Source organism: Malaclemys terrapin, chromosome 4, assembly GCF_027887155.1.
Source record: "Malaclemys terrapin pileata isolate rMalTer1 chromosome 4, rMalTer1.hap1, whole genome shotgun sequence".
In the NCBI taxonomy this organism is placed as follows: Eukaryota; Metazoa; Chordata; order Testudines; family Emydidae; genus Malaclemys; species Malaclemys terrapin.
Window position 1 is genome coordinate 3,739,564 of NC_071508.1, and position 68,694 is coordinate 3,808,257.

At 49.7% G+C, this 68,694-nt stretch overlaps 4 protein-coding genes across 5 annotated transcripts; 1 reads left to right on the forward strand and 3 right to left on the reverse strand.

The window, feature by feature from the left end:
- Nucleotides 1–1,182: 1,182 nt before the first annotated feature.
- On the reverse strand, nt 1,183–7,052 carry LOC128836916 (apoptosis-associated speck-like protein containing a CARD). Its single transcript, XM_054027642.1, has 3 exons — nt 6,326–7,052; nt 4,711–4,767; nt 1,183–3,714 (listed from the first exon to the last, which is right to left on the reverse strand). Exons 1-3 carry the CDS (start codon nt 6,600–6,602, stop codon nt 3,458–3,460), a joined length of 591 nt encoding a protein of 196 aa, XP_053883617.1. The 5' UTR covers nt 6,603–7,052; the 3' UTR covers nt 1,183–3,457.
- Nucleotides 7,053–15,328: 8,276 nt separating this feature from the next.
- On the forward strand, nt 15,329–35,775 carry LOC128836876 (NACHT, LRR and PYD domains-containing protein 1b allele 2-like). 2 transcript variants are annotated; one of them, XM_054027563.1, is made up of 12 exons: nt 15,329–15,615; nt 17,592–17,651; nt 18,249–18,317; nt 20,867–20,923; nt 21,399–21,475; nt 23,342–23,406; nt 24,832–25,055; nt 27,196–27,446; nt 31,242–31,370; nt 32,593–32,734; nt 32,892–32,933; nt 33,330–35,775. In XM_054027563.1, the coding sequence occupies exons 1-12, from the start codon at nt 15,381–15,383 to the stop codon at nt 33,584–33,586; spliced, it is 1,608 nt and encodes a 535-aa protein (XP_053883538.1). In that variant the 5' UTR covers nt 15,329–15,380; the 3' UTR covers nt 33,587–35,775. The 2 variants fall into 2 exon arrangements, with proteins under 2 accessions (XP_053883538.1, XP_053883539.1); XM_054027564.1 differs by lacking the exon at nt 20,867–20,923.
- A 12,310-nt stretch (nt 35,776–48,085) lies between these two features.
- LOC128836909 (NACHT, LRR and PYD domains-containing protein 1-like) lies at nt 48,086–56,782 on the reverse strand. Its single transcript, XM_054027633.1, has 11 exons — nt 55,514–56,782; nt 55,188–55,250; nt 54,641–54,697; nt 54,066–54,148; nt 53,689–53,753; nt 52,805–53,028; nt 51,993–52,252; nt 51,176–51,301; nt 50,773–50,914; nt 50,246–50,287; nt 48,086–49,214 (listed from the first exon to the last, which is right to left on the reverse strand). Exons 6-11 carry the CDS (start codon nt 52,890–52,892, stop codon nt 48,958–48,960), a joined length of 915 nt encoding a protein of 304 aa, XP_053883608.1. The 5' UTR covers nt 52,893–53,028; nt 53,689–53,753; nt 54,066–54,148; nt 54,641–54,697; nt 55,188–55,250; nt 55,514–56,782; the 3' UTR covers nt 48,086–48,957.
- Nucleotides 56,783–56,918: 136 nt separating this feature from the next.
- On the reverse strand, nt 56,919–65,211 carry LOC128836906 (uncharacterized). Its single transcript, XM_054027630.1, has 5 exons — nt 64,821–65,211; nt 60,643–60,777; nt 59,875–59,937; nt 59,193–59,405; nt 56,919–58,163 (listed from the first exon to the last, which is right to left on the reverse strand). The coding sequence occupies exons 1-5, from the start codon at nt 65,089–65,091 to the stop codon at nt 57,925–57,927; spliced, it is 921 nt and encodes a 306-aa protein (XP_053883605.1). The 5' UTR covers nt 65,092–65,211; the 3' UTR covers nt 56,919–57,924.
- Between the last annotated feature and the right edge of the window lie 3,483 nt (nt 65,212–68,694).

Below are 68,694 nucleotides of genomic sequence, written 5' to 3' on the forward strand. Positions count from 1 at the left end.
TACAAAGTATGTGTGTGGTGTAGACCTGGCCGGAGTCGGCACTACAACCAGCTTGCACTGACACACACTAGCTCTCCTCAAGCTAGCGTGAGAATAGATTGCAGTGCAGCTGTGGCGGCGTGGGCAGCAGCAGCGGAGGCCGGGCTTAGCCGTGCTGAGCGAGTACCAGTTGGATTCGGGTGGGTTTGTACTCAGAACAGCTGAGCGATGCCTATGCTGCCACACTACACTACTTATACTCCTGCTCGCTTGATGAGAACTAGTGCAAGGGTGTGTATGCCAGCTGGGAATCACCCCCCAGCTCAGGGTGTCGACATCGCCTCTGAGTGCCTAGGCAAATGTCTCTACCTGAAAGACATCCTATCTGCAAGCCGTTGGACCGTAGTGAGCCTAGCCAAAGGCCACGTGTGGGAAGCTGTGTATCATTCCCTCCCCGTTCCTATAAATGCCACCATGTGGCTCAGACCTGGATGGAGAGTCGGAGGCTCCGGGGTTCTTCCCCAGGATATAACCACTCAGTACAATTTCCTGCCCTGGAAAAGATTTTAAGATCTCTCAGGAGAGGGATTTTATGTAGCACATATGTACTACACACTATTATCGGGCTCTCCCTGTGGGGAAGGGACACAAGTGGGGGAGTCCTGGCTGGGGCATCTTCCCCTATTAGATGCGGCTCTTGCTGCTCCACCTACAGAGGGGAGAGGTTAGGAGCCAAAGAAATAAGCCCTCCCAGAAACCACTTCCACCTGCTGCTGCCATTTAATTTTCCTGTCTGGTAAGTTTTCATTTCAAGCCTGCAGGGGGAGCGCTCCTTGTGCTTTGTGCAGAGGAAGGGGAGCTGAGGGTCTCCATGCTACCCATTGCTTTAACCCCTGATCTTCCCTCCCCTCGCAGGTCGCTCATTCATCCATGGCACGTGCTGTTCATCCACACACTCTCTGAACCAGGCCATTCATCCAGGCCACCCAACCAGACCATCCACCCAGGCCACCAAACCAGTCTGTCCATACCAGCCAACCAGTTCATCCACCAACCCCACCACCCACCCATGCCATCTGTCCTCCTCAACCATCCTTCTAATCCATGCTCCTATTCATCCATCTCCACTATCCTCTCACCTACAGACATTTTGAATGAAAAACAGGGAGGCATAGAGCAGTACATTATCACACTCAGACTGGGTCATCTGGGAGGCACTTCTAGCTTTATTTATGGACAGAGTTTCTGGTTTTCCATTTTATAACAAAATACAAATTTATATATGTGTGTGTGTGTGTGTGTGTATATATATATATATATATATAGTTTGGGCAAAATCACCTTTAACCATGTTACAAGGAGGAGGGCGAAAAATTATTCTCCTTAACCTTTTGAGGCTATGACAAGAGGCAATGGACTTAAATTGCAGCAAGGGAGGTTTAGGTTGGACATTAGGAAAAATTGCTTAACTGTCAGGGTAGTTAAGCACTGGAATAAATTACCTAGAGAGGTTGTGGAATCTCCATAATAGACTTTTAAGAGCAGGTTGGGCAAACAGCTGCCAGGGAAGGTCTAGATAATACTTAGTCCTGCCATGTGTGCAGTAGATGACCTCTCGGGGTCCCTTCCAGTCCTATGATTCTAACCCCCCTTCCCAAACAAAAGCAAAACCACCTCACCAAGAAAACAGGCCCCTGAGTTCTTGGCAGCTGGTGAGGAAGGTTGTAAGATGAAGTCAGAGCCTTGGCAGGAATTCTGAGGTTGAATTTGGTCCAGCACAGCGATCCTTTAGGCAGATACACCTCTACCCCGATATAACACGACCCGATAGAACACAAATTCAAATATAACGCAGTAAAGCAGTGCTCCGGGGGGGGCGGCTGCGCACTCCGGCAGATCAAAGCAAGTTCGACATAACGCGGTTTCATCTATAACGTGGTAAGATTTTTTTGGCTCCCGAGGACAGCGTTATATCGGGGTAGAGGTGTACTTGAATGAGATCTTTTTATGGAAAAAGACAGATGTTCTGTACGCACCGCAGCTTACATTGGTATAAGTTCTGTCGCTCAGGGGTATGAATAAACCACCTCCCTGAGTGATGTAAGTTACACTGACCTAAGTGCCGATGTGGACAGCGCTATGGCGGCAGGAGAAGCTACTGCCGCTAACTCCTGTCCACTTACAGCGTCTACACTAGCAGTGCTACAGCGGCGCAGCTGCAGGCTCTGTCGTGTAGCCACAGCCGAAGTGTCTGTGGTGAGATGCCGGGGTGGGCGCTAAAGGAACGTGTGGCCGTGCATGATGGCTGGGACGCTGGTGGGAGTTCCAGGAGTTCTAGATACTAGAGCAGTGGTGCGCAGCTTCCTCAGCCGCGGGCTGCTTCTACGTTGCAACCAGGCTGCCCTGGTAGGGCAGGGCCCAGTGTTGGGGAAGGTGTCTGCAGCGGAACCAGTGCTGGGGGCGGAGGCTGCTGGGGGTGGAAATTGGTGCAGCACACTGACCCCAGGCTGGGCGGCCTGCTGAGATGATTCAGGGATGGAGGCGACAGAAGCCACCCAGTGTCGCTACTCATCTGCCCGCATGTTCCTCCGTGCCCCCCCTAGGGAGGTGTGCCCCGCAGTTTGTGCCCCACCATGCTAGAGTACAACTCCCCATTGTCCACCTAGCCTCACACCATTTGTTGTAAGATGTTGGTTTCACTACGGTGTCATGGTCTCATAAAACCCAGGGCATATAACCCACCCCCAGAGGCAGCTGCATTTCAGGCATAGATGAGTGATCCCTGTACGGCATTGCTGTGCATTTGTTAATCCGCTGCCATGCTGCACCCCAGAGGTGGATGCGTTTCAGCATTGGGTGAGTGATCCCTGTGCAGAGCTGCTGAGTGGTCCCCCCCATTTCAGACCCTGGTAAGCAATCCCTGTGCAGCCTTTAAGCACCTTAGAGCTCTGCTCCATTCTCTTACTGGTATCCCATCCATCATGTACTTACCCTAAAGCCAATAACGGATGTCTACACTGCAATTAAACTCGCGGTTGGCCCATGTCAGCTGATTTGGGCTCAGGGGCTGTCTAATTGTTTGTAAATGTTGGGGCTCAGGTTGGAGTCTGAGTTCTGGGACCCCATGAGGAGGGAGGGTCCCAGAGCCCAGGCTCCAGCCCAAGCCCGCACATCTACGCTGCAATTAAACCACTCCTTCGCCTGAGCCTCGTGAGTCTGCGTCAGCTGACACGGGCCAGCCGCAGCGGTGTTTAGTTGCAGTGTAGACAGTCCTTAGCGACCTCCTCCCTGCTGCATCACATCACAGGCTCACCCATTCCACCAAAGGGAGCGCTGGAAAGAGGTTTTTTACCTGAAACAATGTTAGCAAAGGGATGAAAGCACCATCCTGCCCAGAAAGCCACGTGGAATCTGGAGCTAGGGTTGCATGCACCTGGAATGGCTGCACGTTCACAAGGAACGTAACTTCTTGATTGTCTTAATTTCCCTCAAGGTCTTCAATGAGGAACTTATTCTTGGCTTTCAGTGCCTCATAGAGCCGGTCCTTGCACTTTTTATTCCAGCTTGGCATTAGTAGATACAGCTTCCGCATTTTCTCCTGGTTGGTGTTCCCAGATCGAATGGTCTGGTACTGCTCCTCGTCCAGAATATCCCCATGAAGAAGGTCCAGGATGGGCTCCACAGGGGCGGTACGTTCAATCAGCTGCACTCGGTATCGATCGACAAAATGCGCCTCTGGAGAGACCACAAACACAAGTAATGAATAGATATTTGCAAACATACGGTTTCATCATTCCAACCAGTACTGAAATACAGCAGATTAGGGGGGCAAGCGTGGCAGATAACAGCTACACAACACAGCCGTACTGCACTTGTAATGCCGTGCCCCTGGATGCATTGGCAGTAGCAGGGACTGGATCTGGGACTTCTTGATCTTAAAGCATTTGCTACCTGAGCTGAAAAACCCACCTCTTAGTCAAGGTTATAACAGGCTCATTAGCCCCCATCTGTGGCCCAGCCACCACTAGAGGGCAAGAGAGCACCACACTCAGTGGATTACAGCTGCAGCTGCTTGACAGCTACACAGCCATGCTGCACAAGAATCACTCGCCCAGTGCTGAAATGCAGCTGCTTCTGGGCTGGGGTCCATCCCCTGTTTAAATGGCAGGGGGCATTTAGGAAAAGTAGACTGCGGTCACCTGGGTTAGGATTTTGCCAGGATCCCAAAATTTACATCCCAATGTATAGAAAGAGCCCGGGAGGTGGGGCGGGGTTAAAGGCCACAAGTAAGCAAAGCTTTGGTTTGGTGCCTCCTAGCACTCCCTGCAGCACAGCGCCCCCTAGTGCCATGCTGGGGTTTGGAGTTGACACTATTTCTGAGGGGAGAGCGCCCCCTACTGAACTCTCTGTAGCAATGCACCCTAGCACCACACTGGGGCATTGGGGTCAGCTCTGACCGAGGAGAGAGCATCCCTTACTGAGCCCCCTGACCCACTCCCTCCAACACAGCACCCCCTAGTGCCACATTAGAGTGGCTGGTGAAGGCAGAGCTGGGCTCTGGATGGCTTGGCAGTTGGCAGGCAAGGTAGGTTTGTCCCAGGAGCTAGGAGGTAGCTCTGGTTGGGGAGGCAGATTGCAGGAGGGTCAGGTCGCTCTGCAGTGGGACCATACTTCCTAACACCCCTCGGACTGCCTGGGGATGAAAGAGCCCGCAGGTGCTTACGGACTCACCTTCTTTTCCTGTGGCACCGTCGGATGGCCCTGGCTGCTGCCCCTCGCCACTGGAACCTGCAGGATTGAGATGTATAGTCAGAGAGTGTCTGAGTCACCCACATTGTTCTCTAGCACCCCACTGGGACATTGGGGTCAGCACTGTCTGCTAGGGGAGAGTGCCCCCTACTGAGCCCTCCCTCCCCACGAGACAGACTCACAGACTAGGACTGACACACTGTGACAGAGAAGTGACAGAGAAGCAGAGAGGGATCCAGTGAGAAATAGAGACACTTCCGCTTAGACCGGGTAAAGCTCCTCTTTCGAACTAACTTCCTGCATGGAAATAGGAGAGAGCTCGAGTCTAACGGCTGTGTTGCAGTCTGTGCTACTGCGGCTTCACTGCTATCGCTACTTGAGCGAGCTAGATTAAAACTACCTCAGGTACATCTACACATGCTGCAATTACACTTCCCCTGATTGCAGTGCAGATATACCCACAGAAACCCAGCGAGATATGGAGGAGAGAGTGAGGGACAGCCACACAGAGCCCAAAAAGGAACCAGGGAAACTGAGAATAAGACAGATTGACGGGTTCAGCTCTTTAGTTGGGATCAGACTTACACTTTTAAAGCAACAGGAAATGAGGAATTTATATTTCATAGCATTCCTCTGCCTCCTGCCATTTCCCCCCTACCCATCTGCTTTTAATAGCAGCAATCTAAAAGTGTGTTCCCTCTTTTTCAGTCTGAGTCAGGGGGCATTTGGACTGAGTCCTTTGTATTCCATACAATGTTATGCACAGACTAATTAATAAGCAACTCAGGCCAGATCCTCAGTTGGAGCTACACGACATTATACCATGGAGCTATGTCGAATTACTCCAGCTGAGAATCTGGCCCTAGATTTCTAAACAAGAGGTATTGTGGGCCAGTTTCTCTGCTGGGGTAAATTGGTGCAGTTCCAGTGAAGTTTGCTCTCTTTCCACAGGACAAGGAGGGGAAATCAGACGCAAAGCTAACAAACTGCAGAACCTTCCAGCAAGTTCAGGCAGGGACGTGGAAGTGACTGTGGTTGAAAGTGAAAGCAAATTTCAAGCACACAGAAGAAAGAAACCCAATTAAAAAATGGATACAAAAAAATGGAAGATTTGTTTTCAAAAAAATATAAAATTTCCCCCCTGCCCTTAACTCTGTGTGATAAGTTGCAGAGAGAAAGGAGCTGGCCAGCTAATGCTTGGACAATAGACTTCCAAAATAGAAATCTAGTCTCTTGTGAGTATGCCTATTTGTTACGCCTTTGGGAAGGGTTGGATGCGACTTGATTTGTGTGTTCAGGAATGAGGATGTTAGACACCGAGAGAATAGACACAGTACTTACAGAGAGAGAGCGATGCAGTCAGTGGCAGAAGATAGAGTAGAGCTCATCCTGCAAATGTAGTGTTTCTGTCTTTTCCTCATTTTCCTAGCTAGCCCCCTGCACATGAGTAGGAGAGAGAGCTCAGGGACAGGCTCAGTGGAACCTCCCTAATAATACTGCGCTCTTCTATCGAGCTTATCCAGAGATCTCAAAGCACTTTACAAAGGAGCTCAGTATCATTATCCCCCTTAATGCTCTCCCCTGCCCAGATCCGTACCAGTTCCTGTCGCCTTGCGGAGTCTGTCTGCCAGCTCCCTTTCATTGATAGCTGTCAGGACCTCCACGGTCACCTCCACCGCATACTTCTCCAGATAGAAGCTGATCAGCTTGTCGCACACATCCAGGACATCAGCTTTTTCCAGCTGGCCCCGGGGGATGTTGCTATAACCCGCCTTCACAGGGAACACGTTCAGCTTGGTCTTGAACCTCTTAAACCCGTCCTGTGTCAGCTCTTCTAGGGTGTCCACGAGGTGATCCCTCACCGTCTTCCCCATCCTGCCTCCTCAGCAGCTGAGCAAAACTGCCAGGGGGCAGGACCAGAGCTAGGGGAGCAGCTCTTTGCCCTGAGAAGCGATTGGTGCTCAGAAATGGGGCGGGGCTCAGGCAGCCAGATCCGCTTGCTATAAATGGGCCTGCTCTCCCTCTGCTTCGTCCTCGTTTCCTGTGAAAGGTTTTGTCCCAAGGTGCCGATCTAAACAAAGTAACAACAAAACCCTCCCGCTTCCTGGCTGTAACAGAGACATGCAGAATCTAAACTCCGGTGCACCTTCGCTCCCCTGTTAGCATCAGAAGAGGGTTATGCATTTGTAAAGCCTGTCACCAGCTCCCTTCAGGAGAGCCCCTGCTTGTGCTGCCCTTTGACAGAGGGAGGAAAAGTTGAAAGAACTGGGCGTGTTTAGCCCAGAGAAGAGAAGACTGAGGGGGAACATAACAATCTTCAAATATCAGCGGGGTAGCCGTGTTAGTCTGGATCTGTAAAAAGCAACGACGAGTCCTGTGGCACCTTATAGACTAACAGATGTATTGGAGCATAAGCTTTCGTGGGTGAATGCCCACTTCGTCAGACGCAAGTGCTCCAATACATCTGTTAGTCTATAAGGTGCCACAGAACTCTTCGTTGCAATCTTCAAATATGTAAGGGTTGTTATAAAGAGGCTGGTGATCATTCATTCTCCATGTCCACTGAGAGCAGGATAAGAAATTGGCTTAGTTTGCAGCAAGGGCATTTCAGGATTGATATTAGGAAACACTTTTTTTTAATTCTAAGGATAGTTAAGCACTGGAAGAGGTTACGTGGGGAAGTTGTAGTGCCCATCCCTGGAGGTTTTTAAGAACAGGTTAGATAAATAGGGATGGTCTAGATACTAGGGTTACTTGGTCCTGCCTCTGCACAGGGGTGTGTGTGTGGGGACTCTATGACCTCTTGAGGTCCCTTCCGGCCCTACATTACTATGGTTCTATGATTTCACTTTAAAACGTTTGGGTTTTTTGGTTCAAAACAACTTTAGTTTTTTTTTTTAATTGTTTTTGATTTTTAAAAATGGTTGAAGCTGAAATGAAACATTTCAATGTTGTCAACACACAATGTTTCACTTGACCCAATATGATTTTTTTTTTCAACGTTTCGGTTTGCCAAAAGTTTCACTTTTGGTTTGACCTGAATTTTTCCCTCCCAATTTTTTCAGGATTACCAGTGAACTGAAAAATCTATTATTGGCCCAGTTCCAGACATAATAAAATATTATGGATGGGAAAACAAAGGCAAATAAAATACAGAACCAAGAAAATAAAGAGGAAAAAATGAATAAATCATCAAGTCACAAAATAAAACTCCCCCAAAGCAAAACAAACAAATACCCACTCCTGTCAAGAAGCCCGCATGGCTGGAGCTTTCACCTCTGTACATGTCTACATTTTGAGCTGGGGGTGTGATTCCCAGCTTGAGGAGACCTACCGTAAGTGACCAGGGTGTTGGCGGTCTGGCCTAGCGGTCACAGCTGGGCTGAGATCTGCCCACCAGGTACAGGAGTGGCCAGGCAGGAGTTGGAGTAATGGCAAGGCCAGGTCCCATAAACAAGAGTCGGGGGCAGTCAGGCTGGGGTCAGCTACCGGAGATCAGAGGTAGTACCAGGTTACAATCGAGAGGCAGGAATCCGGTCAGAGTCAGTCTGGAGTCAGAGACCGGAGCTCATGAGGTGAGGAGTCTGGCATTGCAGCAGGCTGAAGTCTGTGTGGTTGCTCAGACAACTTCCTAGGGCAACCCCCAGGATTACATAGGAGCACTTGGCCCATCAGAGGGCCTCAGGGTACTACCACGCTGGGTTTCTTGGGCTGGACTTCCTGCAGTGCCTGTTCCCCACAGTGCTCCCTGGCTGTTTCTCTGCAGACCTGGGTTCTAGTCCCTGGATCCTTATAGTTAGCCCCTTACATCCACCTTCAGGGGCATCCCTCCTCTGGGGGTGCCAGGCTGGGTTTAGTTGGGTGATCCTGCTGAAGCTTTTTTACCAGGTCCGGGGCATGGAGCTTCGTAACAGGATCCCAGGGGGGTTCTTTAAGACCATAACCCTGCCAGTTGACTAGGCAGTACGGTCTCCCCTTCTGCTGTTTGGAGTCGAGGATTGCAGTGGACTATATATTTCTCATGTCCTTGGATCTGGATTGGCAGAGGTGGGAAACGGGTCATGGTGAATCGCAGGAAGCCGGGGGTGCAGGGCCTGGTCTCCCCCAAGCTCCGTGACACTGAGATATTATGCATGCCACTTACTGGCACCGCTATGACTACAGTGTATTTTTAATGCACTAGCTCAGTGAAAGCTCGCATGGGTGTGTCTCCTCAAGCTGGGAATTACACCTCCAGCTCAAAGCATAGGCGTACCCTGTGTGTGGCTGCAGAGATCTGTCCGTATTGATCCCTTTGCAGGATGCAAAGTGGGGTCTCCCGGTGCATCCAATTGCCTCAGAATCTTTCTTCTGGATTGTCAGAGGTCTGGGCAGGGGCTATTTTTACCCTGGAGACTTTTACAGCTCTGTGCACCGGGCCAGACCTGAACAAATAATATTGATTCATTGCTCTTATATAGCACTTTACCTCTGTAAAATACATTGCTATGTTTTAATTGGGTAACATTACGAATTCCATTTTACAGATGAGGAAACTGAGGACCGGGAAGGAACTTTTCCCAAGGTCGGTCAGACCGACACAGAGTTACCAATAGAGCTAGGAAGAGAAACCCTGGAGTCCTGATTCTCAGCCCCCCTGCTCTAACCCAGTAGACCCCACTCCCCTCCCAGAGCTTGGGATTGAATCCAGGAGTCCTGACTCCTAGACCCCTCTCACCTTCTAAAGATGGGACTAGAACCTAGGAGTCCTCACTGCCAATTCACCTTAATAATGATCAGAGAAAGAGAATGAGTGTGCATACACACACAATTACTGGAACATTAAGATTGCAAAAGTGAAGTGAAGGTCATTCATATAAATAAGAGTCAGAATATGGCAAAGTTAAAGGATAACTTTGACTCTGTCCCTTTGTGAGCCTGCACTATGATACGGGGCCAAATCTGAAGGTTATTTTGTTCTTGGTAAGTAAGGGTAAATCCAGAGTGACTGCACTGAACTCAGTGGCATCCAAGCTGGATTCTGCTTGCAGTGACCCCAGTGTAAATCTGGATTCTTAACCCTGTCTTCATTCAGTGAAAGCAGAGTTCCTTGTGGTGCAATTGTGCTAATATTTGGTGGTGGGCCAGGGCATCTCAGAGAGAAGGAAACTGAGCACCATCTGCAGGATTGCCATTCCCGACTGGGCCTAGCGCCTGTATGTGAGTGTAACCTAGTGTTTAGTGTGTGGTAGAGGTTCCCCTCTGCGCCAGTCCAAAGAGGATGTGAATTGTTACAGCCCCAGCTACAGTGCTTTAGCTCATGCTTTTAACCCTGGAGGTCCCTAGATCAGTTCCCGCTGTGTTGGTGTCAGGGGTATATGGAACAGAAGACAATTAAAAAAAAAAAAGTTCTCATCACGTGAGACACTGTCTATGGACCCACAAATCAGCCATTCAGTGGCAGAGCCAGGAACAGAACGCAGGGATCCTGAGTCCCCCTCCAGGGCTTTCACAGTGAGGAACTCTCTCTCAGCTCAGCAGGCACTGAAATAGAATGAAAAAACCCCGCTTTGTTTGCATAACAGCAAGACAAGTGGTTAATGCCCTTTCCTGTACAAAGGGAAACCATTATTTCGAAATCCAGCCGGTCAAATGCTGCGGCACCTTCAGCATGGCAGATGGAGTGAAGGAACCTGCTAAGCTGGCAACACCCATGGGGCACAGCAGAGAGAACCTGTGGCTAAATCTCTCCAGTTAGCCCCTGGAGTCCTGCTCAGGCCCCAGCTCCCTCCCACCTGTCTGTGCACCCCGCTTCATTACACTTCATTACCCAGTCCCTCAACTTCCGGACACCCACCATGCACACAGATTTGCTGCCTCCAACGAAGCAGTGCCCCCCAGTTCACTAGCTTCACCTCAGTTCAGTGCTCTCCTTAGCCAACAGCACTCAGGTGTCTCTAGTAAAACCAAATAGAAGTTTATTTGATAAAGATTCAAATAGACGCAAGTATAAGGAGTACAAACATCTGGTTACAGATCAAAGAAAAATATAAAATGCATCTTAGAGCCTAGACTTACTGGCTAGTTCCTTTCTCGTGTACTGTGTTTGTCCAGTCGAGAGGGCTGGGATCCATTTTCCATGAGACACTCATGCTGGCAAAGTGCCGCCTCCCTCATGGGTGCTGTCTTGCAGGGCCGCTGAGAGCGGGTTCGGGCCCCGGTGAAAATTTCGGGCCCCCCAGCAAGGGCGGACTGGCTAAACAGGGCCGATGGGGGGGGGAAGTTGGGCCCCCTTCCGGACCACCGGGCCCCGGTAATTTGTACTGGTTTCCCCCGCCCTCGTCGGCCCTGCTGTCTTGTGCCTTTCTTTCTATTATACCATTTCTGACCTTTTGTCTCTTTTCATAACCAGGGTGTTTCGTTAATTTCAGTTTGCCCCTGGTGGTCCCCCTATTCAGGGTCTTTTTCCTGGGCTCTTTTGTGCTGTGTCAAGGGCACTTTCACCTTGTCTACACAATCACCTGGTCCAATCCCATTCCATTGCACTGCCCTACTGGGCACTAAAGCATCAGGAATGGAACCCAAGAGTCCTGGTTTCAGTTTCCTCTTTGTTCCAACTCGCTAGATGGGCCCCATTCCCAGCTCTGGGAAGGAGTCAGAGTCATAACTCCACACTTTCCTCTCCATTCTTCTCCCTGAACTGGGATAGAAGAACCCAGAAATCCGGTGTCCCAGTCCTAGCTGCTTTAGTCCACTAGGCCCTACTCCCCTCCCAGAGCCCATTCCAGAGGGGACAAGAACCGGTTCACATCCTAATTCCAGACGAGTCACCTGACTGCACGAGGCTATGACTTCACTACAAACACTGCAGTGGCACGGCTGGAGTGCTTCAGTATAGACACACACTACAGCGACGGGAGGGGTTCTCCTATGGCTGTAGTTAATCCGCTTCCCCGAGAGGTGGCGTGGTAGGTTGATGAAAGAATTCTTCCATCTACCTAGCGCTGCCTACACTGGGGGTTAGGTCAGCTTAACGGTATTGCTCAGAGAAGTGGATTTTTCATATTCCTGAGTGACATCGCTGGGTTGATCTAACGTCTTAATGCAGACCAGGCCTGAGTCCATCACCTGACATCAAGGACTGTTAAAATCTTCTGCCCCTTGACACGCCTGGGTAATCTGTCCTGGTGAATGTTAGTGTAGTTACAGTGGGTGGCAGCAGGACTCCTGGGTTCCATCTGCAGCTCTGACTGGGAGAGGATTGCAGTTAGAGCTGGGGGGGCAGGGGGAGTCAGGACTCCTGGGTTCTATTTCCTGCTCTTGGGAGGGGAAGGGTGTTTAGTGGTTAGAGCAGCCAGCTAGAAAACAAATATTGCCAAATCCACCCCCCCGGGTCTCCACACCTCCCTACGGAAACCCCACACCCAAGACTTCCCCAAATGACTGCTCAGAAATGGACTTAGCAGTGTGAGCTGAATATAAACAGATTCTTCAAACCAAGCTGAGCAGGAGTGAATTCCACAGTCATAGGGTATGTCTTCACTACCCGCCAGATCGGTGGGCAGCAATCGATCCAGCGGGGATCGATTTATCGCGTCTAGTCTAGATGCAATAAATCGACCTCCGAGCCCTCTCCAGTCGACTCCCGTACTCCAGCACCGTGAGAGGCGCAGGCAGAGTCGACCGGGGAGCGGCAGCAGTCGACTCACCGCGGGGAAGACACCACGGTAAGTCGATCTAAGTATGTCGACTTCAGCTACGTTATTCACGTAGCTGAAATTGTGTAACTTAGATTGATCCCCGCTCCCCCCGCCCCAGTGTAGACCAGGGCATAGATTCGCCTCCAGAGATTGCTCTGCTGGCAGCTCTGTCTCTTTAACACCTCTACCCGTCACAACTGTGGCCAGTTCACGCAGGGTTTTAATAAGACATTATATTCGTCTTCTGCTGTGAGGAGGATATGGTGGGAATGAGGCCTGGGCAGCTCTTTGTCTTGAAAGAAAGTTGGAGGGTCAAATCTTCTAGTTCTTAATCAAGTAAAACTTCTGTTGCCATCAGCACCTCCACTCACAGATATTAACATGTGCTCAATAACTATACACTTAAATATCTGAGCCATCTTCTCCAGGATCAATAGTTAGACATTTTTCAGAGGGGTAGCTGTGTTAGTCTGTATCAGCAAAAAGAATGAGGAGTCCTTGTGGCACCTTAGAGACTTAACAAATGTATTTAAGCATAAGCTTTCATGGGCTAAAACCCACTTGATCGGATGCATGCAGTGGAAAATACAGTAGGAAGACATATATACACAGAGAACATGAAAAAATGGGTGTTGCTATACCAACTGTAACAAGAGTAGTCAGTTAAGGTGGGCACTCACATTGTGAGGCACTCAGATGTTAGGGTGATGGGACCACATAAGTACCCCAGGTAGAGTGGGAACCTCTCTATACCACTGCTGGCCCTTCCCTGGGTTTTGGCCCCTTCTTTTCACTTATGTCCCTCAAATCTCCCTCTTTTCAGAATATAACCTTGGCTCTTCTGAGTCCCCTGTGTTCTCCCTCCAACACCCCCACCCCCTGCAGAGGGATTCCTGTTTTCCAGGCAATTACCAGCCCTTTCTGATCTTCATCACACTGCCTCTGTTTGTAATCAAAATACCCACTCCCTGGCCTAGGGGCACCTCTCCTCTGCAGAACTCACATTAATGCCCATGCTGAAGTTAGGAGCTCTACCTGGGAGTACTGCACACCTCTTGTATGAAAGTCACCCGCCTGGGCCCCCACAAATGGCACCCCTCTACATGGGGGCAGGGGGCGGAGGGATAGCTCAGTGGTTTGAGCACCGGCCTGCTAAACCCAAGGTTGTGAGCTCAATCCTTGAGGAGGCTATTTAGGGAACTGGGGCTTGGTCCTGCTTTGAGCAGTGGGTTGAATTAGATGGTTCCTGAGGTCCCCTCCAACCCTGGTATTCTGTGATTGAAAACTTTCAATTCCTGATGCAACAAGAAACTGTTCAAAAATACCCTGACTTTCTAGAGATGTTACAGGAAATGCTGAGTAACCACTGCCCTACAACACTCCAGTTACAAGCTCTCTGCTTTAATTCCTCTCCCATTGCTAGGTCTGTTCCTTTAAGGGAGTGTGGCTTCTCTCTCCCCGCACAACCCTTTCCTCTTCCCTTCCTGTGGAAGGGAATCTCCAAAGTGCAGCTGTGCCTGGCTTTGGGTTTGCAGCCCTGTTTCACTGCAGACACACATCCTAAGGGACTTATTTTGTCTCCCTGTACAGGCTGGAGGGGGATTTCGTCCCAGATTCTCAAAGGTGCTAAAGTCCCATGGAAATCAATGGGAATTAGGTGCCTAAAATCTTTGTGGATCTGGGCCTTCCTCTGTCTTCCTTCTGCTCCACCTGTTCCAGGGGCTGCTTGGGTGTTCAAAGGTGAGGCATACAAACCCTCACACTGCAGAGGATTCTCACTTCATCTGTCCTTCTTTATTCCTTTTCCATTGCCTCTCTATGGCTGGAGAGGTGAGGTCCATCAGTTCCCACCGCCTGTCTTGTTGTGGCGCAGGCAGGAACAAGGGGGTACAGAAATAAGAGCTTTATTAAAGGCAGCCTGGTACTGAGTCAGCACACTTAACTCTTTCAGTGCCTTACAACACCCCTCCCCCCCCCCCCCCCCCCCGATAACTCTCACCTGGTGAATCCACACACTGCCTAATTCTCCCCAATGTCTCCCCGAGTGTAGCTTAGTGCTCAGCGACAGAGACAGCATCGGAGCCGGTGGGGCGGCTCATCTTTTAAAAAAGTTCTCCCAAACAGAGACAAACGGGGTGCTAGGAAGCAGGACCTCTCGGGTTCTAAGACCAGCTCTGTTACTGACATGCAGTGTGACTTTGGTCACTTCCCCTCGCTCTCTACCTCAGTTTCCCCTTTTGTAAAATGAGGTTAATGATATTGATCTACCTCAAAGGGGTGTAGTGTGGCCCAATTAATTAGGTATTATATGCAGAGCATTTAAAAAATATGCAGCTGTCAAGAATCTGATCTCAGGGACCCTGATGTAAATCCAGAGCGACCCCGCTGAAGTCAATGGAAGCAGGGCCCGATTCTGATTTCAGTTACTCCAGTGTAAATCTGGAGTGACTCCACTAAAGGTACTAGTCACGGCCTGATTATGGTTTCAGTTACCCAGCTGTGAATCCAGAGTGACTCTAATGCAGTCAGTACAGTCAGGGCTGCATTCAGATCTCAGTGATCCTGGTGTAAATCCGAAGTGACTCCTCCGCTGCGGTTAGAATGTGCCCCAGAGTCTGCCGAGTGAATTCCCATATCTATAGTAGCACTGCAGTGATCCAAACCAGGCGTATTTTGGAGAGAGGGAGAAACACCACTCTGATCTCTGGACAGGGGATGTCAGATGTGAGTAAAAGTCACAGGCAATACAGAGGCGAGATCTCCACCTAACCAGTACCCTGATTGGACAGTGTGATCTCACTAAAAGAGCAGGAATCAGGAAGTGCTGGAGGGTGTGTGGGGTAATGGGGCGGGCTCCTGCAGCCTGAGTCCTTCCCACTTCTCAGGGGGCAACAAGCTTTTTGCTTCCCGTGGCACTCAGAATTGAACTGCAGTTTCCTGACTCTCTGCTGGCCAGGCTGATCAGAAAGCAGCATGGAGGCCCCTGGGAGAAGTGACCTGCTGAGGAAACTGAAAGCCCTGGGCAAGGAGGAGTTGGAGGGATTCAAGGATAAACTGAGTGAAGTCCTGCTGGAGGGGGGATCTGAGCCCATCCCCAAAACACCAGCTGACCCGGCTGCACTAACCGACCTGGTGCTCAGGCACTGCAGAGGGGATTCGAAAGTGGTTCTGAAAGTCCTGGAAGATGTTGAAGGCAGACTCCGGAAAGGTAAATCTAGAGCTGACTCGATTGCTCTTCACTTGAGGTCCAACACGTCTTGCGGAGTGTGTATACGTCTCTTACAGGGTTTGCTGATGGGCCCCCGTGGGCGCAGGTGCAATGGGTTATGGGCAAGCATCCCAGACAGACATGCCAAACCCCCAAAAACAATGCAGAAATTGGGCTTGTTTTTGGCTTAATTGGCTTGTGAGTTGCTTGTTGGCTAGTTTTTGGCTTGTGGCTTCTTTTTTTTTTGATCGGCTCCTGGCAAGCAGGGGCAAGGGGGAGAGAGTCAGGGGTGCACTGTGGGCCCGACTGCACGGCGGGGGGATCTAATCACATACAGTGTTGGGGTTCTTGGAGACTGGCTTGTTTTGACCTTGTTTTGAAATGGGATTAGCTTGTTTTTTGGCTTACTGTGAAAGTCGGGGTGCTTATTTACCGTGGGAAAGTTGGCAACTGTGATCCCAGAGTGCCCTGGGCCGGGCTGACTTTTTTTTTGGCATGGCCTTATGGGAGAACTTGTCTGCTCAAGGGCAGAGAGTGGGAGAGCTGTGGATGGAAAGGTCAAATGAGTAAAAGCTCCCATGATCTAGCCTTCTTCTGCCTGCTCCAGAATTCCACTTCCCCATGCTGCTTGTGAGCATGGGTTACTCACTTGAGAGCAGGGGTGCTGCACAAACCCTGATGGAGATCGGGGGGCCCAGTTGTGCCGGGCTCTGGACAGACACGCTGAGAGACAGTCCCTGCCCCAGAGAATTCCCTATCTAACCAGGCAGGGCAGACAATGGGAGGTTAATAATGGGGATCAGAGGCCCAGACAGTCAGTGACTTTCCCCAAATGTCACATGGGTCTGTGGCCAAACTGCAAATTGAATCCAGATTTCATGGGCCCTTTGCTAGTTCCTTAACCACAAAACCAGCCCGCCTTCCTCTCAGGATAGGAGCCCTGCTGTGCTGGGTGGATTTGATGTAAATCAAATTGATTTAAATCACTAGTCAGGAAGACTCAATTTAATCATGGTTTTCTACATAAAAGTGCATTCTTGTTGGTTGTTATAACCTTAATACATGTTCTTCACAACTCAGAGATAGATGTAGGTTTCAGTTTTAGAAGGTACACACGATACATTTTTTTTTTTAAGTGATTTATTTTGAAAACTTTTCAGATTAGTTTTACAGCTATATGAGAAAATGAATGATTGTTTGGTTATTTCATTTACCAAAGGTAATTGAAGCAGATAGTTCACCTCCCAATGACTTCATAAATATCTCCAATTCAACAGGTTAATCATTAATATTAGGAGGTTTTTTTTTGCCATGCTGTATTAGGAGGAGAACATCACCAGACAGACATTTAAATTGTTTTATTTAACTAAAACAACAAAGTTAAGTATTTTGGATTTTTTTCTTCAACAGCAAACATATAATATTTTAACAAAACAAGCATATGTCTCTCACTTCTCACATTTATCTCCAGACGTCTTCTCCTTGTCCAGATCTAGTCCACCCCCAACAATCTTCTATTCATTGAACTTTTTGAAACCTTGCACTTTTAGAGAGAGGTAAGGGATTGACTCTGTGTACACAAATTTGCAGAGGGACAATAGAATTGAGGTCTGTTATTTCTCACCCCTCTATATTTATTTATGTAAAAACATTTTTGCTGTTAACAAAAGCATGTTACCCCTGGAGACACAAATCCACAGCTTGAGAACTGCAAAACTAAGCATCTCTGCTGGGATCTTCTAGACTGAGCACTGCATCCCATTGGGTAGATAGAAAGATTAACCCAATGGGTTTATTTTTTTTCCCTAAATGAACAAGTCAGCCAAAGTGACACCAATTCACAGAACATTTTGGTGTGGCTGAAGCTAAATTTTTTTTGGGTCGACAAAAAGTCATATGAAATTTTTTTTGTCCATCTCTAGTCCTGGCCTGTTTTTACCTTTCAAGTTCACTCTCTCCTTTGGGCTCTCCCACAGCTTCGAGCCATCCACAACAAGAGCGGAAGCCGTCCACTTGCACTAAAGCAGGCGATTCAGGTGAGTTGTGCTGAGCCCATGAAAATCTGGCCCTGTGGTCTGCTGTATCTCTTTATCCCAAGCTCATGGTGGAAGTACCTGAGGGTACGTCTATACTACCCGCCGATCTGGCGGGTAGCGATCGATCTATCGGGGATTGATTTATCGTGTGTAGTGTAGACGCGATAAATCGATCCCTGATCGCTCTTCCGTTGACTGCTGAACTCCAGCAGTGCGAGAGGCGGAAGCAAAGTCGACGGGGGAGCTGCGGCCGTCGATCCAGCGCTGCGGGGACGCAAAGTAAGTAATTTTAATTCGATCTATGATACGTCAACTTCAGCCACGCTATTCTCGTAGCTGAAGTTGCGTATCTTAGATTCACACACACACACACACACACACACACCCAGTGTAGACCAGGCCTGAGTATCTTACAGAGCTGAGTGTCTGTCATGTAATGCTAAACTTTCGCTCTCTCCGCCTCTGTCCGTTTGTCTGGGTGTCAGTGCAGGGGCTAGGAGAGCGTCACTCCAGGGTTAGTGCCTTCTCCTCTGATCTGGGAAGCCAACTCTCTAGTACCTCTCCATGGAAAACTCCTCTGCTCTCTCTTATCTTTAGGACCAAAGAGCCACTTCATGCATTCAGGCGATGAGATTCCCCCTGGTGAAGGAGGGACACTAGCATCTGGTGAGTTGAGAATCGCTCATGGTGATAGCAGGGGCCCTGGGAGAAATTCACTGCTGTGATGGACTGTGACAGCCCCGGAACTGTATGTCAGACCAGAGTCATTGCAGGGGTTTGGGCCTGTTTAATTTTTCCCCTCAGGGAAGGGCCACATGGGGGTTGTTGCCTGATTTTAGGAGGTTAATATTATTTTGGATAGTATGGGTTATAGGCTCGCCAATCAATCTGATCAGAAGATAATAAAGGTTCTTGTCCCAGAATCTGGCTACACAGAATATGCACAGGACCCTTGGGGGCATGACAGGACGCTCACACTGAGACCAATATAGTCTTAAAGACTTTTATTGAGATAAAAAGGAATTATAATCAAATGGCGAAATATCGAAGAGTTACAAATGCAATACTATTATTTTAAAGATACATATGATATTCTATCATAGAATCATAGAAGATTAGGGTTAGAGGAGACCTTAGGAGGTCATCTAGTCCAACCCCCTGCTCAAAGCAGGACCAATTCCCAACTAAATCATCCCAACCAGGGCTTTAAGTCCTGTTATATTATATTTGTTATATACTATAACGCTTTTGATTAATAGACTCACACCCTTCCTTGATGACCTGGTTATAAGAGACCAAGGACCAGCCTTGCCTCCGGTTCCTCAATTCTTTTGACTGGGAGGTGCAGATCTTCGAAGAAGCTGGAGCTAAGAGCTATTGAAGCTGACTTAGAATTTCACTTACCTAACAGACTAATAAACTAAGACAGACACTTGAAGTGTAGATTCTTAGACACTTAGATGAAATAATGGTGTATTGTAGCATGGTGTGTCATCCCGCTTAGGAGGGCTCAAGAACCCATGCCCTATATGTCCAAATTTAGTTTCCTCACCCACCCCCCACAATGTTGGGGTACACTTACTCCATAGGCTGGTATGCGTGTACGTATTGATGACGTGTACATACATATAAATGACATTAGATCATTCACAAATTTGTTATTTTTGTTCTCCTGGTTCTTTCGGTTAAAGTTAAAGGTCGCTGCCATATATGGACCTTATGCTTTAACTTATCACTATCTATCTAGGTGAAAGCATACATATGTCTAGGACCTAACTTTGCCTTCGCTTAACATACAGGGTATGGCCTGTAGGTCTCTTCTGTTACAGCCAAACTACTTTAATATAAATCTATAAACCTATTATAATAAAACAAATAATCAAAACCGTAAGAAAAGAGATACAGGCAAGTAAGCTAGCTGTATAGGCTACAGGGTTGATCGAGGAAAGCAAAACCTGGGGTTGGCTTCCTGGAGTAGGTGCTAAATTTCATTCCCCTTTTCCTTCCAAAACATCCAACCTAAAGAGCGTTTCAGTGTTGGGTGGGGTGGCTGCTATGCAGCTGTTGTGCCCCACCCCAGAGGTGGCTACATTTCAGTGTATGGGTGAATAATATTCTGTGCATGCACAAGGATCATAGGTCCTTCACATATACATATAGGCAGGCCTCATCTGGAATACTGTTTTACTGCATGTTCACTTTTTTTTTTTTTTTTCTTACTGTAACAGATTGGTGAGAGGCCCTCATAGCAAATAAACACTTTAGGCCAGCTTCTGACCTCCATTACCCCAGTGTAAATCTGGCTTTGGCTCCAGTGAGATCAAGATAGTTATTCTGGATTTACACCAGGGTCAGGGAGAGATTCTGATCTCAGCAACTCCATTGATTTCAATGAGGTGGCTCCATATTTAGCCAGATTCATAATGCCTTTATATAAATCAATGGTGTGGCTTCATCGGGGATACTTTGTGCAGTCCTGGGCACCCCATCTCCAAAGGGATATTGCAGAAGTAGGGGGGGGGTGTCACAGGAGGGAGATGACAATGATTAGGGAGCTGGGAAAGCTCTCCTATGGAGAGAGCTTGAAAAGACTGGGATTGTTCTATTGGAAAGGAATTGAATAAGAGGGGACATGATAAAAATATGTAAAATAATGAATGGCATGGAGAAGAGAGATCAGGAGCTTCAGTTCTCCTCTCCTCCTAACACAAGAACTAAGGGACATTCAATGACATTGGAAGGTGGCCAATTCAAAACCGATGAAATGAAATCCTTTCCATATAAGGTGTAATTAGCCGGTGGAACTTCCTGCCACAGGAAGTCACTGAGGCCAAGAATTTAATAAGATTCAAGAAGGGATTGGATATTCATATGGATCACAAGAATATCCCGAGTTAGCATAATTCTTAATGATATCGATTTTGCAGGATATATTGAGCCACCTGCTTCAGGGTTTAAGCCAGTCTCTATTAGAGACCAGGATGAGAGCTATGTGGGAGACAGATTACCCAACATCTGCTACTACAGGGTTCCTACACCTTCCTCCAAAGCATCTGCACTGTCAGAGGACACTAGGCTAGATGGATCTCCGCTCTGATCCAGTCTGGCAGTTCCTGGGTTCCTACCTGTGAGAAGTGCTGTGGGCCAAAAGGTGCTAGAGAACTGTGCTAGATATTTATATTGATTTATTCATACTGTAATTCCACACTCCCCAGCAATTGCCTTCATGAAGAGGCATCTTTCCTTCACTGGCTCCAAGGCCGAAGCTGCAGGTGAGTGAGGCTGAAATTGACCGGGCGAAGTGGGGTAGTTTGAGGGGCTTGAGTGGATAGAATCCAGACGCTGCCTTGGCCTGCTGCTTGGACCATCCACACAAAGTCCCCCTTTAGCTGCACTGGATTTAATCTGTTGATTGCTGGCACTGTCATCAGGCTGCTTTTTGACAGTGTTTTTCCCTGCACTGATTGGCTATTGGCTATCTCTCCCTCACAGTCTCTTCCCCTCCACATCTGCTCCTCACACCCTCCTCCATCACCCTCTCCCCTGTCCTCTTTCCCTTTGTCTCTGTTTAACTAATCTCCACCTACATTTTTTTTTTATTTTTAATTTTTAATATCCTCCAGGCTGCAGAATCTGCCTCTGCTCTGGCCTCATTTGTTTTTTCACCATCCCCAAAACCCAATTGCACTTACACATTCTCCAGGGGATTATTTTTTACTTGAAATAATATCTCCCCGACTGCTGCAGGAAAACAAAGCAGGAAGGAGGATCCCACTGGGGACAACTGGGGAACGGACAAATGCAAACTGTGTCCCAGGGAGGAGGTAAGGGATTAGGTGTATTTTTTCTCTTGCTCATTGTCTGTCAGTCTCTTTCCTTATGTATTGTCTCCTTCTCTGGGGTTTCTGGCTGTGATTTCACCCTCTGAGCTGAGCCAGGGGTATTCTAACACCTCCACTGTTTAGATCAGAGAAAATTTATTTAGGTGGGATTGTGCCTGGTGGGCCAGTCAGGTGATGGCAAATGGAGGAATCGGAAACTATTTAAGGATATGTCTTCACGGCAGAAAAAAAGACGTGTTCTTAATTACTGTTCTTTATTAGGTGTATTACGGTAGCCCGTGGGAGCCCCAGTTATGAACCAGTACCCCATTGTGCTGGGCTCTGTATATTATGTATTAGGTGTATTACGGTAGAGCCTGGGAGATCGAGGTGTGGACCACAGAACAAAGAGCGTTCAACTCGGGTTAAAATAGCGGTGTAGATTCAGCAACTCCGCTTTTGATTCAGATCAGCAGCTCGCGTTCAACCCTGGTGGCCCTATAGGCTTTAACACGAGGTACTAACCTGATTTAAAAGCTGAGATACTGTGTTTTTGCTGCTAGTTTTACCTGTTGGCTAACCCAAGTTAATAACACAACTTGTATTTGCAAGGAAGGCGTGTTCCCCGTGTGCCTTTGTCAGTGTCTGTCTGTTGGGGTATGTCTACACAGCAGCTGGGCGGTGTGATTCTCAGCTCGGGTGGATGGCCGCATACTGGCTCTGCTTCAGCTCGCGCCCCAAAATAGTAGTGTGACCACGGAGCTCGGGCGAGACTGTATTTGGGGTAGCCTGAGCCACCAGCTGTGTTGCCACAGTGTGAATTTTTAGGCCCCCACTGCTGTGTAGACTTACCCTGAGTCTGTAATATCCTAGATTCATAGATTTTTTTTAAGGCCAGAGGGGACCATTATGATCATCTACTTTGACCTCCTGCATAACTCAGGCCAGAGAACCTAACCTGCATCAAGCCATAACTTGTGTTTGCACTGGAGTGTAGCTTTTAGAAGACATCCGGTCTTGGTTGAAAGATTCCAGGTGATGGCGAATTCACCACATCCCCTAGGTCTGTAGTTATTTCAGTGGCCTTATGTATAGTTTGGATTTGTCCAGCTTCAGGTTCCAGCCACTGGGTCTCATTGTGCCTTTGTCTGCTAGATGATCAGAATGTAGATTGGGGAGAGGGGGGTTGGAAACCCGCTCTCCCCTTCAAGCACGTCTACAGGGATCGGGTCAGTGGCGTTTATTAAATGTTGGGTTTCAAATCTCTCTCGTAATGCATCATCAGAACGGCCAGTGCACACACCATTTCCCTTCATCTTTTGGTGTCTGTTGTGCTATTTGTAACAGAGCCTGTTTATACAGCAGGAGTCTGGCCAAATGCAGGTCAGAGGCCTAATCAGTTGTTTACATGCAGCTCTTCTTAGCTTCAGCGGGAGATATTCATGTAACTACGGGAATAGCTGGGCCCTGGACTGAATCGATCCGGAGTAGTCCCATCTCGCACCCACCTCAGTGCAGCTGGTAGCTTAGAGAGACGATTCATGACTCCACAGAACCTCTCTTCCTGCAATCCAGAGTGTGATCACACCTGACAGTTGTCGGTGAGGATCCCACCTCAGCTAGCTAAAGATAACTAGGCATCGTAGTTGTGACCTGGGGCATCTCGGTGACCTGGGATGCATCCGACCGTGGGGCTGGAATTCAGTTGATCACCGAATCCTCTCTGCCAGATGCACTGCAAGGGTCCCAGGCCACAGCGACAGCTGCCGGCTGAACACTAGGCCACAGCAGACAAGATTTCCACCTCACAAGAGCTCTGCAGTGGGAATCCCCAGTGAAGCCGAGTTAACGCCTGTTCCTGTGTTTTAGGATCCTCCAGAAGAAATAAACCCAGAGATTATTCGGGGCCCAGATGGGCACCAGGAGACATACAGGTGAGGACGGGGGCTGGGAGGTTGAAGTCAGCCCCTCTGCAGGAGTCTGTGTGCCCAGGCCAGTCCCTATCGCACTGAGACCTTCTCCACACTAGAGAATTTCACAGTAAAATTCTCACTGGCGCTAACCCCCATTTATTTGCCCCAGGGGGAATGATGACCTAGACAAGGTTCTTCTGGCTTTTGGTGTGTCAATTAAATAAGCAGTGAAATTGTCTAGGGATAAGTGGCAATAACCACGGGAATGGTGACCGTGATTGTGAAATGCTCAGGCAAATTAGAGAGGCTACAAAGGCAGAAAACACAATTGGGGGATTTCAGTTACCCCCTTACTGACTGGGTCCGTCACCTCAGGACAGGAGGCTAAGAGAGAATTTCTAGACCCTGTAAATGACTGGAACAGGTCACTGTCGGAAGACCGGACACTAGGCTAGATGGACCATTGGGCTGACCCAGTATGTCCGTTCTTAAGTTCTTGTAGTGTTTCCTCCCTGTCAGCCTTGGCCACTCAGCCTTGCTCTGCCACCTAGTGGCCGATAGCCAATTGACAAGGGACTAGTGTGGTAAGCATCAGAAAAGACTCTAGGGCCTTGGCCCCTTTGGCAGGGCAGCACAGCTGCCAGTCTTTTAGCTCCGATCCCTGGCTGGGGCAGACAGCAAACAGTCAGGCTCAAGCCCTGTGGGTAGAGCAGAGCAGTAGCAATCTATAGTAAACACAGACAAGCCATCTGGCCTAAATTGGGTAGACTGCCCCGCAGGGGTGGGGTTGGCAGTAGGGGGACCCGGGCCCACTCTACTCCACCAGGTCCCAGTCCAGCACCTTACCAGTGGTGAGTGGTTCCCCCATGGGACAGCGGGGGTCCTACTGAAACATGCTGACTGGTTTCAGCAACACAACCAGACTAATATCTGGTTTCCCTGGGCTACTTCCTACCCCTACCTGTTCGTAGAGCTCCATTGCTTGCAGGTCCTCAGTCTCCTTGGGGTACTCTGCCGCCGGCGGCTCCTGGGGGTATTCCTCTAGTGGCAGTCCTGGTGGCTCCTCAGGGTATTCAGCCAATGGCAGCCTCCACAGTTTCCCTCCCTTGGAGTCTTGCTCCAAGGGCAGGGGTTGGCACAGCTTGGTCCCTGGTCCAGGGCCCAGCAGCAAGTCCAACTCCTTCCCTGGCTCCGGCCAACTGAGCTGGAGGCCCCGCTTCTTATGCTTCCTGTTCTGCCCCTCTGCTTCTGGCGCAAGGGACTGGCCAGGCCTGGCTCTGCCCACCAGAGGGTGGGGAGTGGTTCCTCCCTGCAGGCCTTGGAGGGAGGCCACTACGCCTCACTAAGGTTCTTATGACAGCAACTCAGTTAGTCCAGGAGATGTGGGATGGTTCCATCTAGCGCTTAGCCCTGTTCTTTTATTTTTCCCTTCCCCGCACTGTGCAGGGTTCACCTCCCCGGAGCAGGCTCATTCCGTTGCTCTGAAACCGAACTGGGACTCGAGGTGAGGGCAGCAGTGACTGTCCAGTACAGATACGGCTTCTGGGATCAGCATCTGAGTGTATGGAGCACTCCTAAATGGATGATCGCTGGCCCTTTGTTCAGCATCCAGGCAGAACCAGCCGGGGCCGTGGCCGCCATTCACCTCCCGCACTTCCTGTGTCTCAGAGGTACCGTAGCCAAGGGCAATAACTGGGCTTGACACCTTGACTGAGGACTGGGAGGTAGAGCCCAAACCATGTGCCCCAGACAGAACTGTTCACCTCCCTCTCTTCATGTGTTTCAGAGGCAAGGTAGAATCATAGAATATCAGGGTTGGAAGGGTCCTCAGGAGGTCATCTAGTCCAACCCCCTGCTCAAAGCAGGACCAATTCCCAACTAAATCATCCCAGCCAGGGCTTTGTCAAGCCTAACCTTAAAAACCTCTAAGGAAGGAGATTCCACCACCACCCTAGGTAACCCATTCCAGTGCTTCACCACCCTCCTAGTGAAATAGTGTTTCCTAATATCCAATCTAAACCTCCCCCACTGCAACTTGAGACCATTACTCCTTGTTCTGTCATCTGCTGTCACAGATAACAGTCTAGATCCATCCTCTTTGGAACCCCCCTTCAGGTAGTTGAAAGCAGCTATCAAATCCCCTCTCATTCTTCTCTTCTGCAGACTAAACAATCCCAGTTCCCTCAGCCTCTCCTCATAGCTCATGTGCTCCAGCCTCCTAATAATTTTTGTTTCCCTACGCTGGACTCTTTCCAATTTTTCCACATCCTTCTTGTAGTGTGGGGCACAAAATTGGACACCGTACTCCAGGTGAGGCCTCACCAATGTCGAATAGAGGGGAACGATCCCGTCCCTCAATCTGCTGGCAATGCCCCTACTTATACAGCCCAAAATGCCGGTAGCCTTCTTGGCAACAAGGGCACACTGTTGACTCATATCCAGCAGGATATGTAATAATTGTAATCCCAATCATATCTGTCACAAAATCATGAATGGTGTGGTGAAAGTGTTATTTATCCCTTTATGTAACGCAAGAACCAAGTGTCACTCAATGAAAGGGATAGGCAAAATTCTGTGCATTAACCTTTTGTAGATTTGGCAACACCAAAAAGATTCACTAATCTTTGTTGTCCCTGTCCTCCCCTCCCCCCATGAATTATTCTTTTTTTGCACGGGGCGGGGGGAAGCCTAAAACAAAAAATTACAAAAAAAAATTGAAATGTTTTATTTTAACATTTTTGAAAATAATTTTTTTTTTTTTTTTTTGGTTTTTCGGGGGTTTTTGTTTGTTTCCAAATTTCCTTTCAGTTCAAAATCATTTATATATAAAAAAAAAAAAAAAAAAAAGTGTTTCATTCCATCCGAAACAATTTTTTTTTTTTTTTTTTTTTTTAAACTTTCAAAATTCCAACAAACTAAAAAATGGCTTTTGCCCACCTTTAATCACAATGCATAATCGCTATCATGATGAGGGTCACAGTTGTAACCCCACTATCAGAAATAGTACTGGAATCCCAGTGGCTATGTTAATCATATTTACAACCATAGTCATGATCAATCACAATTATAATCCAATAATAATTGTTACTGGAATTTTAATCACACCCATAATTATAATCTTTACTGAAACAGTTGTAATTAGTAATGACCACAATCTCAACTGAAATGACAGCTCTAATTACAATTTTAGTCATTGCCACAAACTTAATTAAAATTTCAGCCCTGATCACATCATAGTCACTACCACAGTTGCTGTCGGAATCAGGACTGTATTGATTACCATTTTAATTTTGATTGTAACCTATTTACACTGATGGTTACAAATTGGAGTATCCTATTTGTGATCATGATCATTAATATAGTACTGAGCACTATTAATACAGGGCTTTTCATCCCTAGATCTTCAAGTCATTTACCAAGGCTGATTGAAGTAGCAATGATTGGACTGTGAGCTTTGATTTAGCTCTGGGAGTGTAGATTCTACAGGGCTCTGCTCCCATTTCCCGGAGTCTGTACATACGGGCCATGCTACGCTGGACAGCAGCTGCTTGGCTGTCCAGGAGTAAATACAAACCCAGGCTAGCAGTAACTAAGGGAGCAGGCTGGGAGCTCCCAGGGAGCGGGGTCAGACTGAGCATAGGGAAGGGGGAACATCTGGCACCAGCACCAGAATCCAAGCAGCCCAGAGCTCCTTCCATAAGGGGGGCAGGAACAGACATTTGCAGAACTCAGGTGGATATGTGGCCTCTCTGACAGCAAGAAATCACGACAAGCTAATGGAGCATCATTTGCATTGTGTCCTACTGACAGGGGCTGACACCTCCCGGATTCAAATCGCCCATTTCATCGAGGAGGGGATGACCCTGGAGAAGCCAATGCAAGTGAGGCCGTTCCACGCCGTGCTGGAGAACCCCAGCTTCTCCCTGTATGGAGTGGTCTGGGGGAATCGCTCCAAACCACCAGTTCTGATCCACTCCATTGTGCTGCTCTACTGGGCACTCAAGATGGCAAAGACAACTCTTCACCTCTACATCATCCCTAATGACCACTCCCGGTTCAAGGTAACTGAGAATCAGCTACAACCTACAATCTGTGTGAGCCGCCCTATAGCAGAGAGCATGGCATAATTCACAAGGCATGCAGCTGGTGTGATAGCTGTGCACTGAAACATATTTCTGAAGACCAATTTCTGCCACTAGGCATTTCACTCCAACAATTCCCTGCTCTGACTCTAGTGTGCTGGCTGACCTTGGGCAAGTCACTTCCCCGTTCTGTGCCTCAATTTCCCCATCTTTTTAAAATGGGGATCATGATGCAGACTTGCCTGTGTAATGCACTTTGAGCTCCACTGATGAAAACCATTCTATAAGAGTTAGGTATTATTATTTATTATTAATAATATTTTATTGTTACATCACCCAGAAAATGATCTAATAGATTATCAGTGAAAAATATAAGTTACTTATGCACCTTCTGTTTTGGTCCCAGATTTATTGTGTTCAGATAGCCTTAAACTACACACTTCAAACTTGGCTTGTTCTGTAGATCTCATTGAGACTGAAGCATCAAGCCGATTTTGAAATAAACCGGTTCAGGAGCTTTAAATATGATAACAGTCTAATGGCAAATGATGATGAAAAACTAATAAATCATGGACTTCTGGGTTGGTGTTCTGGATAACCCAGGCTGCTGAAACAAGAAGTTCTTGCTGATCCTTTGCAGTATAATCTTATAGGTTCAGAAATGGAGACACAGGCATGGCGGAACTTCTGCGTGGACTGTGAGGCTGCTGCTATCCTCATGGAGAATCTGGAGCTGTATATTGGCTATGTCTACCTTTCCATGTCCTACTACTTTGATAGTCATGAAGTGGCCTCAAGGCCAACAGCCCAGTTCTTGAAGAAGCAGTCCCATGAGCAGGGGGAGCATGCAGAAAAGTTCCTGAAATACCAGAACAAGCAATTGTGCTGCAAGCCATCAAGAAGCCAGAGCAGGGTGAGTGGGGGAAGAGAGTGGAAGCCCTTCACCAGTCACTGTAGCTGGAGAAGACTGGGAACAGGTCCTGCTACCGGACCTCCTCAGTGTCTGAATGCCTGGATGAGCAAGTGAAGGTTATCAAGCATCTGGGAGACAATCTCATCAACCTGTTGTCAGGCTTCCTGGGAGTACCCTGGTTTGTGAGGCACCTCACTACAATGTACCCTTAGCATAAGGAAGTCTTGTCTGTGCCTGCTGGGGTCAGCTCCCCAACTCCACCGACAACACAAGCACTGCCTTCCGGGCCACGCGCTCTCCCTGCAGGTTAGCTATAGGCACACTCCACCCTTCGAGCCCTCCAAGCATTTTCCTGAAATGTCCAGCCCCTGTTCCACTGAACACTTGCAGTATTCAGATTCGCTGCTCCCAAAGAAGCAGTACGCACCAGCTTACCAGTTGCACCTCAGATCACCGCTCCACTTAACACACAGCACTGAGATGTGTTCATAGTGAAAACGAATAAAAGCTTATTTAGCAAAGTAGAGAGATGTGAGAAGTATCAAGGAAAAGTATTGGAGACAAATGGTTACATGTGAAGCAAAATCATCACTTGCCTTCTAGAGCCTAGACTTAATTCACCAGATGCAATTGCTGTCTATTGAAGTTTAGCGCCCCTAAAGTCTTTGCAGCATTCTCCTGCCAGGTTGGTTGTGACCCTGCTTTTATATGACAGAACACGCTGACCATTCCCCTCCTCAGGGCAGGATCCATGCTGTACCTCCGTACCCCCAGTTATACCCCCCAAATCTGCTGTCTTCACTCGTAAACTGTCTACCCCTGGCTGTTTGTTTGTTTTTCCCTACAGCTTTCCTCTCTTGCTGCATTTGCCATTTCCGATTGGCCTCAGGCTCTGTAATGTAGATAGGCCTCCACTGTGAAGCAGACTAGCCAGAGAGAGAAACCTGACATGAGTATGTTTATCCCCTTCTGGTGACCTGCCTTAACTTGCATACCTTAAGAAGAGAACTTTCAGTACAGATACTTAATTCCTTAAGCATTGTCCAGGCATACATTGCCTGATGATTATGATGACCAATGGGCTTCTGGCTCTTGGAGGAGACCTCACATGCCACGCTTTGGTAAACTGAATAGGCATACATCTGACCCAGGGGATTCCTGGAAAACTCTAAGCATCTGCTGTGTCTTCTGCCAGTTGGCACCAAGAGGTTCCCGGGATCACACTTGGGAGTGCTCCAGAATGGCATGGGAGAGCAGCTGTTTGGCAAGCACATACTGGAGGAGAGCAGCTGATCTCTCCATTAGGAAGTTTTGTCCTAAAGATCTGTGTCCATCGCAGAGACTGTGACACACCAGTAAGCTCTCGTTCCTTTGCATATGATTTGCTGAGAAAATGATGATCTGCAGTAGGCAATTTCTGATCAGAAAAAGAGGTGTGCCCTGGGGTGGCTGGCCCTTTACGAGGAGATGGGTCTCAGCCCCACCTGTGACACTGTTAGTGCCTCTCCCCAAATGGGGAAAATGAAGATACTCATGTGACGTGGGTCATGTGACTCAATTAGGCCTCTGGCGTAGGTAAGGTAGTGGTGTGGGAGTGAACCAGAAGTTTGTCTCCTGGTGTCTCCAAGCCAAAGAGAAGACAGCCCAGGGAGCGTTTGGATCTTTTCCTGGGGGCAATAAAGACTCCAAATAAAAAGGTCTGGAAGTGGCTGCGCCATGAAGAGCAGAGCTGGGAGTGTAATGTATAAATGTTTAACTGTGAGGGTATCTAACCACTGGGACAACATACCAAGGGCTGTAGAGGATTCTCTCTCACTGGATGGAGAGGGTGATGTTTATCTAAAAGATCTGCTCTAGGTCAAGCAGTGGTGTTGTATCCTGGGACCGACATGGCTACTAGAGAGACCAGGCGGGTGAGGTCGTATCTTTTGTCCAGTAAAAGATATGACCTCACCCACCTTGTCTGCTCTAGTGCAAACAGGAATGATCTTAGGGCAGTTCTGTGGCCTGCGATACACAGGTGATCAGACTAGATGATCAGAGTGATCCCCTTCTGGCCTTGGAAGCTATGAATCTGTGCAATAAACCAGCCCCAAGCAGGGGTGTTAGTGGCCATGAGAAAGCAGCAGTCGGGTTCTTGAAGAGAGGGAACTGAAGGTGGGGTGCCTACAGGGCCACCCCGTGCCATGAAGTCATGTTCTGGGGGTGGTGTCCCTGTTTCAAGGGGAAATGAGCTCCTTGGGACAGGGATTGTCTTTGTACAGCACCTGGCACAATGGGGTCCTAGCCCATGATTGGGGTTCCTGGGTGCTACAATAATACAAATAATTAATATATGAAATTAATGGATGCAATCTATTCGCCCAGTTCATTATAAAACTAACCTTTCCCCGAGAGAAGTCTGCCCTCCTAATACAAGATACAGCTTTTCTCGGTCTAAGCCCTGGTCTACACTGGGTGGGGGGAGGAGGGATTGATCTACGTTAAGCAACTTCAGCTACGTGAATAACGTAGCTGAAGTCGACATACTTAGATCGACTTACTGTGGTGTCTTCACTGCGGTGAATCGACTGCTGCTGCTCCCCGGTCGACTCTGCCTGCGCCTCTCGCGGCGCTGGAGTACCGGAGTCGACGGGAGCGCACTCGGGGGGTCGATGTATCGCATCTAGTCTAGACACGATAAATCGATCCCCGCTAGATCAATCGCTGCCTGCCGATCTGGCGGGTAGTATAGACATACCCTAAGTAACAAAGACCCTTCTTTCGGCGGGCTGTTGTGTGGGAGGGAAAAGGGAACTTGGCAGCCGCTGTTGTGTTTTCTCTGTGTAGCTCCAATAAAGGATGGTGCTTGTATGTTACAGGCCGTTGATGACTATGAAAAGAAGTGTCCATCAAGGCTGGTGTCGACATCTCTTCAGACCCATAAGCCCCTGACCTTTGATTCTCGTTACGTTGTGTCCAGTCAAGCAAACATAGAGGTGACTCCCAAGGCAAGTGAGATGATCCTCTTTTCTTCCATAGAGGCCGGAAAAACATCCTGGTTCTCTGTCCTGTTGGGGAGTGGCGGACTGGGAGTTAAAGCGCTTGGCTTTTGTTCCTGCCCCTAGTAGCGAGTCAGAACAGGGGGCGCTGTGAGTCAGGACTCCCTTCTAGTCCCAGCTGTTAATAATTTGTCTAGTCAGTTGCTTGTCCAGGCTTGGTTCATTATTTCGTTATGAAATATACTCAAGAGACCAAATAAACAATGTCAATCAGGCTTATTAGTATGGTACAGGAAAAAGGTTCTGTACGATACCAGTCTTCGAGGAGCCGACCTGCGTAGTGATGTTACATTCACCTTACGCAGAAGATGTGCTCCCCAAAGTTACACATTTCAGCTGGTATTGTTTATATGATCTTACAGGCTACACATCTCTTTACACGTCACTAAAATCCAACCCATCAGTTTGCTCCAGTTCACTAACTTCTTTTGTTTCTTCCTTATCTTGGTTTTGGATACTAACATTCCAGATAGTGGTCCGTGAAGGTCCTTCCCTAGCTTGTATTAAGACATAGAACAAGTGTATCTTGATCCTGACAAGTTTCCTATGTGTTTATGCCCAATGCTTACTTCAGCTACTGCAAGATGTATTGGGATACTTAGCATAAGTGAACACGATTATGGTATAGACCAGTTTAGGCTACATCACTGTTGCAATATTTGTACTTAATGTTATTGGTGCGTAATGCATACTAATAAATATGGTATGGATAATACATATTATGATTTTTTTTTTATGCTAGCCAGCATATATTAGTCAACACCCCTCTGGAAAGGGAGTGAGGCCTAGTCTTTAGAGCAGGGGAGCCTGGGAGTCAGGATTCTTGGCTTCTTTCCCTAGCCTGGGGGGAGTAGGGTCTATGGGGTTACAGCAGGGCCCTGGGAGCCCAGACTTGTGGATTCTATTGCCAACTGTGGAAGAGGAGTGGGGTCTAGTGGGTTAGAGAAGGAGATTTGGACTCAGGACCTCTGGGTTCTATTCCCAGCTCTGCCATTGTCTGCTGTGTGGACTTTGTGCCTCAGTTCCCCCAAACACAGGACTGGCCGGAGAATGTTTTTGCAATTCAAAAATTTTCTTTGGCCTGCTCTAACTAACATACCATATCCCCTTTCCGAGCCTTGCTGGCTCAAGAGGGGGTCACCCTGAATGCAGTTCTTTTGTTTTCAATCAGGAGCTGGAGTTTTGTAACATCCAAGCAGAGTGTCTGCAGTCGTATATGGAAATCTACACCAAGGACATTCAAGGGGGACTGGAGTTCAGCTTGGTAGAGAAAATTAACAAGGAGCCCATCTGGGAGGCACATGTGAGACCAGGTAGGCTCAGCTCAGCAGGAGATCACGGCAGGGGGAGAGGTTTGTGCATGGTGTCCCCATCTGCTTCTGCTGATGGCTAGTTCAAAACCTAGGAATAGGATCTTCGCCTTTGACTCCATCTCCGGTCTGACTTCCCATTTCTCTCTCTCTCTCCCAGAGGATGCGACGCTTTCTGTTTCATCTGCCCAAACTCAAACAGGTCAGTAGAAATGTACTCAGGCTCCAGTACTTAAGGCCATTTCTTCTCTCAGACAGAGCCCTCCAGTGAGAAGCCCAGAAAACAGAGCATTAAACCCCATCTAGTCCATGTGTTGTGTGGCGTAAATGTGCAGCAGTTAAACAGCTGTCAGGATCCACAACAGAGGTGGCTACACTTCAGCGCTGGAAGAGGCATCTCTGCCCAGCACTGCTATGTGGCTACCAAGTGTAGCATCCCACCCTAGAGATGGCTGCATGTTAGCACTGGGTGAGCGGTCCCTCTCTATCTAGCTGCAAGGCTAAATAAGGTGATGTTCATTTGGGAAATGTAAGATTATCAAAAGACCGCATGATAAACCTCCGTTCATTCTCTCTCTCCTTCCTCATCCTCACCTAGATGAGCATTTTGTCAACCAGCACCGAGAACAGCTGATCCAGCGGGTGATGGCAGTGGATGGCATCCTGGATTCATTGTCTGGCCCCGTTCTGGATCTGGACCAAATCCAGAGCATCCGAGCGGAGAGATCCAGTGTGGAGAAGATGAGGAAGCTGTACGAGCTGGTGCCTAAATGGGACAATGATTGCAAGGACCAGCTCTACCAGGCACTGAAGGAGAAGCACAGATCTCTAGTGGAAGAGCTTGAGGGGCTATAGATTGTCCCTTGGGGGCAGCAGCATTCTAGTGGGGGGACAGGATGTGTTTCAAGATCTTCTCCCAATTCCAAACGACCAGCCCAACAGCCGGAGTCCATAACCCATAACAGTGTCAGTCAGGTGCTGGTCTTCTCCTTCTTAACACACCCAGCTTATTGTGCTAAGGTGAATATTTGGTCTCGTGATGAGAACAGCTGGGGTGTGGGAGTCGGGATTCCTGGGTGGTGTTCCTGGCTCTGGAAGGGGAGTGGGGTTTAATGTTTGGTGAGGGGGGCAGGGCTGGGAGTCAGGTTGCCTGGGTTCTATTTCCTGAACCGAACTGGGGGGATCGAACTCCTATGAGGGAACCTTGACTTTGAAAATGCTCTCCTGGCTACTCACTTATTTTGGCTCCCCTTCTTCAGTTGTCTGGACTGCTGTGCTTGGGAGTCACCTTTGAGACTTCCATGAAGGTCTGCGTAGGCAAAAGTATCGACCCGAACAGATCCAATCACCAAAGAGCTCAAGTGCCTTCACTGACCACAGGGGAATGTACAGAAATGATATTAAATCTCTCCTGTGGGGTGGGTGTGCTGGGAATCAGACCCCCCAGTTCGGGGAGATTAAGGTCATCTAAAGTCCCCAGTTATTTCCAGTGGTCTGTAGCTAAGGAAATTGTCAAAGGTGAGTGAGCCATTCCTGATGCCACCTTTGCTGCTGTCAGCTAAAATATCAGTACTTTGCACTGACTGAGTTCCTGGAATCCAAAGGACTCCCTGTGCTTTTGCAGTCTTGCATCCAGAGAGTGGAAAACCTGATCTGTGTAGGCTCCAAGGGGGTCTGAACTTGATGGAACAAACTTTCCAGACAACAAGTCTCTCTCTCTCTCTCAAAGGTGTCACATTAGCACTGGAGACCTCATGGTACTGCAAATAAGAGTAGAGCGAATCATGGATTTTCTGGTTTGGGGGCTGAACCAAAAAATCCAAACAAAAAAATCTGTTTGATTTGAACAGAAAAAGGTTTCTTTCCTTTTGTTGTTGAATCGAAAATAATTTCTTTTAGAATCGGCTGAAACGTTATGTCAACACAAACCCTTTTTTTTTTTTTTTTTTAAGTTGATTTGGCTATTTCAGGTGTTTTCCACATGGTTTTTTGGTTTGTTTTGAATTGGCCAAATTTGAAATCAGAACACCTGCTTAATTCAAAAAGTCTAATCAATTTTTTTTCCAACCGAAAGTATTCATCAAATTTGATGGGGGGTATAGGGCTTTTCTTCACATGGCCAATAATCTGTCTCACCTGAGCAATCATACTGACATCAACCGCTCGTTTTTTCCAACTTCCACATTCTTGGAAGGCAAAAGTTGGGCACCCTGGGTGCCCACAATCGCAACACCATCCTTAGCAATATGTATTTGTCTGGTGAAATTGGTGCCTGGGCTGGATGTCATGTAGTGAATGAGATGGGAATTTCATGGATCATCAATGTTAAGGCCAGGAGAGACCATTGTGATCCTGTAGTCTGACATCCTCTATAACAAGCCAGAGAACCTCCCCGAATGAACTGGACGCTCCAATGTAGATTCTGCTTAGAGTTATTGTCCGTGTATATATTCTATTGTTTGGTGCATGAGCACCCAGGGCACTCAAGCAGAACACTTTTGATCAGCAGCACCCATTGGGGCAGTGCATTCACCCTGAGCACCCTCATGACTGCAACCAAAGGCATGGAGGGCAGGGCTATCCCAGATGCCCCTGAACTCCCTCTCAGCTCTGAGTTGGTGTTTTCACACTCAGCCTCTTCACGCACTATGTGGCCTTCTTTTATCTTGTCAATACATTGTAAGCAGACAGTAGTTAAGATAAAGTTCTGGCGTTAGGTATTTTTAGATGGAATTTGTCGTCGTTGTTCAGAAACTTTCCTTTTCCATTCCTGGGAGGTACTTGGTGCTAGAGCTGGTGAAAATTTTCAGATGAAACCTTTTTTTTTTACCCCCACAGAAAAATGCATATTCAGGTTGACCAAAACATTTTGGAATTCAATTCACCAAATTGTTTCAGCCCTCCCCCGCACCCAAAAAAAATCCAAAAGAGATTTAAATGTTTTGTTTCCGCTTTTTTTTTTTTCTAAATGAAACTTTTTGACTTGAAATGACTTTTCATTTTGAATTTTACTTCCATTTTTATTAAAAAAGGTAAAGACCAAAGCATTTATTTTTGGGTTGAACAAAATATTTTGTTCGACCTGAAACGAATTACTTTTCAGGTTTTTTGCATTTTTCTGAAAAATGTTCATTTTGGGTTGACCCCAAATCATTCATTTCCTCCCCCCCCCCCCCCATTGTTCAGTTCAGAAAACTGAACCAAACCTTCAGCTATTCCCACAGCTCGGTCTGGTTCTGCTGACTGAGCACAAGTTCCTCGCACGTAACAACTCTCCATCTCGTGAAGCAGTGATGCTGTTCAAAGACAGCCACACACAATGCTGACCTCCCTGGGGGAAGGGCATGTTGCTGACAGATGTGCCATTGGTAAATTCTTTTCAAAGAGGATGCAGCCAACAAGGGAATATCCCCTACAGATATTTCTCCTTGAATCGATGAGTCCAGTTTCTGACCCTGGCTTACCTGACGTTGAAACATCTGAATGGGTCTCCTCCAGTAGCGTAGCTAGTGGGGGAGTGGGGCAGCGGCCGCTCTCCCACTGAGCACAAGTGGCGCCTTTTCAATTTCTTGGTGCCTTTATAATTTTTACTCACCCGGTGGCGCTCCGGGTCTTCAGCGGCACTTTGGCGGCAGGTCCTTCACTCGCTCCGGGTGTGTTCGACGGCACTGAAGGACCCCCGCTGCTGCAATGTCGCCGAAGACCCTCATCAAGAAGTGAGGCTGTTGCGTTTGCAGGCTGGTGGTTTGACTCTGGTGACAGAGGTAGGAAGAAGTGCAAGGTCCATTGTTTTCAATGAATGGCTTATGTATGATCATGTTCTACTCCACTAAAAAGAGCTACTACAGCTCCTCCAGGAACTAAAAACTGGCTGGTGATTAAGGCAAGTGTCCATGTGATTAAGGTTGTAACCCCGCCCACAAGGTTCTCCCTCCCAGGGGAGGCTCACAAATACTGATTCAAATAGATTCTCCAGAGACCGTCAGACAAAGAAAGGGCTTTTGGATACACAGCCTGAGTTTAAACAGACTCGGGGCCTTCTTCCTGATCCAGCGAACAGACAGGACCTTCTGTCCAAGGCAGATCCCAACCCTTGCAAAAGGGTTGGAAGGCCTTGACAAGCTAGGGCCCCATAAGACCGATGGGTGACCTCTAGTAAACTTTTAGCATGCGTGTAGGTTTTTGTATTGTTTTGATATTTTCTCTGTAATGCTTTCACTTTAAGAATAAATGTGCTCGCTCAGAAAGAGCGGTGTGGTAACATAACTGCGGACAATGCAGGGGCATAGCCTCTGGAGAGAGAGCAAAGCATGGACACTGCCATTTTAAGCAGGCTGCTTGCTGGGAATAGCCTGAACACCCTGATCGGGGTGTGTGGGGGAGACATGGGTTTCTGCCTAAAACAGATGATAGTGGGGGAGCCAGGAGCCCAGAGTGGATGCCCTTGGTGGACCATGAGGGGGTAGCAGAGGTGTAGGTGCCCTGAACTGTAACAGAGGGGGTCCAGGATTATCTCAGGTATCACCTGGTACCAGCTCTTTGATTCTGGCTTTCACGGTACTGATGGCACTGGTGCAGATCACCATGGTACCCGCGATCTTGGTACCACCCACCAACAGGGCGAATCTTGTTAATGCATAGGGCTCCAGGAGAGGACCTTGCCACCTGGGATCTCTCTCTTCAGGACTGGAGGCCCCTCTGTTTGCTTCTACTCAAGTGCTCCCGTTGGTACTGACCCGAATACCTTCTTCTCTGCCAGCGTCGCAAAGAGCTCACTCCATTCAGGCTCCAAGTTCTCCTACAGGGACAGCTCCACCGTTCCATGAGGAATATTCCTTTCCCTTCATGGTGTCTACCATACCGCCCCTTGTCCTTGGGAGGAGCTCCCCATAGATACTCGCAAACCTACCTCCATTCTCTTCCTTCAAAACCCTTCTTAAAACTCTCCTTTGCCATGATGCTTACATAAAACTTGACAACGGCTAGGCTGCTGTGTTGAGGTCTTTCCCCATAATTCAGTCCAGTATTTCTCCAGTATTGTTTCCTTGTACTTCCCCATCTGTCTGTCGGTATCCACCTATTGTCTCTTGTCTTGTACTCTAGATTACAAGCTCTTTCGGGCTCTTTTGTACAGCAATGCACCATGACTTGGGATATCAGACAGTGCGGTAATACAAACAGTAAATTATGATCAGAATGTCCACACTCTGTCTCTCGGTCTGGCTTCTCAGGCATGCTCCCATAATGTTGACTCCCTGTCTAGTCCCCCTCTTCTTGGGATGGTGGGCCCAGATACTCTAGGCTCCCAGACCAGTGCTGACCCCCAGTAGCTTCAGCTAGGTCAGAAGAGACCATGGGATCATATAGTCAGATTTTTTAGAAAAAGCATAGAATCTTGTTTTAAGAGTGGAGAATCCACCATGCTAGTTGGTAAATGGGTCCAATGGCTAATTACTCTCAATGTTAAAAAGATACACCTTATTTCTGTCTGAATTTGTCTAGCTTCAGCTTCCAGCCATTGGATTGTGTTAGAACTTTATCTGCGAGATTGAAGAGCCCACTATTAAATATTTGTTCCCCATGTAGGTTTGACAGGTTCGGTCACAGAGACCCCCTTGGGACTGTCACCTAATATGCTGAAATTACCTCCTGAGCCTGTTTTCCCTGTCAGCCTGGGACTCCAGAACTCTGTTTTGTTCAGCCAGACACGCACACCTGCTGCAACACAGACCCAGGGTCTGAACCACGTCCCCAAAGCTTCAGGCTTTAACTGAAAACCACTAAGCAAGTACTCCTGTCTCCAGCACCCAGACACCCAGTGGAATCCAAACCCCAAATAAATCCATTTTACTCTGTATAAAGCTTATACAGGATAAACTCATAAATTGTCCGCCCTCTATAACATTGATAGAGAGATATGCACAGCTGTTTGCTCTGGACAAACTGGAGAAATGATCCGAAGTAAAAAGGATGAAATTCAATAAGGACAAATGCAAAGTTCTCCATTTAGGAAGGAACAATCAGTTACACACATACAAAATGGGAAATGACAGTGTAATACTGTTGCAAAAAAAGCAAACGTCTTTCTGGGATGTATTAGCAGGGATGTTGTAAGCAAGACAAGAGAAGTAATTTTTCCGCTCTACTCTGCTCTGATTAGATCTCAGCTGGAGTATTGTGTCCACTTCTGGGTGCCATATTTCAGGAAAGATGTGGACAAATTGGAGAAATTCCAGAGAAGAGCAACAAAAATGCTTAAAGGTCTAGAAAACATGACCTATTAGGGAAAATTGAAAAAATTGGGTTTGTTTAGTCTGGAAAAAAGAAGACCAAAAGGGGGCATGATAATAGTTTTCAAGTACATAAAAGGTTGTTACAAGGAGGAGGGAGAAAAATTGTTGTTCTTAACCTCTGAGGATAGGACAAAAAGTAATGGGCTTAAATTGCAGCAAGGGAGGTTGGACATTAGTGTAACCCTTCTGCCAGGTGCAGCCAGGAGCAACAAGGTCCGGATTCAGTATCTAAGAGTTCCTTTTCAACCATACAACTCAAAACCTGCTTGAACCCCCACTCCGTAACCTGGGACAATTACACATCACCCTGGGCGCCTCTAAGAGGCAATAATTCCCCTCTCACAAGCACAGAGTCTGAGTGTAGCAAAAACTTTGAATGAAAGGAAGGAAGTAACTCAGCATTAATTTGGGAAAACACCACAACTAGGGTTCATATACACAAACCATGAGCAAAAGACCCACCCCCAAGTAAGTTGGGCAGTGTCCTTTCCCCCTCTGTGTCTTAAGTCCAGCAACCCAAAAGTCCCTTTAACATGCCTGTCCCTGCTCTGTACCCCACTCATAGTTGCTGTCTTTGGCCAGTGCGGTCCCAGAGTTCAGAGGTTCATCCGCAGAGTTCACTTCCCACCCTGTGTGGAGAGGGCCGGGGGTAACGAGGCACCTTACACGCTACACTGCTCGGGCACTCACTTGTTGCCCCAACAGCTGATTGCCACGCCTTTGCGGGGCTCTGCTCTCGCCCTTTCCACCAGACTCCCTGCTGGCCACATCTCTCCTCCAGCCGCCCTGCTAGCCGCTTGCCGTGCCTCTCTACCAGCTGCCTGGCTGGCCACTCACTATGATGTTTTCAGGCCTCCCCACACACACTTAATACAGCTCTCAGTGATTTCAGCTGTTAGTGGGGGAGCCTCACTGCTGGTGCACACTGGGCAGTCTCTTGCAATAGAGACACTGTCACAAAGTAAGTCTAAGAGCAACAAAACAGGAACCACAGCGAGGATGACAACGAAGACTACAGGAACAAGGTTGGTGTCAGGAACAGGTATTATCTGATCTTCTTTCTTCAGATTTTCTCTGATGGAACCGAATGCAAGCATGGTTGCCACTGGGGTGGACAGCACCCTGTGTACTGTGCAGAGCCCTTAAGTATCCTTCGATCACTTGGCAGATTTTCTCTGAGGTCAGGTAACCCTTCCCACCTTGTCTCCTAGGTTTCCCGCCACTATCCCTGTTAGCTTAGGTTTGCCCAATCATATGCAAGGGGTAACAAAGAAGACACTATGAAGGTGGACCAATATGGAGGGTAACAACAAAACCAAACCACCAAAACAAAATGATGAATAATTTCTAACATAGCAAAACTTCATAATTTCATATAGAAGAACAGCACATACAATCCAACAGGATATTAATATTCAACGGATCAAGACTTTTAGAATGATTCCTCACAAGGCATACTTCATACAAAACCTATCAGGACTATATGACAATCATATCATAATCATAACACTATGGTGAATGTGGGGTGCAGAGTGTCACACCTTCTCCCTTAGTTTACTGTAGGAGTGTTAGTCACTGACTAATGCAGAGGCAGTGGGCCTAAGGTCTCTTTAGCTTTTGACCATACAATTCCCAAGTGTTGCTAAACATTGTAATGTAACCCACAGGTGTTCTTGCAGAGTTTTGCATACCTTTTACCATTTTGTAAATCAGCCTAGTGATCTTAAAAGTGAATAAGTGTGCCTTTTCTGGGTTGCTAGAAAACATCTCTTTGTATATATGCAGCATGGTTAACCATTGTGCCTTTCCAACTGGTGATCACTTAATACAGATATTCATCAATGCCATGAGGTGGTGTGCCTCGGTTTCCCCTTCGACACAGCAGCCCAGCTTTATTATGGTTTCTCTGCTGTGACCAGCTTTAAGTCTGTTTATAGGAATTTGCTGAGAAGCAGTATCATTATAGGGCTTCTTAGAGACCACTCCTAGCATGTAAAAAGCTTTTTCCAAAAATCATGCATGTTACACCTGTTCATAGAATTTACCATCAGTACCAAATTCTTTCTTATAACATTTGCCATTAGCAACAAACTTTGTATCATGAAATTTAAGAGTAACACCAAATCTTTTCTCACAGGTAGGCATTTCCAAGTATTTCTATCATATCGCGACTTCTGCTTGGACAGTTTGCTTTGTTCAATACCTATCGTGTCTTTCAATTCCTCCCCTTAGCACTTATTCAGTTACTGGTTTTTCTTTCCCCTCTATGTATCCCCTTCAGTGTGGGATCTCAGTCTAAGGTTATCTTTAAAGCGTTTACCACTAGTATTAATTCCTTTGTTTTAACCCATAGATGAATTATCAAAAGACTCAAGATTAACAGCAAATCTACGGTGGACAGGTTTTGTTCACACGATTTAGCTTGTGTAGTTTCTACTGCATTTTCCCAATTCTTTGTGCCCCCTGGTAGGCACTCTGATGCGGATTCTTCTGCCTCATTGGAGAAGGCGTTTAATTCAGACATGTGTTTGGCGCTTTGGCAAGGAAAGGGTGTACTGCAGGGATTGGCAGCCTTTCAGAAGTGGTGTGCTGAATCTTCATTTATTCACTCTGATGTAAGGTTTTGCATGACAGTAATACATTTTAACATTTTTAGAAGGTCTCTTTCTATAAGTCTATAATCTATGTGGGGATGTATCATCCCTACACCAACCTAATGAAAAGTTCCATGAGGAGGTAAGGGTCACGATGGGACACTTGCCAGGTAAACAAATCATGGCCTTATGTAAGTACCCTGGTGGTCTAGGATTATATAAAATGATCATGGCCTTATGTAAGGCCCCCTGGTGGTCTAGGATTATATAAGATGATCATGGCCTTATGTAAGACCCCCTGGTGGTCTAGTATTATATAAGATGAGGTAAACAAATCATGGCCTTATGTAAGGAACAGTTGAACCAATCGGTGTGGGGCTATACATGTGATAAACACATGATTCTCCTTCTTGTCCAATCCGTAGATGTGTTATTATAGCCTAATTGTGTTATGTAATGTTGAGAAAAACTATAAAAGAAAGCTTGCAATAAACAGGATTCGGATTCAGCTTGCAACCACATTGGTCGTGTGCTTTATTCGCTCCGCCTGGGACGCCACAAATGGTGACCCCGACGTGATTCGGCTTGGACATCAAGGCAGCCAGGACTTTGCCCAGAGTGAGCTAGCAGAGATCATACTAGACACAGCCGCCAGTGGAGCAGGGATCAATGTTCTCAGACAGTAGACCCAACAGGTGTTGTCTCAAAAGCTGAGCAAAGAGAAAGCAGATCCAACCAAAAAAAAGGATCTGAGTGGTCAGACTCTATGTCATCTCTCATGAAGAAACTGGAACAATTGAATTTAGATATTGAAGAGGCTCTCGGTGCTGGCTCTTCTCCTTCCAGCACTCCTTCTACCAAAAAGCGCAAACAGCCGTGCCCTGTTAAGGTGGAGACAGGCCTTCTTCACAAAGATCATCAGAGAAAGGGAATCTGTGGGAATAAGAGGGCAGGCTACCAAGATTTAGATGGTTTGCCAAGCTCAGTGTCAACTGGAGCACGACCAAAAACTGAACATGGTTTGAGAAAAGGCAGAGGTGACAGCCGCGACAGGAGGTACCGGAGGATACCGGCTCCTGGTCGTCCGAGAGAGACGTTCGTGAGCTCACAGCCGACTGAAGCGTTCGGTGAGAAAAGGCGGAGGTGGCAGCCGCGGCAGGAGGTACCGGAGGATACCGGCTCCTGGTCGTCCGAGAGAGACGTTCGTGAACTCACAGCCAACGGAAGCGTTCGGTGAGGAAAGGCGGAGATGGCAGCCGCGGCAGGAGGTACCGGAGGATACCGGCTCCTGGTCGTCCGAGAGAGACGTTCGTGAGCTCACAGCCGACTGAAGCGTTCGGTGAGAAAAGGCGGAGGTGGCAGCCGCAGCAGGAGGTACCGGAAAATACCGGCTCCTGGTTGTCCGAGAGAGACGTTCGTGAGCTCACAGCCGACTGAAGCGTTCGGTGAGAAAAGGCGGAGGTGGCAGCCGCGGCAGGAGGTACCGGAGGATACCGGCTCCTGGTCGTCCGAGAGAGACGTTCGTGAACTCACAGCCAACGGAAGCGTTCGGTGAGGAAAGGCGGAGATGGCAGCCGCGGCAGGAGGTACCGGAGGATACCGGCTCCTGGTCGTCCGAGAGAGACGTTCGTGAGCTCACAGCCGACTGAAGCGTTCGGTGAGAAAAGGCGGAGGTGGCAGCCGCGGCAGGAGGTACCGGAGGATACCGGCTCCTGGTCGTCCGAGAGAGACGTTCGTGAGCTCACAGCCGACTGAAGCGTTCGGTGAGAAAAGGCGGAGGTGGCAGCCGCGGCAGGAGGTACCGGAGGATACCGGCTCCTGGTCGTCCGAGAGAGACGTTCGTGAACTCACAGCCAACGGAAGCGTTCGGTGAGGAAAGGCGGAGATGGTAGCCGCGGCAGGAGGTACCGGAGGATACCGGCTCCTGGTCGTCCGAGAGAGACGTTCGTGAGCTCACAGCCGACTAAAGCGTTCGGTGAAAAAAGGCGGAGGTGGCAGCCGCGGCAGGAGGTACCGGAGGATACCGGCTCCTGGTCGTCCGAGAGAGACGTTCGTGAACTCACAGCCAACGGAAGCGTTCGGTGAGGAAAGGCGGAGATGGTAGCCGCGGCAGGAGGTACCGGAGGATACCGGCTCCTGGTCGTCCAAGAAAGACGTTCATGAGCTCACAGCCGACTAAAGCGTTCGGTGAGAAAAGGCGGAGGTGGCAGCCGCGGCAGGAGGTACCGGAGGATACCGGCTCCTGGTCGTCCGAGAGAGACGTTCGTGAGCTCACAGCCGACTGAAGCGTTCGGAGAGAAAAGGCGGAGGTGGCAGCCGCGGCAGGAGGTACCGGAGGATACCGGCTCCTGGTCGTCCGAGAGAGACGTTCGTGAGCTCACAGGTGAGCGGCTGCTTTTAATAAAATGGGCTCTGCTTTTTCTGCAGAGGAGGAGACGGTGCATGATTTTTTATTACGCATCGCTAAAAAGCGGGGAGAAAAGCTTCCCTCTGACGCGTTGTCCCGTTTGTTGAAATGGGGGCAGAAAAGCGGGAATGTACAAACAGGGCCTTCAGCTACAGGACATGCTGAATCAGTTGTCCCATTTGGCCGGTGAGAGCCATCCCCCGCAGTCCCACACATTGCGAGCCCTGAACTAGCCCGGCTTTCCTGTCACCAATGATGTTTGTACCCCAGAGTTCCGGGCGGAGTTCCCGGGGCAGGGTGAAAAGTTGCGGAATAGGTTGAAAAGAATGGCGGAGCCAGGCTTATCTAACTTTGAAAGGACATATAGGAAAAAACCGCCGGATAAGATCCCTCCGGCGAATGATGTAGCTACCCCCTGTCCTCATTGTGGTTTGTGGGGCTGCGCGATTGGGTGCACTGGACGGGATAACGTGTCCACGCACCGGCCACTGGATGTCGCCAACCCGTTTGCTCATCCGATGTTTCCACCCTGCGACATGCTTCGGACAATATCCCGGGCGGCTCGGGCCCCCCGGACTCCGTACGGCGTTGGCACGGACTTATTAGGGAAGCCCATATAGAGGGGGAATTTGCGCCCGAGGCTTATCCAGTAGTGACACCGGATCCACAGGACCCCACAGCACCGGACCTGCACTTATTGTTTGTCACAGCCTAGACACCTAATAATGCTGTACTTCTGTTTGTTCAGACTCCTTATTATAGGAGCAGGGGTCTTTTTATGTCCAAACTCTGTACCTTTTGTTAACCCACGACAAAATGTTTGGATCACCTGGGCGAACCAAACTGGCCAAAAAGCCCTTTTTGCTTGTTCATGGCCACCCCATCGGATCCCCAATGGTTTTCGTGGGTATTTATGTAATGTTATGTTTTTTAATAGTTCTCCATATATTTCCCAGTTGTTAAATGTCATCTGTCGTCAGTTTTATAGGTTCAAAAAAAAAAAAAAAAAGTAGTAAGGTGGCTAGTAATTGTCCTAATGTTAGTTGGACCCTCCTATAGGCCTTATTTAAGAAAAAGGGGGGAGGTGTGGGGATGTATCATCCCTACACCAACCTAATGAAAAGTTCCATGAGGAGGTAAGGGTCACGATGGGACACTTGCCAGGTAAACAAATCATGGCCTTATGTAAGTACCCTGGTGGTCTAGGATTATATAAGATGATCATGGCCTTATGTAAGACCCCCTGGTGGTCTAGTATTATATAAGATGAGGTAAACAAATCATGGCCTTATGTAAGGAACAGTTGAACCAATCGGTGTGGGGCTATACATGTGATAAACACATGATTCTCCTTCTTGTCCAATCCGTAGATGTGTTATTATAGCCTAATTGTGTTATGTAATGTTGAGAAAAACTATAAAAGAAAGCTTGCAATAAACAGGATTCGGATTCAGCTTGCAACCACATTGGTCGTGTGCTTTATTCGCTCCGCCTGGAACCCCACAAATCTATAACTAAACTCTGGTTGTATGTAAAGTAAATAAGGTTTTTAAAATGTTTAAGAAGCTTTAATTTAAAATTAAATTAAAATGCAGAGCCCCCCAGACCGGTGGCCAGGACCCAGGCAGTGTGAGTGCCACTGAAAATCAGCTCGCGTGCTGCCTTTGGCACGCATGCCATAGGTTGCCTACCCCGGTGTACTGCAACCATGTCTGCCCTCGGCCCCTCGGCCAGAGTCTCCTTGTGATTTTTGCAGACCTGCTCCTGATTCCAGCAGAGAGCTGTGTAGAATCCTAACATATATCCTGGCCAACAGCCCATGATTAGATAGAAACTTTGCAGTTTTACAGGAGGAGTCTGGCATTCCTAGGCTATTCGTCGGGGGTTTCCCATTACTAAACTTTCTGACTCCTCTGCGCACAATTCTTGCTACTCATTGCAGCCACGTGTACCGATTCCCGACTCTCTCTGCTACCCAGGGCCGTGTGATCAGCTATTGTCCGAGGAGCCAGCATGGAGAGGTCGAGGAGAGATCTCCTGCTGGAGATGCTGAAGCAGCTGGAGGAAGAGGAGCTCCGGACATTCAAGGACAAACTGAGTGAAATCGAGCAGAAGGAAGGATACGGACGCATCCCCTTAGTGAGACTAACACATGTGGATCCCCCAGCCCTCGCCGACCTGCTGCTCAGCTCCTCAGGGAGGACTATGGCATGGAGGTGGCTGCAGGGGCTCTGAGAGCCGTCAGCCAGGGAGGCCTGGCAGAGAGACTCGTCCCGCGAAGGGCTGGTAAGGAATGAGCTGAGGAGGGGAGCTCAGATCCCAAGGGAGTCCCAGTGCCTCTGTCCTTGCTCTCTCACATTGCTGTGCTGGAAACTAGCTAGAGAAGGGACCATTCCCCACCTGATTTAGAAGCATTAGAAATTCCAGTTTGCTGGAGGGACAGATTTCTGTCTGTCTATCCAACTCTCTGTCTAAACGCTTGGGGGAAAAGTATACACTATTATTTCCCAGGTTTATAATAGCCAAAGAGCAGTGAGCTTTCAGTGGTCCAGGACTTGTGTCTAATGGTGAGAAGGAGGCTGAGACTGCAAATCCATGCTTCTCTGTGGCTGGCTGAGATCAGAGCCCCATTGTGCTGTGGCCAGTGCACAGGCACCTAATAAAACAGTTCCTGCCCTGAAGAGCTCACAGAGTAAATGGACCAGGCAGGGAAAGGAAAGATGATTTCCTAAGTGGAATAATCTTAGCAAAGTTTGCACCAGCATTGGTTTTTGTACAATGTTAATTCCTGTTAGGGGGCTTATTCCTTCACCCTTCTTGTTGCTCATCTCTGGACCCTTTCTAATTTCTCCACATCTTTCTTGAAATGCGGCGCCCAGAACTGGACACAATACTCCAGCTGAGGCCTAACCAGAGCAGAGTAGAGCGGAAGAATGACTTCTCGTGTCTTGCTAAGATTATTAAATAGTCACACTACTGGCTTAAAGAATAATGTTACTCAAATGGTTAAACGTGTGGCTCAAAAGCATTTCAAGCTATCTTGCTCACAACACACCTGTTAATACATCCCAGAATCATGTTTGCTTTTTTTGCAACAGCATCACACTGTTGACTCATATTTAGCTTGTGGTCCACTATAACCCCTAGATCCCTTTCTGCTGTACTCCTTCCTAGACAGTCTCTTCCCATTCTGTATGTGTGAAACTGGTTTTTCCTTCCTAAGTGGAGCACTTTGCATTTGTCTTTGTTAAACTTCATCCTGTTTAACTCAGACCATTTCTCCAATTTGTCCAGATCATTTTGAATTATGATCCTGTCCTCCAAAGTAGTTACAATCCCTCCCAGTTTGGTATCATCCGCAAACTTAATAAGTGTACTTTCTATGCCAATATCTAACTCGTTGATGAAGATATTGAACAGCGCTGGTCCCAAAACAGATCCCTGCGGAACCCCACTTGTTATGCCTTTCCAGCAGGATTGGGAACCATTAATAACAACTCTCTGAGTACGGTTATCCAGCCAGTTATGCACCCACCTTATAGTAGCCCCATCTAAATTGTATTTGCCTAGTTTATCGATAAGAATATCATGCGAGACCGTATCAAATGCCTTACTAAAATCTAAGTATACTAGTTACTGACCCCTGATGTCACTACTTATTACCCATTTTCTTGTCCATGTTATTTTAATTAAAACATTTTCATTTTTTACATTGTTATTCTGACCTTATCTTTTAGGAGTCAGTGTGATTTTGTTATTTTGGGGGGATGTTTTTGTACCATTTTTAATATTGGGATGTTTTGGTACCACTCTTCTGAAATATGTTTGCATAAGTTCTTTGTGCCTAGCACTTCTTAAAAAAACATGTCACTGTAAGACCCCTAGTCTCCATTCTTCCTACTTGGCCCACACATACACAGGAAGGCTTGCAGGTAAATAAACCATTTACAACCAATTGTCCTAGTTAATGGGAGCCATCAAGATTCTAAACCACCATTAATGACCCACACTTGGCAAAATTACAATGGGACCTCAGAAAAAAGAACAGGAGTACTTGTGGCACCTTAGAGACTAACAAATTTATTAGAGCATAAGCTTTCGTAGGCTACAGCCCACATCTTCGGATGCATATAGAGTGGAACATACATTGAGGAGATATATATACACACAGAGAGAGAGCATGAACAGGTGGGAGTTGTCTTACCAACTCTCAGAGGCCAATTAAGTAAGAGGAAGGGAGAAAAAAAAAAAAAAAAACCTTTGAAGTGATCATCAAGATAGCCCAGTACAGACAGGTTGATAAGAAGTGTGAGAATACTTACAAGGGGAGATAGAGTCAATGTTTGTAATGGCTCAGCCATTCCCAGTCCTTATTCAAACCAGAGTTGATTGTATCTAGTTTGCATATCAATTCCAGCTCAGCAGTCTCTTGTTGGAGTCTGTTTTTGAAGTTTTTCTGTTGTAAGATAGCCACCCACAGGTCTGTCATTTGTTATAAGTGAAAGGATGGTTGTGGGTGTGCCCAACCTCACCACATATTTCAGTAACACATACAGCAGTACTTCATAACTTCCCATACAATGATAGCACACACAATCCAACAGGCTATTAATGATTCAGATTAAGACTTTAAAAATGATACCTCACAAGGCATCCTTTGTACAAAACTTATAATAATTACATGACTGTGGTGAATATAGGGGTTCCAGGGTGCTGCTTTTGAGGTACAAAGTGTCAGAGCCAGGAAAGTTTAAGGAAGCAGAATGGATTACCCAGTTGGGGACACTGGGTTTAACCCAACATGGGCAGATTAGTCCAGAATTGTCAAGGAGGAGGGTCTTGCACCTTCCTCTGAAGTAGCTGGTACTGGCCCCTGTCACAGACAGGATACTGAGTTAGATGGGCCCCTGCTGTGAGCCAGGGCAGCCAGTCTTATGTCCCCTTAAGCTCCTGGATGAGGAATTTCTGCTTGGCCTCCAGCACCTGGTAGAGCTGGTCCTTGCAGGCCCGGTTCCAACTCGGGAGCAGGTCGAAGAGCTTCCGCATTTTCTCCGGGTCTGTTCTCTCCGCTCGGATGCTCTGGTACTGCTCGTTGTCCAGCACGGTGTTGTACAGTTTATCCAGCAAGCCGTCCACCTGGCGCACCCGTTGGATCAGCTGTTCTCTGTGCTGGTCGATGAAATGTTCTTCTGAGGGGAGAGACAGAGAGAAAAAGAGAATTGCTATTTCTCATCATGCCGTGGAACAGCCAGACGTTCCGTTTCTCTAGGGCCTAATGGATTCCAAGCTTTGTACAAGATTTACAGGCTTCCGATGCAAGCATCACATCACTCATTGCCACAGATTGCTCCCCCAGCCCTGAATTGCAGCCACCTCTGGGGTGGAGCACAGCAGCAGTGCTACAAAGGGATTGCTCACTGAGCAGTGAAATGCACCTGCCTCTGGGGTGGGACATGGCAGCTGTTTAGTAACAGTAGTGCACAAGGATCACTCGTGAAGTGGTGAATTGCAGCTGCCTCTGGAGTGGGGAAGGACCGAGAACAGGGACTAGACTCGATCTTGCAGGTGAGTGCCCCAAACACTGGGTTATTGAGTCTTTCTCATGATCTCTCTTTGGTCCAATGACTATTCACGTTTTTATACACAATGGAACAGCTTCAACCGGAGAGACTAAGGGCTTCCTCAGAATAGACTATAGCTTGGTGATCAGGGTCCTCTGCTGGGATGTTGAGACCCAGGTTCAAATTCTTCCTCCAGAACACAAATTTTAACCAAGGTCTCCCCATCCCAGGTGAGTGCTCTAACACTAGGTATAAGGGGTTAGAGCCCCGCCCCTAGTTTGTGAATCCAGCCCTGCATTTCCTTGGCTTTATTAAAAAGAGCTGAAATCAAAACAATTCCATTTCGAGTCAAATGAAACATTTCATTCGACCCGATATGAATTCCACCCCCACCCGTCCAGGTTTTCGGAGCTGCCAAAGCAAACAAACAAATCCATTATTTGCCCAGCTCTATTCACGTTCCAAAGCAATCTTGCAACTTTCCAATGTGGAGAGTCCCCAGGCGCCAGAGATTTCAAGACAAGTCATCATTGTGGGAAAATCAATAACGCTGGACACCAAATGATCACAAAAGGTCGCAGGGGCTTTCACAAGCCGTGTGTGTCCAGAAGTGCTGGGATCGGAGAGCAGGTTTTGCAGCTAAGTGAATCCTTACTAACCTGTCTGCATTTGGGCAGATGAAACACAGACCATCACGTCTTCTGGAAGAGAGAAGGGAAGGGGAGTCAGCGGGCTGGATCCAAAGGGTTTTGATTAATGCTGCTGCTGCTGGTAACGTCCTAGCGGGGACTGTTCGATCTGATTGGCTAAAGTCACATTGTAGCTTATATATTTATTGCCACCATGTTGCAGCAAAACATCCATCCAGCACTAGACCCTAGGGTGCTGGTTTATTTAGGTAGCTACATCCCTGGATCCTCATACGCTGATCTGGCTAATCTAAATAATCCTATTTCATTAGCTGCTGGTCTATCTATTCATCTGTCTATCCATCCCCATACACCCTCCATCCACGCCCATTCATCCCTCCATGCATGCATCCATCCACCCACATACACTTACCATCCATCCCCAGACACACCCATTCATCCCTCCATCTGTATATGGACCATTCTGTCTCTCCACTCATTCCCCCCCGTCCCCATGCACACACTTCTGTCCCCATCTCCGGCTGGGCTGAGCCTACCTGGTCTCACCAAGGCCTTCCAGACTGGTTCCCCTTCTATCTTTTCCAACAGGCTAAGCTGCAGCCCCTCCTGCATGTCCCGGGTGTAGATCTCCAGGTACGGCTGCTCCAGCGTGGGGCCCAGATAACAGAACTCCAGCTCCTGATGGGAAGAGAAGACGGTCCATTAGGAATGACCCTGCCTGAGCCAGCAGACCCTCCTGAGCTCCCCGCTACACATCATTTCCTGCAGTGCAACGGGGGCACGCCATGCCGGGGCATCTGGTCAGCATTGGCTGTGAGGGGAGAGCGCCCCCTACTGAGTCCCTGTCCTTCTCCCTGCAGCACAGCGCCCCCTAGTGCCACACTGGGACAGAACAGAGTACGGACTTGAGGGGCTGGTGATTTTAAGCCTGTCACTCACCTCGGGTATCACCTCAAGCCGGGATGAGCTGGACACCACACAACAGGAGCCAAATTTCAAGGGCTTGGTCCTGGAAGGCTTGTGCACACGCACCGAGGGGCATTTGGACTCATGGTCACTAACGGCCTGTAGGGCACAAGCAGAGCCTTGGCTGGGGGATATAGACACAGCCCTGTGTACAGGTTCCTGCCATCAGGGTCCTGCTTCCCCCGGCCTTCCCGCACAGCCGCCCACGACGAGAGGGAAAGGTTGGCTTGTGTTAAGGCATTGGGCTGGGACCCAGGGGAGCCGGGTTCAGCCCTTGGCTCTTCCACAGATTCCCTGTGTGACCTCGGGCTAACCCCTGAATCTCTCTGGGCCTCAGCTTCCCCTCTATGAAATGGGATGAATAATCCTCCATTGGTTTATTTAGATTGTTAACTGCTAGGGGCAGCGACTGTCTCACTTGATGTGTCAGTGCAGCGCCCGGCCCAAGGGGGGCCCCGATCTCGGTTGGGTCTGTGCAGCGCCCGGCCCAAGGGGGGCCCCGATCTCAGTTGGGGTCTGTGCAGTGCCCGGCCCAAGGGGGGCCCCGATCTCAGTTGGGGTCTGTGCAGTGCCCGGCCCAAGGGGGGCCCCGATCTCAGTTGGGGTCCGTGCAGTGCCCAGCCCAAGGGGGGCCCTGATCTCGGTTGGGGTCTGTACAGCACCCGGCACAATGGATTTCCTCTGCTGCTCTGTGGGCAGTGCCCGCATGCCCTGCTATCTGCTCTCTCACACTCTAGGCTGACTGGTGGCTCTGGCTCCCCCCGGGTGTGTGCGGTCGGTTCCTGGTTACCTGTCTCAGGGAACGGTCGTTGGGGATCAGGTAGAGGTGCAGGGTTGTGTTCGCAGCCCTGAGCGCCCGGTAGAGCAGTGCCAGGGAGTGGACTTTTGCCTGGCATTTAGACTGTATCTTCCTCCAGAGCACGCCCAGAGGGGAGAAGCTGGGGTTCTGCAGCACGGCGTGGAACGGCCTCACCCCCGTTGGCTCCTCCAGGGTCATCCCCCCTTCAACGAAATGGGCAATTCGCATCCGGGAGGCATCGACCTCTCCCCCTGTGGGTGGATTATAAAGCAAACAAAGGTGACGCGTGGGTAGGTAAGTAGAGTGGCCAGGTGGGAGCCAGGACTCCTGGGTTCTACCCTGGCTCTGGGGAGGGCAGTGGGGGTCTCTGATGGGTTAGAGAAGGGGGGATTGGGCGCACTGGACTCCTGGGTTCTGTCCCTGATTCTGGGGAGGGCAGGTGGGTCTGATGTGTTGGAGAAGGGAGGGCTGGGAGCCAGGACTCCTGGGTTCTGTCCCTGGGAGAGGAGCACAGGCTGGTGGGTGAGAGCAAGGGCTGGAGGCCAGGATTATGAAGATCAGGAGACACTCTATGATTAGGGCTCTGTTTCAGGCTGTGATGTAGCTAAAACCCTGATTGGTCTAAGATTACAACTCTCAGTGTCACCGTGGGTCCGACTCAGGAGATGGTGGTTATGGGTCAGTGTGGCTTTCATGGCTGGGTTTCTAGAGTTACCATTCCCACGGTGATTGCAAGCACACGGGCGACCGGGCTTGCTATTACCAGGTACAGTTATTGCTACGTTGATTATTTCTGGCCGTACCCGCCAGGCACAGGAAGTGCGGGAGGTGAACGGCTGCCACGGCCCTGGCTGGTTCCACTTGGATGTTGAGCAAAGGGCCGGCCACCATCCACTGCTGCTTCTCAGATGTGCTCAGATGCTGATCCCAGGAGTCGTATCCGTACTGGATGGTCACAGCTGCCCTCACCTCGAACCCCAGCTCGGTTTCAGAGCAAAGGAAGGAGCCTGGCCCCAGGAGGTGAACCCTGCACGGCGTGAGGAGAAAAGGGTTAAACAGCACTGGCTGCATCCATCTCGCGTCCTTTTCCAACTGACCCCAGGTGCCCTCACATTTATCCCCTTAACTCTGCCTCCAGCTCAGGCCTGGGCTTCGATATCAGGGTTACTCTGTAACCAACCACTGAAGTTGGGTGATCATGAGAACAGTTGGTCCTTCTCAGACTGTCCCTCTGAGGAGAGTCAGGCTAAATGAGTGGATTCATTACGCTCCTCCGCCTCACATAGGGGAACACTGTCTCCCCATTTGGGGAAATTGAGGCATGGGAGAAGTGTCTCATCCTAGGTCACTCAGGGAGGAAGTGGCAAAGTTGAGAGTAGAACGCAGATCGCCTCAGTCCCAGCTCCCCTGCTCCGACCCACTAAACCCCCACTCCCCTCTCGGTGCTGGGGATAGAACCCAGGAGTCCTGATTCCCAGCCCCTGCCCCTCAGCTCTGACCCACTAGACCCCACTCCCTTCCTAGAGCTCTCAAGACTCCTGGTTCATTCACCCCCTGCTCTGCTGTACCCACCCACACGAGTGTCTCTTTACACAGAGCCCACCCCATGGGATGCTGCGCACTCAGTGTGATAGGAGCTGACCTGTGCTCCCAGACACTGCTGCAGTGGGGGTGGACCAGCTCTCACCTGTACGTCTCCTGCTTCCCATCTGGGCCCCAAACAGTCTCAGGCTGTATTTCTTCCGGAGGCCCCTAGAACACAGGAACAGGCGTTAACTCGGCCTCACTGGGGATTTCCCACTGCAGAGTCTTTGCAGAGGTAACTGGGCAGCTGTGGCCAAGTGTTCAGCTGAGGGATGTTTCTGTGGCCTGGGACCCTGGCAGAGTGGCTGGATTCCAGCCCCACAGTCAGTCATTCCCCAGGGGTGTTTCCCAGGTGCCCGAGATGCCCCAGCCCAGAGCATTGGTGAAAGACTCAGAGGTATGGCTGAGGCGAGGGAGAGAAAGGAAGTGCTGATAGATGGACAGACAGACAAGGATCGGAGTGATCCCACAATTCTTTACCTCCTCTCTGGGACACAAGTCACATTTGTCCTGTCCCCAGGGGTCGCTGCTGGGATCCTCACTCAGGCTGGTCTCTTCTGCGGCTGAGAGAGTGAAAGGCCCTTTCACATCTCACATTCTCACAGCATTAACTAAGGAGCCCTCATCCCCTGTGCAGAGCAATGGGACCTGGGCATTTCCATCAGCAAACTCCCCTGCGGATGGGTCGGTTCTGTGTGTCTGCCCAGCCCTGACACTGCCGCTGTGCACAGAGTGCCGGGCTCGCAAGGCCCGTGGGAAGGGCTCTATGCTGGGTCAGAGGGTGGGGTGGGAAAGATGGGGTCAGGGAGGGGGATCAGGGTGTAAAGGGGAGAGGAGTGGAAAGGATGTGGGGCAGGTGGAGTGGAGGGAGAGGAGACCCCAGAGTAATCCTGCAGACAGTGGAGATTAAACCTGATGCAGGTGCTGGGGGCAGAGACAAGGTCTGATCAGGGGATGGTCAGAGCCACAAGGGGCTATTTTTGGTTTCTCTCTGCTCAACCACGAGTGAGGCCCTTCAGACCACCCGCCACCTGGTCCATTTCAACCTCACTCACCGGCAGCCCCAGCTGCGGCCCCAGCGGAGAGAAGCACGGTCTGTTCGCAGATGATCTCTGGGGAGGGATGAATTATTAATCATGTCAATAACGTCAATAGCATCTATTTCCCAGGCCTCTTTCATCCCAAACTGCTTTCCAGGGATACATGTGCAGCCACCTCTGGGGTGGGACACAGCAGCTGTGTAACTGCCTCACAGCAACACTGCGCAGAGATAGCATCTCCAATGCTGACACACAGCCACACGCTGCACAACAGCGTCGCACAGGAATTGTTCACTGAGCAGTGAAATGCAGCTGCTTCTGGGGTGGGGCGCAGCGGCTGCCTAACAGCCACACGGTGACACTGGGAATTAGGGGCAGGCAGTGAAGGAGAATCCTGAACCTACTGGACTCGGAGGCTGTGCACACGCCTAGTTGCTTGTACAGAATGATGGTTGCCCGGAACAAGGTGCCCCATTGGCACGGGGAGGGCAGAAGAACCTCTGGCTGTGATGGGCCAGTGCGTATGGTAGAAGCTGAGGAGCAAATGATCGGTGCCACCCACCTTCAGACTCAGCTGTCCCGGCCACAGAACTAGGGGTGGGCTCAGTCTCGTCATCGAAAGATCCTGCAGGGCAAAACAGAGGGAAAGGGCCGAAACGCTGAAAAAATTAAGCCACATTCTGACCTCAGTGACCGTGGGGTAAATCTGGAGTGACCCCACTGGTGTCAATGGAGTCAGGGCCAGATTCTGATCTCGCTGACCCCAGCTTCCTTAGGGAAAAGTCCAGCAGGGCTGCCGTGAGACGTGACCCCTGGCGCTGTCATTGGCCACCCTGCAGCGAGTTCCCATCGGGCCCGTTCCATCCCTCTGGGCAATGCTGGACTCACCTGCTGATGCCAATGTTGGGGTTTCATCAAGGGCAATGAAATCACGAAGAGCTGGCGTGGGACGTGCACGTGCTATGGATGAGAGAGACCAGTAATAGTACCTGGCTGTTCAACAGTCGATCACAACAATTTCACTGCTTAGATTGTCAGTTCTTTGGGACTTGTCTTTTTGTTCTGTGTCCATACAGCACCTAGCAGAGAGGGATTCTGGGCCAGGACTAGGGCTCTAAGGAGCCAGGATAATACCAATAATAAACAATAACAAAGTACATCAGTAGCGCTCAGGGTGGGAAATGACAGAAATGGATCAATTTCTCCCCCCCCCCCTTTTTCTTCATGAAATTAATAGGCAGCAGGTTTAAAACAAACAAAAGGAAGTATTTTTTCCACACAACGTACAGTCAACCTGTGGAACTCCTTGCCAGAGGATGTTGTGAAGGCCAAGACTATAACAGGGTTAAAAAAAGAACTAGATAAGTTCATGGAGGATAGGCCCATCAATGGCTATTAGCCAGGATGGGCAGGGAGGGTGTCCCTAGCCTGTTAGCCAGAGGCCGGGAATGGGCAACGGGATGGATCAGTTGATGAATACCTGTTCTGTTCATTCCCTCTGCAGCACCTGGCATTGGCCACTGTCGAAAGACCGAAAGACAGGATACTGGGCTAGATGGACCTTTGTTCTTATGATCTTACGTTCATTCAAACTCAAAATGCTGTTGAACTTTGACACATTTTATCCGGCAGGGCTTTTAGTGCTAACCATGATCCTGACACCAGTTGTTCGGTTGAAAACCAGAAAAAAGGGATAATGACGAGCTTTTCTGATGCAATGTTTTTCTGTTGAGCGATGCACTTTCATTGGAACTGAAATTGTGCAGATTTTGGCAAATTTTTAGGAGGAGGACGTGGAGGAAGAGGCTGAGGTCTGAGTTTCAAGCAAAATGGAAGGTTTGCAAAAATTTCCATCAAGGGAGATTTGGCAAAAGATTTTGGATTTGGTTCTGATTTGGAACAAAAATGAAGGGTCAACCTCATGCAGAATTTCACAAAATGGAAATTCCAATTTCCAGCCGGTTCTAATGATGGCTTAAAAAAAATCCTTCCATTTTTCTGGTCAAAATGCCAAGTAAACTCTTAAATCCAAATTTTGAAATCTGAAAAATTCCGACCAAGCTTTAGTTGAGTGATTAAAGCCGTGGCGCTCAACGGTTTCAGACTACTGTACCCCTTTCAGGAGTCTGATTTGTCTTGTGTACCCTCAAGTCTCACCTCACTTAAAAACTACTTCCTTCCAAAATCAGACATAAAAATACAAAAGCGTCAGCCACTATTACTGAAATATTGCTGACTGTCTCGTTTTTACCATATGATTATCAAATAAATCAACTGGGGGATCCTTCCTGACCCCTGCGGGCAACCAGCTGAAGTCCAAAAGCATGAGACTGGGTTCAAGTCAGTGTCTTACTGTGGAGGTAATTGGCAGGGACAATGAGGTCAGCTGCCCGGGGCGTATAGGGGGACTATGACTGCGTGGGAAACAGAGGCAAACAGCCAATCAGAGCAGAGGAAAGAACATCCAAGGTTGACCACGTAGCAGGCAGATTCCACTGACATCAGGTACTGGTGGTGACCAGGCTTGGGAGCAACTGTGACTACATGTGAGGGGATGTGATGTTATCTGATTGAAACATGAACTGGGGACACGGGTTTTAAGAACCACGTATCCCTATACGGAGTGCTATGGTGGTGGTACAGGGAACTGGAGTATCTGAGGGAATTGCTCCTCTAACTTCTTGATAGCCAATGTGGTGAGACAGAAGTTCTTTTTGTGGGCTGGTTTGGTGTCTCTTATAAGTGGAGGACCTCCAGTCTTGGGCTGGGACTGCCCTGTTTCTCGGCAGTTCGTTCTGAATTGGAGACTCTCAGTAATGTCCCACTAGAGCACATCTGTTTACCGGGGGCCATTCTGGTCTTCAGAGCAGGCTTCTCAGCTGAGCCCAGCCCCTCCATCTGCTCCCAGGATGGGAGGGGGAACCTATACCTTTAAAGGGGAGCCCTCCAGAGCCCATTTGGCTGCAGGGACCTTGTGCCCCACCAATCAGCTCTGCCCGCTCCCTCCCTGCGCGTCCTGTCCGCCACTGATCAGCTGGACCAGAGGAGATCCCCGCTGCCTGTCATGGGGTGGTGGCTGGAGAGACAGGGAGTTCACAGATCTGGAGGCCCTGTGCCCAGCAGGGTCACTCTGGAGGCATAGGGGGAAGACGAGGTGGCTTAGTTGTCTGTGAGGTGGTGTCCAGCCCTGGGGGATCCCGCCCCCTTTGTCACCGCTTCACTCGTGGATGCAGTCACAAGACACCCAGCGCACGCCCCTGGGGATCTGGGGCAAGAATGGGGCAGACCCAGAGGCCCAGCTAGTCTGGTATCCCACCCGGGGGGAGCTCCCTGCCCAGTGATTGCTTTCCCAACACACTTGGTCCTCCGAGTGCCTCCAGCAGAGGGGGAACGGGATCCCCGGTCTTTTTCTTCCCCGTCATCTGTGTGACTTTTCCCACGGTCCCAGCCGGCTGGGCAGGAGGTCCCGGTGGGAGGCTGGTATAAACAGACTCCTCCTCGGCATGGTGCATAGTGCTCCGGGAGCGTTGGGGGAACCCTGCTTCCATAGCAGGGTCCAGGCAGAGAAAGAGAGAGAGAGAAAAGCATCAAAGAAGGGGCCCATCTCGCCTGGCATCCCGACTCCTCCCTGCTGCCCTGCGTCACAGCGACGGGCCCATCTCGCCTGGCATCCCGACTCCTCCCTGCTGCCCTGCGTCACAGCGATGGGCCCATCTCGCCTGGCATCCCGACTCCTCCCTGCTGCCCTGCGTCACAGCGACGGGCCCATCTCGCCTGGCATCCCGACTCCTCCCTGCTGCCCTGCGTCACAGCGACGGGCCCATCTCGCCTGGCATCCCGACTCCTCCCTGCTGCCCTGCGTCACAGCGACGGGCCCATCTCGCCTGGCATCCCGACTCCTCCCTGCTGCCCTGCGTCACAGCGATGGGCCCATCTTGCCTCGTTGCCCCTGCCAAGGCCCAGCGAGTCCCACCCTGGGATGCTCGCTGCCCAGATGCTGCTTTTCCAGCACCGCCTCCAACCAGCCCTAGAGCTCTTTCCACAATGTCCACCCCACGTGTCGTCTTCCAGGCCACCAGCCGCAGCCGGCGGGGACATCCCCGTGAGCTATTATAATGGGCCATCCCCTCCTCCCCGTCATTCTCCTGCTGAGTCTCCTCCCCCAGCTCCTAATTCTCCTCCGCCTGGGGACTAGCCCCACCTCTCTGGTTGTACAAGGGGTCCAGGTCTGTAGCTGGGCCCAGAGAGAATGAGAGCATCAAGCAATAACCCCTCCTAGACCGGTATCCCTCCCCCTGCCCTCCCGGATTAGCCCAGCTGGCCCATCTAGCTCGGTATGCCCTCTCCTGGCCCCCCAAACTTCCTGCTGTCCTGGCTTGGGGGTGCGTGACGGCTGCTTAGCAGACACACAGCGATGCCCCGTGGCACTGAAATGCAGCCTTCTCTGGGGTGGGGCACAGCAGCTGGCTAACAGCCACACAGTGACAGGGCACCCATAGGAGTTCGGGACAGGAAGTGAATGAGACTCCTGAGCCAGGAAAACAGCGTCCTGGCCAGCTGCACTCACTGCCTGAGTAGGCCGGACGCTGCTTCCCCTTCTTGCCCGTCAGCGTCCTTAGCCACTGTGGAGGTGTAGGTAGAGTCAGGCTGGGGAAGACGATCTTCATCTTCGCAGTGTGCCCTGAAAATCTGCTCCGCTCGGGCGCCACCAGCCCCATTTCCCGCAGTATGTTGGTGTCCTCAGAGGGCTGTGAGACAGGGCCCTGTTCCCTCATGGGGTCTGGGGGGAGGCATAGATGGAGTGCGTCACACACACAGCCCAGTACCTGCCCCCCGCCCCCGACTAATGGCCCACCTAGCCTGGGTTCCCACCCCCTCCCTGCTGCCCCGGATCAGACCCCTTGGCCCATCTAGCCCAATATCCCCACCACCACCACCATGTTTTCCGCTGTCTCGATTCGGTGTGGTGTGATGACATTGAAATGCAGCCTTCTCTGGGGTGGGGCGCGGCAGCTGGCTAACTGCCACACAGTGACCGTGCACAGCTCTGCGTTTGGGACAAGATGTGAACAAGAATCCCGAATCAAGTAGATTTTAGGCTGTACATAGGCCTAGTTACTTGTACAGAGTTGTGGTTGCCAGGAGTAAGGTGGCCCCCGTTAGTACTGTGAAGACAGACACTTTTTACTGCCATGGGTCAGTGTGTATGTTAGGCAGACAGAAGCAGAGCTATCGTCAGCGCTACCCACCTCCTGCCGCCTCTGTCCCTGTACTAGACCTAGGGGTGGATCGAGTCTCTTCACTGAAGGATCCTGAGAAGAAAAACAAAAAAGTAACTGAAAAATGGGAGCCAAATTGTGATAGCAGTGACCCTGATGTAAATCCGGAGTGAATTCACTTTCAGCAATCGAGTCAGGGTTAGATTCTGATCTTGATGACCTTGGGGTAACTCTGGAAGGATCTGGTCCCAAGCAGGCAGGGCTAGGTGGTCCTCACCTCCTTTCTCAGTCACTGCTGCAGGGCAGTCTGTGCCTTTCCCCCTGGCCCCTGGGGGAGTACCCCCCACCAGCGCCTCCCCCTGGTTCCCCACCGCTAACTGATTGGCACCATCGGCTAGGCACTGATGCAGTCGCCTACAGACATCACTTTACAGCTGGTCAGGAATTTTTCCACGAGACCCTTTTTTTCCCCCAGTGACAATAAAGCCCTGTTTGTTTTGACACATTAGTAATGAGAACTGCCAGGTTTTCTGGTTCGAACTGACTTTCCGTTTCCAAATCTTAGCTAATTAGACTTTCGAAAAAAGGAGGTGGGGACCACCCACCCGAAGAGCAAGAGGAGTCGAAACCAACCTGAAATGTCCCGAGGGACCTGAACTGAAAAAGTGGTTGGTTTTTCACTTTGCAGAAATATTTGAGATTTTGCGCTCTCAGCCCGATCGGGGACGGGAAAACTTACTCGAAGGCTTGAAAATCGCCAGGGGATGGGAAAACCGTGCCCTGGCCAGCTGCACTCACCGCGCTGCTTCCCCTTCTTGCCCGTCAACTTCCTGAGCCACGCGGGAGGCAGAGGCAGGCGGGGGGAGGATTTTGCTTTATTCCACTCAAGCTCTGAAAGATTCCTCATCAGCAGCTCATCGGTGACCTCCGAGCCTACAAAGAGTCCAAGAGGGTGCGCGTCATACACAGAGCCCAGTACCTGCCCCCCAGGCACCCTGAGGCCTGATTGGCCCCCTAACTAATGGGCCCATCTAGCCTGGGTTCCTGCTCCCTCCCTGCTGTTCCAGATCAGAGCTCTAGGCCCATCTAGCGTAGTATCCAACCCCCGCCTCACACACACACTTCCTGCTATCTTGATTTGGTGGGGTGTGACAGCCACTGAGAAGACACACAGCGATGCTAAACAGCATTAGAATGTAGCTATCGCTGAGGTGGGACCGCTGTTTAACAGCCACACAGCAATGGTGCACATGAATCACTCATCCGCTGCTGAAATGCAGCCACCTCTGGGGTGGGGCACAACAGCTGGCTAACAGCTGCACGGTGATAATGCACAGATCGGAGTTTGGGACAGGAGGTGAGCGAGAATCTTGAATCAAGTAGATTTTAGGCTGTACATGGGCCTAGTTACGTGTAGAGAGTGTGGCTGCCAGGAATAGCACCTGGAAGGGGGACACATTTTTTGCTGCAGTGGGCCAGTGCATATGTTAGACAGAGAGAAGCAGAGCTCCCCTGCGGTCACTGTGTGTGCAGCAGAGCTAGGGGTGGATTCAGCGTCCACTGATTAATCCTGAAAAGAAAAAACAAAATGTGACTGACATTCTGAAAAATGTTAGCCAACTTCTGAGCTCAGTGACCCCCGGTGTGAATCTGGAGTGATGCCAATGGAGACAAGACTGGCCTGGATTCTGATCTCAGTCACCGCAGTGTAAATCTGCCGAGTGGAGGTTGCAGGGGGTGATGGTGGGGATAGGAGTGTAGAGAAGAGGTTGAATTGGGCAGGTGAGTGGGTTGCGGTGGGCAGAGTGCAGGTGATGGGGTGGGTTGTGGTGGGCAGAGTGCAGGTGATGGGCTGGGTTGCGGTGGGCAGAGTGCAGGTGATGGGGTGGGTTGCGGTGGGCAGAGTGCAGGTCACATGGGGTGATTGGGGGTGTGGGACAGACTGGACGTTGTATGGCATCACACAGACCTGGTGGGATGTGTGATGACTGGAATATTGCTATAGAGGGGTTTAGCTTGTTCAGGAAGGACGGGCAGAGAAAAAAGGAAGACAGGGTTCCATTGTACATCAAGAGTGTATACACTTGTCCTGAAGTCCAGAAGGAAGCGAGAGACAGAGAAGCTGAAAGTCTCTGGGTCAAGATAAAAGAGGTACAAAGTAGAGGTGATGTAGGAGGTCTTCTATAGACCCCCAAATTAGGAGTGGGGGGAGGGGATGAGGCATTTCTAGAACAAAACAGAAATACCCCAAATACAGGACCTGGTAGTAATGAGAGACTTGAACTCCCCAGCCAGCTGTTGGAAAAGTAATACGGCAAAACACAAGCTGTCCAATAAGTTCTTGGCATGTATCAGGGAAGCTTTTTGATTCAGAAAGTGGAGGAAAAAACCAAGGAGACAGCCGTTTGAGACTTGATTCTGTCTAACCAGGAGGAATTGGTTGCGAATCTGAAGGTGGAAGGCAATTTGGGTGAAAGCAGCCGTGAAAGGATAGATTTCATGATCCTAAGGAAAGGAAGGAGTGAGAGCAGCAGAATGAGGACAATGGACTTCAAAAAAGCCAACCAACAAACTCAGAGAACTGGTAGGTGAGGTCCCCTGGGAAGAAAATCTAAGGGAAAAAGGAGTTCAGGAGAGCTGTCAGTGTCTCAGGGAGACCGTATAAAGGCACAACTATCACGATAAAAAGAAGCAAGAGGAAGGAAGGATAGCTTAGTGGTTTGAGCATTGGCCTGCTAAACCTAGGGTTATGAGCTTGATCCTGGAGAGGGCCACTTAGGGATCTGGGTTAAAAATCAGTACTTGGTCCTGCTAGTGAAGGCAGGGGGCTGGACTCGCTGACCTTTCAAGGTCCCTTCCAGTTCTAGGAAATAGGATATCTCTGTTAATTATTAAAAAGAATAATAACAGACCATTATGGCTTCAGCAGGAGGACTTGAACGACCTGAAAATCAAAAAAGAATCCCACAGAAAGAAGACACATGGACAAATTGCTAGAGAGGAGCACAAGCATGTAGGGAAACAATCAGAAAGGCTAAGGCACAAAATGAGTCAGACCTGGCAAGGGACATAAAAGGCAGTAAGGAGAGGTTCTTAAGAAAGACGAAGGAAAGTGTAGGTCCTCCAATCAGTGGGGAAGGAGAGCTAATAATGGATGGCATAAAAACAGGTGAGGTGTTTAATGTCTATTTTGCTTCAGTTCTCACTAAGAAGTTAATGGTGACCAGATACTTAACACAATTAATATTAACAGCAAGGGGAAATGACCACAAACCCAAATAGGGAAGGAAGCACTTAAAGAATAGCTAGATAAGTTAGAGGTTTTCAAGTCAACAAGGCCTGATGAAATTCACCCTAGGGTACTTAAGGAACCAGCTGAAGCAATCTTGGGACCATCAACAATTATCTTTGAGATACCCCAGAGGACAGGTAAGGTTCCAGAGGACCGAAAAAGGCCAAATGCAATACCTGCCTTTAAAAAGAGGAGCAAAGGGGACCTGGGGAATTAGTGAACTCTGATACCTAGAAAGAGACTGGAACAAATTATTAAATAATCGGTTTATAAGCACCTAGAGGACAACAGGGTTATAAGGACCATACTCAAAGAGTAGTTATGAATGGTTCACTGTCAAACTGGTAGAATGTATCCAGTGGGGTCCTGCAGGGGTCTCTCCTGGGTCCTGCTCACTATTTTCATTAATGACTTGGATGATGGAGTGGAGAGGATGCTTATAAAATTTGCAGATGCCCTCAAGCTGGGAGAGGTTGCAAGCATTTTGGAGCACGGGATTAGAATTCAGAAGGGTCTTAACAAATTGGTCTGAAAGCAATAAGATGAAGTTTAATGAAGACAAGTGCAAACAAGTACACTTTGGAGGGAAAAGTCAAATGCACAACTACAAAATGGGGAATAACTGGCTTAGGTGTAGTACTGCTGAAAAGGATCTGGCTGTTATCGTGGGTCACAAATTGAATATGAGTCAACGATGTGATGCAGATGTGAAAAAGGCTAATATTCTGGGGTGTATTCACAGGAGTGCTGTATGTAAGACATGGAAGGTAACTGTCCTGCTCTACCTAGCACTGATGAGGTCTCAGCTGGAGCACCGTGGCCAATTCTGGGTGCCACACCTTAGGAAAGATTAGGACAACTTGGAGAGAGTGCATGGGAGAGCAACCAAAAGGTTTAGAAAACTTGACCTACAAAGAAAGTTTAAAAAACTGGGCATGTTTAGGCTTGAGAAAAGAAGAGTGAGGGGGACCTGATAAGAGTCCTCAAAGATGTTAAGGGCTTTTATAAGGAGGACAGGGATCAATTGTTCTCCGCGTCCACCAAAGGCAGGGCAAGAAGTAACAGGCTTAATCTGCTGCAGGGGAGATGTAGGTTAGATATTAGGAAAATCTGTCTAACTCTCAGGGTAGCAAAGCTCTGGACCAGGCTTCCAAGGGAGGTTGTGGAGTCCCCGTCACTGGAGGTTTTTAAGAACAGGTTGGACAAACACCTGTCAGAGATGGTCCTGGTTTACTTGGCCCCACCTCGGTGCAGAGGGCTGGACATGATGACCTCTCAAGGTCTCTTCCACCCTGACACGTCTGTGATTCTCTGGGGTGATGGGAGGTACGGGGCAGAGCGGGGCGTGGTCCAGGACAACGGCGGGGGGGGGGGGGGGGGGAAGAATGAGGCAGAGATAAGATTGCTGGAGACAGTTGTTCATTTCCAGGGGCAGCCCCAGTCTTTGCTGCCAGCTATCCTTGGGACAGTGGATTGGGGAGGGCGGGGCATGGGACCTGGGCAGCAGGACGCGCCAGTTTGGGGTGCTGCAATGGGAAGGCCAGGCAGGGACGGGGGGGGGGGGGGGGGCTGGATCAAGGCTGGGATTGTCCCGTGACTCTGTTCCCAGTCCCTAGAGCGGCTCGCTGGGGGAAGAGGCACTGGGGACCCACTGGGCCAGGTCTCTTCCTGCCTGGTAACTCACCAGCTGCGCTCGAGACATCCGTTGCCGCTTGTTCTGCACTGCACAAAGCCTGTGCTAGTAAAGCCAGCTGCAACCCATACTCCTCCCCGTAGTAGCTGATCAGCAGTTCGGCCAGGGCCGCCGGATCAGCTCTCTCCAGCAGGGCCTGGGGGATGCGCTGGTATCCCTCCTTCAGTGCTATTTTGCTCAGCTTCTCTTTCCATCTCTGGAGCTCGTCCTTCCCCAGCCCTGCCAGGGTCTGCAGCAGGCGGCGTCGCCCCGTCCCCTCCATGCCGCCTGCCGCCCCCCCGGAGGGCAGCGGAGCCAAGCAGAGAAAAATCAGGAAGCTGCATCAGGCAGTGGTGGAAGCGATTGCTCCACATTAACCAACCCCGTTGCTACATGGCCCTGCTCCTCCGGCCTGTTCCGCTCTCTGCTCCCGCCAGCCCCTCCTCCAGGGGGGGACGATCGCAGCCCCCCTTGCACACGCCTGATGCAGCCTGGCCAGACGTGAGGGCTCTCCTCTCTCCACGCTGCCTGCCAGCGGCTACAGCAGCTTAAACCAGCGCGAGGAACCGATCCAGTGACCCTAAAGGGAAAGCAGTTTTAGGACAGGATTCAATTACGCCGGCTCAATACGCTCCGAATCCTGCTGTGACTCCATTACCATCAGTGGGGTTACTCCGGATTCATACCGGAGTCACTGAGGTCAGACTCCAGCTCCGACTCCATTGGCATCTGTGGGGCCACTCCAGACTTACACTGGAGGCTGCACAGTCACATAAGAAGGAAAAATTCCTACCCTGAACAGCAATAGACAAAGGATAATTGTCTCCAATGTACAGATGGGGAAACTGAGGCAGCCGGAAATTCCCAGGTGCTAAGTGGGCTGGTTCTGGGATACCGAGAAGATGACCCCCAGCTCTGGGATTTCCACCATCCTTGGTGGATCCGGACTGCTGATGCAGTGGATTTAGCTACTACAAGGGTGAAGACTGTCTGTGCAGGGGGCAGGGCCTTCTCAGGCCCCAGACTGTGGAACTCACTGCCACTGGAATGAATTGCTAGCACCCCCCCCCCCCCCCACTGCTCTCCAGCCCTCGTGCATAGTGAACTAACTCCTGCGGTCTTCGCTGACAATTTCACATCACTAGGTCCACTTTGGTCAATTTCATGGTCGTAGGATTTTAAAAATAGTAAAATTCATTTCAGCTATTTAAATCTGAGCTTTCACGGTGTTGTAACTGCAGGGGTCCTGATCCAAAAGGACCTTGTGACCCCTCCCCTCCTGCGGCAGCACTTTGATGTGTGAGTGTGGTTACGAGTTCTCCCAGCGCTCCTGGTCATCCGCCTCCACCAGAGGAATAGCTCGGAGCACTGGGACCCTGTCCACATTGGCACATTACAGCGTTCAAACTTGCTGCACTTGGGGGTGGGGGGGAGGTGATTTTTCACACCCCTGAGCCAGCAAGTTGGAGCACTGTAAAATGTAAGTGTAGACAAGCCCCAAGTCACTGCTCAGTCTTCTTCCTGATCCCCTAAACAGATCCAGCTCTTTAAGTCTCTCACGCTCAGGCACTTTCTCCAACCATTTCTGTGGCTTTGCTTTGCACCTTCTCTGATTTTCCAACCTCCTTTTGGAATTGGGACCTCCAGAACTGGACCCAGCACCCCAGCGTTGGTGTCCAGTACCGCACATAGAGGTAAAACCACCTTCCCAAATTTGCTGCCTGAATAAGAGAGAGGATGGTCCACGTGTGACAGCTGTGGGTCACATTGCTTCTTGAATGACTGGATACCATGGTGAAGAGGGCGGGATTAGAACATACAGAAAAGAGAGGGCGGGGCTAAGGGACCATGTGGAGAGGGTTTGGCCTTGTCGCTCCTCCCCTTACTTTCTGAGCATCAGTGCCTCAGCTGCTGATGCAGATGCATCTCCCTGCTCTTGTCTCTCTGCTGTCCTAGACCCAATGGAGAAGACAGGCAGGCAGCACCTGCTGGAAGCCCTGAAGGAGCTGGGGGGCCGGGAGCTGAAGGAGTTAAGGGCCAAGATCAGTCTGGTCTGGCTGAAGAGGGGGCTGGAGGGCTGGGGGCTGCTGAGCGGAGCAAAGCCCTTCCACCCCTCTCTATGGCGGACGGTGGATGCCGGGCTGGAGGTGACGGTGGAGGGGCTGAGAGCTGTGAACCGGGGAGATCTGGCAGAGGAATTGGCCGTGTTGCTGGACGCTTATGAGGAGCAGCGCCGGGAGCAACAATCAGCCGCCTGCTCTGCACCTTGAATGAGCTGGGGGAGGACGAGCTTGGGAGGTTCAAGGTCAAGCTGGCCGACATGGGGCAGAAAGGGGGCTACAACCCCATCCCCTGGGGCCGGCTGGAGAGAGCGAAGCCTGCAGAGGTCGCCGTGGAGCTGATCAACCACTACGGGGTGCGCTGTGGCTTGGAGATGGCTGGGGAAGTGCTCCGGGCCATCAGACGGGGGGAGCTGGCAGGGGGATTGGCCGAGGCACTGGAGACTTACGAGGAGCGATGCAGGGAGCAGAGACTGGCCCTCTGCGGAGTGCAAGAGATGCAGGCGCGAACCGTGGGAAGCTTGGGCGAGGAGGATCTCAGGAGGATCCAGGAGAGAGTGGCCAAGACCCATCCACAGGGGAGCCCTATGGCCAACCCCTGGGGAGGGCAGGAGAGAGCAGAGGTCGTGGAGATGATTGAAGAGCTGGTGAGCACCTACGGAGAAGGCCATGCTGTGTGGATGACCCAGGAGATGCTGAGAGCCGTGAGCCAGGGACCCCTGGCCGAGCGACTGGCTGAGGCCACCGGGATCGGTAAGGGAGATCTGCCCCCACATCCCAGCTCTGGAAAGGCCTTTCCCCCCTCGCTAACTGGGAGTGATGGAGGCACCAGCTGTTTGCAGCTGGGAGGCTGGTGCCAATCCCATCCTGTTTTGCTTTAACCCCTTTCCCTGCGCTTGGCTTTTCTGACCCGTGCGATGTAGATTTCGCTGTTGTTTCTCTTCCGAAAGTGGAAATTTCCCCATACTCCAGACCCAGATTCACGGCTGTCTGCAAACTATGGTTCCCCTTTTTATATTTCATGCAAACGCTCTGTTGTTTGCTGGGGCTTTTCTGTGCAGCACAGAAGAATCCCAGCCACGGAGACGGTGAATTGGCTAGAGATCAGATTAATGGGGGATTTGGGCCATTGACTTTGACTGGCTTTGGATCAGGCCGCAAGAGATTGACGGTGTTTTTAACTCCTGGCTCTCCCAGCAGGGAGCAGGGCAGGAGTGCTGGCTGAGGATAGCTCTTGGCCAATCCAACCCTGGCCTCTGCCAGCAGGGGGCACTGTAGGGACCAGGGCAGGAGCTCTGGCTAAGGGGGCGCTCTGGCTATGCTGGGTCCAAGTCCGGATTCTGCCAGCAGGGGGCGCTGTAGGGACCAGGGCAGGAGCACTACGTGCCTGGCTACTCCAGTCCCAGCCTGTCCTATTGTATAAACTGGAAATCTTGCCCCATGGAGGCGCTGTGGGTCAAGCTGTACCATAGCCGCTCAGGTTGCTCCTTTCCTATGGCGTCAGCTAGCAGAGCAGCCCCACGGCAGCCCGGACGATGACCCCACTGAGCTGGGCCCGGGGCTGTGCCGAGCTGGAGTGGTGTTTCCTCTCTGCAGCAGGAGATGGACCCGGCGGGGAGGACCTCGCCACGGACCCCTCGGGGAAGCAGGAGAAATGCACGTGGTGTGTGACAGAGGAGATAGGGATGAGGCCCTCACACTCCCTGCTGGGGTATTCTAGTGCCTCCAGCTGGCTGTTCAGAGGCAGTTACCCAGCTGGGTTGGTGCAGTGCAGTCTGGAGAGGGGAAACAAGACCAATCAGTGGGATCAGAAACTGCTCGGATAC

Excerpts from the sequence above, each read along its gene's own strand:
- LOC128836916 (XM_054027642.1), bottom strand. The coding sequence starts at position 6,602 with ATGGGGAAGACGGTGAGGGATCACCTCGTGGACACCCTAGAAGAGCTG. Across the intron at positions 4,768-6,325 it reads CCGCAAGGCGACAGGAACTG|GTTCCAGTGGCGAGGGGCAG; the intron begins GTACGGATCTGG and ends TCAATCCTGCAG. Across the intron at positions 3,715-4,710 it reads CGGTGCCACAGGAAAAGAAG|AGGCGCATTTTGTCGATCGA; the intron begins GTGAGTCCGTAA and ends TGGTCTCTCCAG.
- LOC128836876 (XM_054027563.1), top strand. The coding sequence starts at position 15,381 with ATGGAGGCCCCTGGGAGAAGTGACCTGCTGAGGAAACTGAAAGCCCTG. Across the intron at positions 27,447-31,241 it reads ATGACCACTCCCGGTTCAAG|GCCGTTGATGACTATGAAAA; the intron begins GTAACTGAGAAT and ends TGTATGTTACAG. Across the intron at positions 31,371-32,592 it reads ACATAGAGGTGACTCCCAAG|GAGCTGGAGTTTTGTAACAT; the intron begins GCAAGTGAGATG and ends GTTTTCAATCAG.
- LOC128836909 (XM_054027633.1), bottom strand. The coding sequence starts at position 52,892 with ATGGTGGCCGGCCCTTTGCTCAACATCCAAGTGGAACCAGCCAGGGCC. Across the intron at positions 50,915-51,175 it reads GGCTTGAGGTGATACCCGAG|GAGCTGGAGTTCTGTTATCT; the intron begins GTGAGTGACAGG and ends TCTTCCCATCAG. Across the intron at positions 50,288-50,772 it reads GAAGGCCTTGGTGAGACCAG|AAGACGTGATGGTCTGTGTT; the intron begins GTAGGCTCAGCC and ends TCTCTCTTCCAG.
- LOC128836906 (XM_054027630.1), bottom strand. The coding sequence starts at position 65,091 with ATGGAGGGGACGGGGCGACGCCGCCTGCTGCAGACCCTGGCAGGGCTG. Across the intron at positions 59,938-60,642 it reads CAAGAAGGGGAAGCAGCGCG|GATCCTTCAGTGAAGAGACT; the intron begins GTGAGTGCAGCT and ends TTTTCTTCTCAG. Across the intron at positions 58,164-59,192 it reads GCGTCCGGCCTACTCAGGCA|GGTTCCCCCAACGCTCCCGG; the intron begins GTGAGTGCAGCT and ends CTATGGAAGCAG.